The sequence below is a fragment of the Pinus tabuliformis genome, chromosome X (assembly GCF_031772625.1).
Source record: "Pinus tabuliformis cultivar Carrire ecotype Pingquan chromosome X, CPIR1, whole genome shotgun sequence".
NCBI lineage: Eukaryota > Viridiplantae > Streptophyta > Pinopsida > Pinales > Pinaceae > Pinus > Pinus tabuliformis.
Window position 1 is genome coordinate 1,612,549,287 of NC_142308.1, and position 72,089 is coordinate 1,612,621,375.

General features: G+C 38.9%; 1 protein-coding gene across 2 annotated transcripts; it reads right to left on the reverse strand.

Moving 5' to 3' along the window:
• Nucleotides 1-8,227: 8,227 nt before the first annotated feature.
• LOC149146216 (uncharacterized) lies at nucleotides 8,228-35,341 on the reverse strand. Of its 2 annotated transcripts, none has more exons than XM_089446460.1 (2): nucleotides 35,204-35,341; nucleotides 8,228-9,713 (listed from the first exon to the last, which is right to left on the reverse strand). In XM_089446460.1, the coding sequence occupies exon 2, from the start codon at nucleotides 9,689-9,691 to the stop codon at nucleotides 8,543-8,545; it is 1,149 nt and encodes a 382-aa protein (XP_089302586.1). In that variant the 5' UTR covers nucleotides 9,692-9,713; nucleotides 35,204-35,341; the 3' UTR covers nucleotides 8,228-8,542. The 2 variants fall into 2 exon arrangements, with proteins under 2 accessions (XP_089302586.1, XP_089302587.1); XM_089446461.1 differs by having other exon boundaries at nucleotides 8,228-9,704; nucleotides 35,204-35,310.
• Nucleotides 35,342-72,089: the final 36,748 nt, after the last annotated feature.

A 72,089-nucleotide genomic window follows, 5' to 3' on the forward strand; every position in this document is an offset into this window, starting at 1 on the left:
CACTTGATCCGTGGCTTAACACCCGATTGGTCAATGATCTCTATTTAAAGAGCATGGAGGGTCATTTGTAGGTTAACCGTTCATGAAAGAAGCTTATGTAAATTTTCATTCTTTTATTAATAAATTGCCTGAAGTGATCGCGTTGGCTAAGGTCGTGGAGGTTTGAACCACGTCAAAATACTGGTGTATTGATCTGTGATTTGTTTGTGAGCGGTGTCCTTTGGTGTTCTGTCTGAGGAACTTACCCTGTAAATTCCTACAAAATTTCAACATGGTATCAGAGCTACAGGCTAAAAATTGCAGTTTGAACAAGAGACAATAGTTTGGGACAGCAAACAGTGGTTTGGACAACAAACTGAATTTTTGGACAGCAAACTGATATTTTGGGACAAGAAGGTGAAATTTCACACAAACTAAACTTTTGGGACAGAAAGGTGCGCTGCAAAGTTCCTTTCTCCATTTTCTTGGTTTTGTAAATTTTGGACAGCAGTCATGGCCATGTTTTTAAGGATAGAGGACAGACTGGATGGGATATCCAACTATGTCGGTTGGAAAGACAGAATTCAGACAATAATTGAGGAGACAGGAGTTTGGGACATAGTGCGACAAGTGATTGTACCTCCTACTGCTGCAGATGAACTTACTGAATTCACAAAAAATAATGCAAAGGCAAAAAAGATTTTGATGGACAATCTAAAGGATCATGTGTTTCCTCAAAGGAGAGAAAACACATATGCATATCAGAGGTGGACAGCTCTAACCACTCTCTATTAGAGTACCAATGAGAGCAGAAAAATGGTACTCAAAGAACAATTAAAAAACATTAGGATGACAAAGGTTGAAAGTGTAATTCATTATCTTGGCGGGACCAAACAAGTACGTGATGATTTGACTGTTATTGGGGAGGCCGTTGCACCCACAAAGTTAATCAGGATAGTTGTAGCGGGACTTCCCAAGTCTTGGGAGGTCTTTGGAGATGTTGTTACCTATAGGGAGAATCTTCTCAATTGGGACATATTTTGGGATGATTGTGTGCAGCGTGACATACGGAAGACTAGCAATGGTGGGGTGAAGATAGCAAATGAGGAGGATGTAGCCTTAACATCTAGGGGGAAGAACAAAGGGAAAGCCAAGAAAGGGGCCTCATCAGATGGGGCTAAGGGAAAGGAGAAGAAGAAGAAGAAAGATATGGATATGTCCAAAGTCAAATGTTGGGCATGTCAGAAAATGGAACACTATGTTGTTACGTGTCCTGAGAGGAAGAACAAGGGGAAAAAGGGTACTGCAGCTTCAATATAGGTGGAGCAGTTTGCTTCACAATTTGACTAGAACTTTGCATTTATTATTTGTACATCTAATAGGAGTACATCATCCGATGTGTGGTACATAGACAGCGGGGCTTCCCGCCATATGACAAGTGCACGGGTGTTCTTTTCAGAGCTTGCAGAGAGGGCACTTGATATTGAGATTGTACTAAGAGATCACTGAATTGTGAGAGTTGTTGATGTGGGCACTGTGACCTTTGAGAGGGAGTCTTTGCCTCCTTTGAAGGTCATGGATGTTTTGTATGTTCCGTGGATGAAGAAGAACTTGATTTCAATGTCTGCTATGGAGGAGAAGGGGTTTGACGTCACATTCTCAGGAGGGCGGGTATCGATGTATCCCAGAGGAGCTTCCATCACTTCGGCCAAAGTGATTGGAGTCCGCTCTAGGAAACTATACAGGTTCAGTTTTCAGTCGACTAGAGCATTAGTGGATAGCACATCTAGTAGCACTCACACTAGTACCACCAGCAATAGAGACTTGTGCAACTTATGGCACCGAAGGATGGCGCATATGCATCATGGAGCTTTGAGAGTAATGAGGGAGATCACTACCACAGTTCCTGATTTCAGTGTCGAACATTATGAGGTGTGCAGAGGGTGTGCTTGGGCAAGTACACCAAGTTCCCATTCCCAACGAGCGACAGCAGATCTACAGGTATACTAGACTTGATTCATAATGATGTTAGTGGTCGTATGTCTCATGTGTCTTTGGGTGGTTATGAGTATTATATTATTTTCATTGATGACTACTCTAGGAGGACTTGGACATATTTCCTGGAGACCAAGGTTGAGGTCTTTAGTCACTTTAAGGAGTTCAAAGCTCTTGTGGAAAAGCAGACAGGTAGAAAGATTCAGGTCTTGAGGTCAGACAATGATGGTGGGTTTTCTGACCTTTGTGCACATGAGGGCATTAGGAGAGATTTCATAATTCCTTACAACCCCCAGCAGAATGGGGTGTCTGAAAGGAAGAACAGAGCTATTGTTGGGGCTACTAGAGTGATAATTCATGATCAGGGGTTGCCTTTATTTTTGTGGGCCGAGGCCTGCAACACTGTTGTTTATTTTCAGAACAGGAGTCCTCAGAGTATTGGGGAATATGACTCGGAGGAGGCTTTCACTAGGGAGAAGCCTCATGTGGGACATATACGTATCTTTGGATGTCTCACATATTCTTATATCCCCAAGGAGCAAAGGACGAAGCTAGAACCCATGGCAGAGAAGGGTATCTTTATGGGTTACAATGAAACTTCGAAAGCCTATCGGATCTTCATTCCTTCTAAACAGAGTGGTGATTGGGGGGATGTGAAGTTTGAGGAGGAGAGGGCCTATCGTAGATCATGGGAGTACGATGAGAGAGAGTCACATACTTCTTCTCAACAAGGAGGTCAAGTACAAAGCACGGGACCTTAGGGTTCTGAATCGACTAGTACAGGAGGTACTTTAGTGTCAGTGACATCTGGGGCACCAGTGGCGAGTACACCGAGCACTTCTTTAGGGAATTATTTGGTACAAAGTACACCAAGCACTTCTTTAGGGAGTCCTCTAGCACAAGTGCCAGTACAGATTCTTCGAGAACGTGCTAGTACAGGCACACTACAGTCAGTTTGCAGACCTTCAGGTTCACCAGACTGGGGGGCAAAGGATGAGGTTCCCTATGGGGAAGCTTCTTCAGGGAAGAGGAGGCCCAAGTGGCTTCAAGACACCTCAAAGGAAGCGGACTCTGTTGGTCCTCCGAAGAGGGTGAACAGGGAGAGTGTGCCACCTGAATAGTTTTGCAGTTATGTAGCCAAGGCTACCAGCATTGTTGACTCTCAGCCTATTAGCTATGAGGAGGTTGCCAGCCAGGAGGTATGGAGAGAGGCTATGGTGGAGAAGTATGCCTCTATCATTAAGAACAATGTCTAGGAAGTGGTGCCTAGGCTTGAGGGCAAGTCAGTTGTGACTTCCAGGTGGCTCTACATGATCAAGCATGCTACGGATGGCAGCATTGAGAAGTTCAAGGCGAGGTTTGTGGCTAGAGGGTTCTCACAGATAGAGGGAGTTGACTATAATGAGACCTTCGCTCTCGTAGCTTAGTACACTTCTATTTAGTCCCTTATTTCTATTGTTACAGAAATGGGTTGGCAGATCCATCAGATAGATGTGAAGACTGCATTTCTGAACGAAGTTATAGAGGAGGAAGTGTATGTTGAGCAGCCACAGGGCTTTGAGGTACTTGGGCGGGAGATCCATGTATGTCGATTGAGGAGAGCACTCTACGGACTTAAGCAAGCTCTGAGAGCTTGGTATTCGAGGATTGATACTTACTTGCAACAGATGGGTTTCACGAAGAGTGATGCAAATCCCAACCTATGCTACATTGTTGTAGGGAATGATCTGCTCATTTGTGTATTATATATTGATGACTTGTTCATTACTGGGGCAGAGAAACTGATTAGTGGTTGCAAGGAGGATCTTGCTATGGAGTTCGAGATGGACATTGGGCTCATGTATTACTTTTTGGGGCTTGAGGTGTGGCAGCTGGAGGGGCATATCTTTTTGGGGCTGGGGCAGTATGTTGTGGATGTGTTGAGCAAATTTCACATGGCAAACTGTAGACCCATGTCTACACCTATGATCACCAACTGGAAGAAGCTTCATGCTTCAGATTCTAGTTTGGTGGATCCCACATTATATAGGCAGCTTATTGGGTCCTTGATGTATCTGGTCAACACTAGGCCAGATATATGTTTTGCAGTGAACACACTTAGCCAGTTCATGGTTGAGCCCAAGAGGGTGCACTGGGTAGTTGCAAAGCACATCCTTCGCTACATGTAGGGGACTGTTGATTATGGTTTGGACTAATGGGCGAGGAGATGGAGTGAAGTTGGCAGGCTACACAGATTCAGATTGGGCAGGTTGTGCTTATGACAGGAAAAGCACTTCAGGGAGTTGCTTCGGATTGGGTTCCGCAGTTCTGTCATGCTTCAGTCGAAAGCAAAAGTCAGTTGCTTTGAACTCTTCTGAGGCTGAGTACATGGCTGCTAGCCAGGCTAATTGTGATGCCATTTGGCTTTGCAAGTTGTTGTATGGCCTATTTGATCAAGAGTTGAGATCGACAGTTATTCACAGTGACAATCAGAGTTGCATTAAACTCACGGAGAATCCATTGTTTCATGACAGGTCAAAACACATTGACATCAAATATCAATTCATCAGGGACTATGTTCAGAAGGGGGCAATCACGCTGGAGTATATATCAACAGATGAGCAGGTGGTCGATGTTCTCACCAAGCCCTTACCAAGGGGCAAGCATGTCTATTTTAGGGACAAAATGGGTGTGGTGAAAAACACTTTCCTCGATAAAAGGGAGTGTTGATTTTTAATATACCTTGGACAAGTGGTTTCCCATGGGTTAGTCTCTACCTAAAGAAAATTGTCCAAAATAATTATTTTCTTAAGTGTGACTTTATAAGGTGAAAATGACTTTATAAATGGTAAAGTCAATGTTAAATTATAAAGTGAAAAGCGACTTTAGACATAAAGTACAATGTGGATACTTTAATTAATGGGTGAGTTAAAAAATAGAAAATGAGAATTAAATGCACATTTATTATCATCCCTTGATCTAAATGAATCTGAACCATTAGATCTTAAGATTGCCCAAAAGTCATTTAAGGAAACAAAAGGGAGAAAAGAAAAGAGACACTGCATTCATTCTTCATGAGCAGATTGGAGAAAGGACGCTGAGAGTTGGAGAAATTTGTTGCAGCGAGATAGAGTGATTTCTGAGCAAAACTGGGCATGGAAATCAAGGCATGGAAAACATAAGGTACAGTACAAACAGCAACGAATGTTGTGAGTTGCACATCGTTCAAGAGAAGTTTTTGAAAAAAAATTGAAAAAAAAATGTATACAGTCCGTATAGTGGTACGGAAATCCATACAATATGTGTGGGGTCCGTACAGTGGTATCCGTATAGTACATATTTTCAGCTTCAAATGGGCACAGAAATCAAAGCAAAGTGAGATAAGTTGTATTTTGTTGTTTTATTTTGTCTGCAAATGTATTTTTCCTGAACTTGAAAGATAAATAAATTTGAAGAGTTCTCTAACAGGTTTTCAAGATTGAAGGGGTTTTGCCTGGCTCTAAGTTGACCAAAATCTGTATATTTTTATGTGCGTCGCTGGTCTGGTTATGTCCATATTTATTTTCAGCTTGTGTTGACAATCCCATGTGTTTTAATCTGAAATTTTCATTTCCAAAATTCTATATGTTAAATGTATGTTTATGGGAAAACACAATTAACTGAATGGGAGTGATAAGGTGAAACTAAAACCAGGTTGGGATTGCAGGAAACTTTTTTTTGTCATCAAATTTCAACAGGGTCTCTACATCTCATACCCTCCACTGAGTCCAACAACTTTGATAAAGAAGCCAAAGGATAAGACTTCCAAGGTCCGGAGGTGAATTCAAAGATAAAGGCGGCAGAAACTTATGAATTTATGATAAATATATTGAATTCACTGAAGCTTTTATTGCAATGTCCATGAGGGGGCAGAGAGGCTTAGATCCAAAGAAAAATTCCAAGATACGATAAGAAGGCCAGATAACTAATGTGGGACATAGAAGTTCTGGACTGCTCGTTTGGATTTGGCCTTCTCTCCATGCGCTGGTGTCCCAGCCCATTTGGATTGGCTCTCCATAATTTATCTTCAACGCACATCATCCTTGAGTCTCTCTTGGTCATTGGCCTACTCAGAACGCTGACTCCCGGTTGTTTCCTAATCTACCAACAATCAGGCCAAAAATCAGGCTGACAGTGAGAGTCTGACATAAAGCACAAAGTTATACATCAGCTATGAAATCTAAAAGGTTGAATTATAAGGCCACTCCATGACCCACCATAAGAAAGGGGCAATTTTCAAATTCATGAATCGTGGCATATCAGATCAATCAATTGGGAATGTTCTCGACGTGAGATTTCCCTCGCCACCACACTTACTACGATCATGCCCCATTCAATGCAAGTTGGAAGGAGAGGAATGTTAGCTTTTTCACACGGAAGATACCAAACAATAAATTCAGTTTTTGCTATCCAAGCTCAAGGTATGGAAAACAAATGAATGTCAGTGGCCAGAGCCTTTGGCAAGGTTCGAAATAGAGACAGCCAGCAATAAAACTCAAGCAAATTGGAGAACAGAGTGATGTGGAAGGATATTGGCCCCAGTTTAGAAGCAATCAAAGAGACTGACCGGAGAGGGGGATGCAATCAAAATTTGGCATATGTGGGAGAAGATGCATCAAGTAATACTGGTTCTTCAAAGCTTGGACCTTGCCCTAACACTCGAGCAAATTGGAGAACATAGTGACGTGGGGGGATGTTGGCCCGAGGTTAGAAGCAATCAGACAGACTGACTGGACAGGAGGAGGGTGCAATCAAAGATAGCCTCAAGATGATGCGGGAGAAGATGCATCCAGTATTAAGTAATACCGGTTCTGCAAAATTTGGACCAGAAACTAGAGCTTCTTGCAAAACTCGTAAAAGAAAATATCAAGAATAAAAATAAGACATTGTTCAACATAGAAGCTAGGGGAAACAATGAAACTAAGCAAATCAATAGCAAACAACACCAGATATCTACAAATCATTTCATTGATGAATATAGTATCTGTCAAATTCAAGGCCACCTCACAAATATGAAAAATGTTTTCCAGCAATGACAAATCAACTCTGTAAGACACATCATAGTGCAGGCTCTCAGCTTCCTGTCTAGAGAAAAGTGCAGGAAGAAAGCAAGACTCCCAATTCCCTCCCAGGGTTGCACAGCCAAGTCATAGATATATATATATATATATATATATATACCTCTTTTGTAATTGATAGTACATCAGGAGTATCTTCATCTACTTCCTCCTTTATTTCCACATCTATTTCTGATGGGGTTGTTAGGGATTCCTCTTCCCCCTCTCATTCTGCAGCTACTCATGATGTTGTGTAGCCCTTTATCGTACTGTTTCTAATATTATGCTTCTGGCTACTTTTCTCATTCATTAGTTACACATATTTTTACTTTTACTTTACCTATTAACATGTAGGAGCTGCATTAATTGTGCTTTTGAGTCCCATTGACCTACGTTGTTTGGTCAAATTATGGACATTAATAAAATTATCTCATTTTAGTTCGCCTTTGTTTTTCAGGTATGCTCAAGCATGATATCCAATCAGGCTGGTAATGGAAACTCTATGGTTTTTTGTATGAAGGTCATAGCCTTGTGGTCATCTTCTGAAAAGTATGATACGTAGTGATGTTAGTTGGGACCTACCAGCATCTGTTTTCGTTTGAAAACTGTTAAAGTGAATGGGATGAACTGAAAAAAACCCCGTGAAGGAGATTATACATAAATTAAAATATTTTCAACTCGAAAAGCAGCATTTAAGAAAGGTATTCTGGATCGTTGATAATGACTGTGTATCCATAACAGATGTGATATAATCATTCTTAAAGAGTAAAGCCAGAATAATAATAATAAATAATAATCTAATTTTAAGGTCACAGCCAAGCCAAACACCAGATTGGAATACGAGACTCCTTCTTTGTGGGACAAGGGATCTGCCTCCACAGAGCAAAGTCTACGAAGATGTACATATTCTTCCCCTTCCCCCTCCCTCTGGATTTGAACCTGTGATCTCTTAGGAGACAACACATGCTCTTAACCATTAGACCCAGCGAAAAAATGTGGTCTTGGTGAAAGATCTCTATTTTGACTGCAATTGTTGTCAACTAAATGGAAAACTAATAAAAAGAAAGCTTTTCATTGATTGAAATGCACATGGGTTCATTATACTCAGGAAAAATTAGATTAATCCTTACATGGCTGTCGTCCATAACAAACATGTGGAAAATAATAGAATGTCAGACTAAAATGCCAATCAGAAAGATTTTGCCATTTAAATCACATATAAAACTCGTCTCACTGATTGACCTCAAAAAACAATAATCTTCTTGAATATGTACAGGAAAAAAATTGTCCAATATCAATGCCAAGAATTGTCAATCCAATCCATCGAGTATTGCACGTGTGCTTATTTTACCAAAGTCAACTTCAACTAAAGAGATAAAAACCATGAATCGTAGATAAAGTATATACGATTGGGCACAACATATAATAGGCAACTATTATTGCCTGTCTACAAACCCCTACTTTTGATGAAAATTTATATCAGCAATTCACGCTTATGGCCTGCGTTGGCTCCTTCGCCTCCTGCTGGCTGAACTCCCCATATTTTCTCCAGCATCGCTGCTGCCAGACATATTACTCTCTGTGTCAGCTTCAAAACTCTCTCCCCATAGGCCTTGCCTCCTAGATGAATTTGCTCCCAGTCGGCGAATGCCTCTTGCAAGACCTCTCCATCGCGAAGCGGTGTTCCTGCCAGCTCTCAAAGCGGCAGTCGGTTCAAAAACCTGAAAGAGAAGGAAAACTGTCAACCAATTGTTCTCTTCACCTGGGAAGTCCACACCATCATCTTCATTTTCAATACTGTCACCCTCAATCACATAGTCCCCAAAAACCATGGCACCGGGTATTTCTGATCTGATATTGCTAAGTACATCTCCAATGTCCTGCTGCTGTTCCAATCTTCGCCACTTCCGCTGCTGATCAGGGTCTAGTTCAGATGGTCTAGCATGTGGATGCACACACCTCGCATGTTTTCGTAACTCAGCATAAGTTCCAACAAATGAACAGGATTCTTGAGCACAACTCCTTTCCTTAGCGTTCAAATATTTGCGAACTGAATGCACAACCGTCCACCCTTTAACTTTTCCTCTACAAAGAGGGCATACTAAACCTGGCAATTCACATGATCCATGTAAAAGCAAATCTGTGTCTGGTCCTGAACCTTCAGTGGAAGTTTCATTTTGCCCATCCGATATCACAGATATGGAATGCTGAGACGTTCCCACCTCCAAAACTACATCATCACTTTCCAACCTTTCAACTGCTAATCCTGAAGGGGCAACTGGTTCAGAACTTGAGTGAGCAGAGATTTCTACAGAATGATCTGATCCATTTGAAGAAGCTGATATTGTTGATGCTGAATATGCTTTCCTGAATTGATCAAGACAATTTGAATGCCTATAGCTAGTGTCACACATATAAGGGTGGCATCCATTCTCATGAGAAGAACATAAAAGAAGAACTGCATTATGAGGGGAATGCATACAAATGGGACATTTCAGGTCTTCCCAATCTTTTTTAAACAAGGCATTCTCTTCCTCAGAAGAATTTACTTCTAGCAACTCCTCCCGACCAGACTTGAGAGGGTAAGGAGCAGATCTGGATCTCCGTGAAACAAAAGCATGGCTACTAGTCCCTTTAGGCATTCTGCTACACTTCCTGAGAAGACTTTACATACACAGTAACACATTAAACAGGTTACAGTAAAATCAATTATACATCTGAATAAACCTACAGGGAGAAAACAGAAGTAACCAATGGAAAAATTACATTATATGCATAACAAGAACTTGGAAGAAAACACATATGAAATCAGTGTACCATGTTCTAATTGAATCCTTAATGACATGCTTAGAATGAAAATGTTGAAGTATCCCCCTTAGAACATTGTGAAATCAAACCACTCATGAAATTGTATGTCATCCCGACGTTTAACTGAAACTTAGGTTAAGCTTTACATAAGATGAGCCAACCACCCCCTTGGAGTTAATAATTAGGAATAAAATTAGTTTCAAAAAATGAAAGACACCAAAATGAGAATTTTCTCTTGTAACTAAGTAGCACCAATAACAAAATAATTTTTCCACCTATACACAGGAAATTATTCATCTTGTTGTCAGTTTCTCAGATTCACTGTAGTGTAATGAAGATCATGCCAACCCACATCTGACAGAAGCCTTACCAATAGACGAAGAATATAGAAGCCCATAACATAGAATGATCAATGATTTAATCTGATTCTGTTTGAATTTAAATAATTACAAAGTCACACAAATAAGACTCGGGAACAATCCAGAAGGCCTGAGAGAATGTCGCTTCGACTAATACGTGAGAAAGAAACCTCAGCATCAAATTTGGCAAATAAAATTCTCAAAAATTATAAAATATTTACCCAGAAAAAAACAGAGTTTTCATTCCATGACAAATCCTCTTCATATAAATTGAAATGATCATAAAGGCATGCAGTATTGAATAGGCAAATGTTAAATGTACCGACTCAAACTCCAGGAGTAAAAACCCTTGAAATATCCCAAATCCAGATGCAATATGCCCATACATGGCTGTCTTAAGTGTTCTGCCTCTAAAAGTAAAAAAACAGGGAAGAATAGGGGTTTTGTTGAACAAAATTTGGATTTATCTGCCACTGGCCAAGTAAATCTACCAAACTCCCCAAGTCTTCAAAAACTTCCCAAGGAATTGGCGAGTTTGGTCACATTAAGTTTTGGTCAAAGGCCAAGTACTTGGTCAGTTTGATCAAATTAAATTTTGGTCAAACGCCAACTACCTGGTTTGGTCAAATTATGTTTTGGTTAAAGCTGTCTTGGGAAGTTTGACTAATGTTCACCAAGATTCTGTTTTTAAGTAAACTTGACTCATATTTTAGTTGAGCCAAGTAGACTTACAAAGTACTCGGTAAACTTGGCCAGCCGGCCTTGTTTCCATAATTATTAATTTCACATATTTAAGTTGTTAATTCATGTAAAAGACTATTAACTTTTTTTTGCCGAGGCCCAAAAGAATAATGTTATTTGAACAAGGAAACTAGATGACTTTAGATGTTTGAAGACATCTAGAAAGGCCACTTGGTGGCTGGTACTAGATAACATCCTAGTTGTTAATGATGGGATCCGTCACACAGGACTTACGTATGGTTGTTGCATGATTTATCAAAAGGTAAAAACAAACATTTATTGTGGGAATGCAGATCCTTTTGGAAATGGGATATTCCTCTTTGTTACCTCTGGATACTTCTCTTTGTTACCTCCAATGGAAATGGGGCATAATCGGAGACAAGAATGATCAGATGGGTTGGAAGAAGCATATGTGACATGATAGAGGTGATTGACATTTCCTTTCTGTGAAGAAAATATTTCTAGCAACAATTAACAGCAGCAGTTATTCTGCTTAATTCACAGTAAATCGCAACTTCCAAATCAGACATATAAATCCAGATTTCAACTAGGATAGGGATTTTTAAAAAGATAGACTCCCCGGTAATGGTGTCAAATTGTTATTACCCAGAAATTCCCATCCAGCAAAGGGTAAGTGGAATCTGGATAACTATAAAATAAGCCACCATCCCCCCCTCACTTGTTTCTTCTCACTTCGAAGTTAGTGTGTGCTAACTTCTCAGGATTATCATCAGTAATCCAATGTGTCAACTGCCAAATCAACACTAGTAAATAGTACTTCAAATTGATAAATATTGTTGTTCTGCATACAATCCATGAGAAAATTGTGCAGGCACCAAACGGAAAACACTATAAATTTGCTAAACATGCACAGAATATTAAGGAAAACAATAGCAAAGAATGTTGTGAATTCAAACATTTGCAAAACCATGCTGAAAACTATTAATTACTGTGTAGAACAATGATGACAGTAAGCTGTTCTTCGCCATTTTTATGCATGCAATGACAAATTAAAGTTTTTTTTATAATCTCTTTTATTTTTCTTACGCACACTTAACTACTCCCTGTCTCTGCAAACAGTTCAAAAACCAGCAACATAAACTTGTTTTTTGACATAAAGTGGAAGAAAACACAATACAAATGCCGATTCTATATGCCTATATAGTTAAGAATGAAAGGAAATATAGTAAAATCAAATAAGTTTATTATGAATGATGAAAGTAACCTAGTAAATTGACTAGTGTCTTATATGGAGTGAATAATGAATGAAAGTAAGTAAGTAGAGCATATCAAAGCTATTTGATTCCAATTTCCTACTATTAAATCTATTTTCAAGAGTGCAATAAAAGCAAGTAAAAGCCTACGGATTATAGAATTTTAATAGGTCTTTATTACCAAGGGTATGTACAAATAACAAACTCCTTGACAAGAAAGTAGTTGATAGGAATTTATTAACAAAGTTTTTAAATAAAAAACAAACTCCTTGACAAGGGAGTAGTCAATATGTCCTTAATACCAAGGGTTGTAGGAAAAACAAACTCCTTGACAAGTAGGAACACACCAAGCACACTCACATCTTGGGCAAGCCAAGACTCTTCAATTTCTCCACATCATATGGGATTGGAAACAATCACAATAATCATGATTCATTGCATTGTCATTCAAGTTATTCAACCAAATCTTGTACTCTATTGCTAGCTCTCAATGAGGCACTCTCTAGAAGAAAATGTTAATTTTTTTAATACAAGACCTTATTTACTTTACTTCAACAATTTATAAACACCCAGAAAATATTTATCTTAAATATTTCTGAAATTGCTGATAAAATAAAGATACTATTATATTAACTCAAAATTTTAAAATGGAGAGATCAATCACACCACAACAGAAAATTTGCACCCAACACAATCTTCTTTCATATTATATTTTTCAAAATAATTTGGGTTAGACCCACATAGAATACATAGGAAAATACAACTGTAGTGAACCTGGAAACTTGACTCCACTGGGAAAATCAACCTCAAGGAAATTGGCCCTTGGAAATTGACTGTCTTGAAGAAACTCTAACCAGAAGAATTTGACCTGTCTCTCTAGCAAATCAGCCCCCCCTCCCCCCGTTCTCACCACATATGGACCCTATGCACTTGAAGAACTCGTCCTCTTTGGATATTATGGTCTCCTCCACAATTCGGGCCTCCTCTTCTGAAACTCGATCTCCCTTTCCTGAACTCAGCCCCCCTGAATTTCTCCTAAAAATCCCTACTACACTTCTCCTCGCTTCTATTCAGTCTAGACTCTAGACGAGTCTCTCACTATAAAGAAAATCACTTCCTCCACAACTGTGCATTTTCACCTCTCCAAAATCCCCAACCCTAATCTCCTAAGTGATCAATCGCAAGGATTAAATCCTAAGACTCATTTCAAATCAACGATTGATATTATATCTAAGTCACTTAAATTAATTTATTATTTATCCTTAGAAATTTTGTCTAATAGTCCATAATAAATAGTTAAATTAATTATTATACTTTTCCTAAGTTAACCTTAGGAAATAAATCATAGAATCACTTACTCCACCAAGCAAGCACCTAAAGAGGCAATCAAATATCTTCTACATGCTAGGACACCAAGCCAATGTAAAAGACCTTCCGAGGCTACAAAATCAACACTCCCTCCCAACAAGGAAGGGATTCTCCACCACCCCTAGCTTGTCTCTATAAAACACAAACTTCTCCTTCACTAGAGGCTTGGTGAGAATATTTGCTACCCACTCCTCTGTGAAGATGTACATCAATCTCACAACACCTCTCTGGACCATGCCTCTAATGAAGTGGTATTTGATCTCTACATGTTTGAACCTATCATGAAACACTGGGTTCTTAGAGGGCTTAATACAACTGCAATTGTCACAGTGAATCACAGTAGGACCCCCTCTCAAGACCATTATCTTGTGAGCATCTTAAGAAAGCCACGTGGCCTCACAACTCAACAAACTTGTTGCCATATACTCGACCTCTATTGAGCTAAGTGCCACTAAGTGTTGCTTCCTTATATACCATGAGACCATAGTTGATCCCAAATTGAAACAACCTGAAGTACTCTTCTTGTCCACTACACTCCCTACCCAGTCTGAATTTGTGTATCCCTACAACTCCACTCCACCGACTTTGACATAACTCAGTCCATACTCCACTATAACATGGAGATACCTGAGCACATGCTTCGCTATCACCCAATGAACCTTCCTCGGCTCCACCGTGAACTAGCTGAGTGTCCATCTCAAACTCGGAAGCAAGGTCCTCCTTGCACATCCCCCAATGAGCCTCTCAAATCCCATCAAGAAGAGATCATCAACATAGAAGACCAAGATGAGCGGCTCACCCTCAACAAGTACATAGTACAAGCTGGACTTTGAAGTCCACCTCACACTTAAGAAGCCCAATCCAAGAAGGTACCCATCAATCCTAGAGTACCAAGTGTGAGTTCCCTGGTTAAGTCCGTATAAGGCCTTCTTCAATCTACATACATGGGACTCTCTCCCATGCACCTCAAACCCTTGAGGCTACTCAAAACACACCTTTTCCTCAATCACCACATTAAGGCACGCAATCTTCACATCCATCTGATGTATCCTCCACCCCACCTCTGAAGCACTAGATCTGACTACCCTGATAGATGCATATTTGGGAACAAATGCAAAGGCCGCCTCGTAGTCCACTCCCTCTTACAAGAACCCTCTCGCCACAACCTCACCTTGTACTTCTCAATACTACCATCTATTGCATGCTTTATCTTATAGATCCATCAAGAAATGACCATTGACTTCCCTTCAAGCCTTGGGACTATCTCCCACACATTGTCCCTCATGATGGAACTATACTCTTCCACCATGGTGTCCTTCCAAACCTACTAGTTTGGTGCCTCCTCAAAGGTAGAAGGCTTGGACTCACTAATACTACTCGTCAAGGCCAAATAACTAGAAAACCTGGCAGGTGATCCACTCTGGTTGAAAGTGTTGCTAGGAGCCTCCACATGCTCTTTAGCATCTCTCAACGTCTGCTTGGCCCATCTCAGCCTTCTAATAGTAGAGCTCGAAGGAACATCTAGCTCCTCCTCCTAATCTGAAAGTTGTGCCCCTACTATTGGTGCTATTGGTCCCTACTCAACCTTTGAAGCCTCTCGCTCCCGATTCTCAGTCACTACTGGATCTATCCCATGTGACCTCCTAAAGGCCCTACCCTCCTCAAATATGACATCCCTACTAACTGTTATCTTCCTCTGCCTTGGAATGTAGACCTTGTAGGCATTTGAGGTCTCATTGTATCCACAACAAAAATGCCCCTCTTGAGGGCTCCAATTTAGTCTTGTTCTTTGAATGAATGTGGACATACACTAGACTACCAAATATACAAAGGTGGCTCACCTCCAGTCTCACTCCTTATAAAAGCTTCCTCAAGAGTCATGTCCTCCACTTACCTATGCGGACTCTTGTTCTACAAGTATACAATCGTATTACATGCCTCCACCCATACGAACATAAGTAGATTATGATCGTGAATCATGGCCTTAACTGCTCCAACTATACTCCTATCTTCATCTTTGTCACTCCATTCATCTATGAATTATAGGGCACTCAACTCTTTCTTGATCCCAACTTCCCTACAAAAATCCTTAAACTCGTTGGATGCATACTCACCCCCACTATCTGATCTCAAGACATTGATCTTCTTCCTAGTATAGTTCTCTACAAGAGCCTTGAACTTTTGAAAGCCACTTAAGACCTCATCCTTGGCCTTAAGAAGTAAATCCATGTCCTCCTAAAATAGTCATCTATGAATGTCACAAAATAACTGCTCCACGAGATAGACTCCACCAACATACGACCATAAGTGTTGGAATGCACCAAATCCAACACACCCTTGGACCTAGTCTCACTGTTAGGAAATGTTGGCTCAGCCTACTTACCAAGCACACATCCCCTCCACACACCATTATGCTCTATACTGAACTCTGAAAAACCAGTGCCCATCTCCCATAACAATAATAGAGATCATTAGTGTAGATGTCCCATTCTCTTGTGCCAATCTCACTCTGGCTATCATTATGATGTAGTATGTACTAGGGCTTTCACTGATTGTCCTCTCAAAAGATACAAGCTATTCTCCCAACTGCCTATAACTCGCTTGAAGCTAGGGTCAACCCCTTTTAGGCTAACAGCTACCTCACCTCTCGTGACACTGACCTCAAGTCCTCCATGGTCAAATTTGAGAGTAAATTCTTTTCCAAACAGACACTACCTTCTTCACCTCAATAAGAGTCCCTAAGTCTAGCTGGAATTCAATGTTGCCAATGCCCTCAACTGCATACATGGTGTTTTCACCAAGCTCCACATGTAGATCTTTGTGCTCCTTGGCCATATTGGTGAAGACATCACGAGATCCCATCATGTGACAAGACGCTTCATTGTCCGCAAACCACACCCCTCTTGTAATGGTGGCAAAAAGACAAGATACTAAATCAAATTCCTTCTCGATTTATTTTGCCAACTCATTTATCTGTGCAAATGCAGCTATTGTTGTCTTCCCCTTTCCTTTCTTCTTATTTCGACACTGTCTGGAATAATGATCGAACTCATGACATGCAAAGCACTTGACTTTGCTCATGCCTTTCTTCCCTTGTGAAGGTGATCCTCCACTCTGGATCTGCTTGGCCTTAACCTTGCCCTTCTTTGCTTGCCCAACAAGAGCAAGGTTCTTCTCATCACCTTTGTTGGTCACCAATTATGGATTCCTCCCAAATCTCCTTTTGGTAAAATCTTACAACAATCTGACCCAATCAAAAAGCTTATCTCTGGTTAGGAGACCTGTCACAAATGTAGCCCACTACTTGATGCAAACTTTCAATGCTACTACGACAAGATACATCTCATCCACCTCTTCCCCAACAGTTGAAACTTCATCACGAACCTATTAAACCCTTGTGCTCATCTTGATACTATTCAGCTTCTACCTTAGCACCATCTTTTTGTTCTAGTTGTCACTCTGTTACAGCTTTGTCAAAGCCATCCACATTTGATAGGATGAATCTTTCTCTGTTATGTGAGGAATTATGTGATCCTTCACACCATCCAAAATCATGCCCCTAGCTCTTATATCTTTTATCTTATGTCAATTGCTTAGGTAGAATCTTGAGGAACTTGAATCTCCTGGCTTGTAATTTCCCACAAACCATTCACCACCATTAAACAAGGGTGATTTGCTTCTTCCATGGACTCAAATTTATAGCCCCCTCCAACCTTTCTCCATTCCTTAGGCTTGATGATACCATATTACTAGATCAACTTTAGCCACAAAACCCTCACTAAGAAATACAAATTCTACTATCGTAAAACCTTGATCTCTCACATAAAGGTTTTTTAGCTCAAATACCATGTTAAATTCTTTTATCCCAAATCTAATTTCCTTTACTTCAAAAATTTATTAAAACCCCAAAAAATATTTATCTGAAATATTTCTAAAATTGTGAATAAAATAAACAGGCTAGTATGGAGAGATTAGTTACAATACAATAGAAAATTTGTACCCAACACAATCTTCCTTCATATTATTAGAGTCTAGAAAATTCTAGGTTAGACACACAAAGAATACATAAGAAAAATACAATTGTTGGGAAGAGCCTAGAAACTCGGCCCTAGAGAATTTGACCCATCTCACCAAAAAATCAACCCCCTTTCTTCTCACTTCATACAACTCTTACGCACTTGAGAAAATCAACCTCTCTACATATTCCGACCTCCTCCACAATTTGGTCAACTCAACCTGCCTCAATTTCTCCATAAATTCCCTACTGTACTTCTCTCCAGTTTATTCAAGTCTCTCGCTCTAGAGAAAATTACTTCCTCCACAATTGTGTCTTCACCTCTCCCTTTGGCTTATTTTTATATTTCGTTAAGCCAAAATCCCTACCCTTTGTTAGGTTGTGTTATATTCTTTCCACGACTAGCCCACGTAGTTAACCGAGGGGTTAGAGGGGGGGCAGAGCCCCCCTTCGTTGTGCCGATTGTGTAGCGGGGCGGGGGGTCACAAGGGGTTTGAGGCGTACCCGTAGCACCCCAGAAAATTTTGGTTTTGGACCCTATGTTAGGATGGGCGGACCCACCTATGGTTTTGTGCATGATTTTTGCACATGTTTTTGGACGCGATGGTTTTCGATCCATGGTATTGGACGCGATGGTTTTTTGGTCCACGGTATTGGGGATGCTTCGGCATGTATAAATATGTATTATAACATTGAAAGGAATACAATGAAAAATCAAGCTGGTAGTCCCGATTTTGGGATCCAGGGGCAAATCTCTGTGTATATGTGTTTTATGTGTTATGCTCTCGCATTGTTTATTTTTTGTGTTTTAGAATTCATATGCAGGTAATTTCTATACGGGGTTAAAACCTACATTTGGTATCAAAGTAGTTTTGGCTTCAAGGAGACGCATATGTTGCTGAGGGGTTTCGCTCGGGCCTATGGTAGACCCTGTTCAATGGAAGATCTGCGAGATCGCTTCTGGTGGTGAAAGAAGATGGCGAGAAGTGGAAAGATAAAGATAGAGAAATTTAATAGTCAGAGTTTTGAGTTGTGGAAACTCAAGATGGAGGATCTGTTAGTAGATAAAGATCAGTGGATCGCGGTAGATCCGGGTACTAAACCAACAGGAGTTGCTGGTAAAGGTGGACACTTTGAAGAATATTGCAGTTGCATTAACAAAATCTGTGAGCTCTGAGAATTTTTCTTGGTGTAGAGAGTCAATGGGCATTTTAAGGCTGGAAAAATGACTAAGCTCTCTTGTGGCCCCCTATGGAAAGAAAACAACAAGTGGGAGAATGTTGGGTTGCGGTATATTCTTTCCGCGACTAGCCCACGTAGTTAACCGGGGTTAGAGGGGGGGCGGAGCCCCCCCTTCGTTGCGCTAATTGTGTAGCAAGAGGGGTCACAAGGGGTTTGAGGCATACCCATAACCCCACTTTATGGGGTCCAGGGCAACACCCCAGAAAATTTTGGTTTTGGACCCTATGTTAGGATGGGCGGACCCACCTATTGTTTTGTGCATGATTTTCGCACATGTTTTTGGACGCGATGGTTTTTAGTCCATGGTATTGGACGCGATCGTTTTTCGATCCATGGTATTGGATGCTTCGGCATGTATAAATATGTATTATAACATTGAAAGGAATATAATGAATAATCAAGCTGGTAGTCCCGGTTTTGGGATCCAGGGGAAAATCTCTATGTATATGTGTTTTGTGTTATGCTCTCGCATTGTTTATTTTTTGTGTTTTAGAATTCGTACGCAGGTAATTTTTGTACGGGGTTAAAACCTACAACCTTAATCTCCTAAGTGATAAATGGCTAAGATTAAATCCTATGCCTCACTTGAGATCAACAATTAAGATAAGATCTAAGTCACTTAAATAATTTTATTATTTATCCTTAGAACTTTGGCCTAATAGTCCACAATAATTAATTAAAATAGTTATTGTACTTTTTCTAAGACAACCTTAGGAAAGAAATCATAAAATCACTTACTCCACTAAGCAACTAAAGAGGCCATCAGCCCGAAGTGTTAGCTCACTTGGTTGAGTTGCCACCCCTAAGTACCTCGTCAATTGGGAGGTCACAGGGTCAATTCTCCTCAACACCCTCGGGGTTAGGCTTTGCTAGTTTGGCAGACAAGATGTGATCCCTTCGGGTTCATTTGCAAGAATTTTCCACTACAATAAATAAGTAAAAATAATAATAATAATTGATCAAATAAAATAATAATTAAACAAAAGAAGAAGAAAAAAACTGAAGAGGTCATCAAATAACTTTACATGCTAAGACACCAAGCCAATTTAGAAGGCTTTACGAGGCTACAAAATCAACAAAAAATATGAAGCATGGAGGAAACAGACATTAATAGCCCTTCTCAACTACTTGGTGATGGCCCTCAATATTGATGCAACAACACTGCAAGTTCCAAGGGTCTCAGCTTTAATTATCAACCTGAGGTTTGTACAAACTTAATGAGGGGTTGGCACTATATCTGCAATAAGAACTATATATTTCTTTCTTGACCTTGATGGAGGTGAAAGGGCTAAGATGAAATATGGTTATATAGAGACCATTCTAATTGTTCTATGCTACAAACAAAACTTGAAATTGCAAGGAATGAAAGACAACAAGCAAACATATTCTAATTGCAATGAAGGAAGACAAACCATCTTAACTATAATGAAATGAAAGTATATCTATTCTATTGTGCAAAGAAAGCAAACATGCAGCTGAAGTAAGAGTTTGCAAATAGTAAACCCTACTTCTGCAAGAAAGAAGCAATTTCTACAGTGATCTAGTTCAAGGCATCTACTTGGTCTCTCCAATTCTAAATTCCATCTTCATGGTTCTAGGGACTTTGCAACACATCAAAGAAAGTGAATCATGAGTTAGAAACAAATCTAGGCAAGTTTCAAAAGCAAATTGAGGCAAGTTTCAAAAGCAAATTGCAAACTGCTACAGTAGTCTTTGTTTTGCTACAGGAGACAGTCCAACGAGCAACAAAATGTGCTAAAGTTGAGGTTGGAAAGCGAAAGAAGTTAAGGAAGGGCTAAGAAATAATAATGCACATATGTCCAAGTCATCGCATCAGCAATGGTAGGATTTCTTCATTAAGATACATGGTTATAAGGTTTCATGTAGCTGCAAAACATGAAACTGTGCAGACACAGTGAAACAGTAATGATGGACAGCAAATAAACAGAAGCAATCAAAATGAATTTAAATGCATAAGCAAGAATTTTACTTGAACAACATAACCACTACCCATGCTAACATCTAATGCTCAAATGTTTTGCAAAGAAAGACTATTCATAAATCATCTAATCAAAAGCAATATTCAGAAATAAACTTAGAAATGAACAAATGCATAAAGAATAATGGTACAGAAGAGGTCTTCAACAATGTTGCATTAATCGTTATCAGGATAATATCGGCGCGAGGAAAAAATCGGGGAAAAAATCGTAATTATCGAGAAATAATCGGGAAAAAATCGTTTGGTACCAAAAAAATTCATTTTTTTCAATTTTTTTAATATCTAAACCATCTACAACATAAAATAAATACATTAAAACATAAATATGATAAAAAAACTAATATATAAGATGTTTAATATCATTTCTAGTGCTAAAATCACACATAACATTGAATCATGTCCTAAATAGTAAGTCTCGACTCCTGAGTCCCAACTCAGCATCAAAATATCAACAAAAAATATAATAATGTATCTCATCATGTCATAATGTCATATACAATAAAATGAAGAAAATAACTAAAGTATAATCCTATTGATTTCCTCTGCCCCTCTTGAGAGAAAATGCCACAACTTTCCCTTTCCCTCTAGATGTAGATGCTGGTGCTGGTGGAGTTGGCAGTGGAGTCTGCTATGCTCTAGAAGCTAAAGAACTAGAAGTAGGAGCTATAGGAGGTAGACCACGTCCTCTACTGGTGGCAAGGGTAGCCCAAGCAGGTGTGTCACCAGGAAACATTACAATCTCCCAATCCTGAAATCCTGAAAAACTGATAAGTCTGCTAGATTTTGAATGAAATCTAAATTCTACTTTCTCCATATGAAATCCAATGAGGCCGGAACCACTCTCAAACATCCTGAGTCATTTCATGGTAATGTTTCATTTTCATCCTTTTACTTTAAGAATTTAACATTACCATGAATAGCATATCAATACTAGGGCCTAATCTTGATCATTGAGTTGTCCCACTCAAAAATTATTTGTTTCTTTCAAAAAAATTTGCATTTCGAACATTTAGCATCCCTTATAAAACCTCGCTGCCCCGATTGCCCGCGATAAAAACAGAAAAAAATCACGATTTTTTCCAAAAAATCGGGTATAAAAAAAACTGGCGATAATTTCCGCTATTACTCGCAATAATATCGGCAGCGAGAAATTATCACGATAAAACGATATTATCGTGATTTTAACAACACTGGTCTTGAGCACCTTGGGTGGGCCTTAACCCAAGGAAGCTCGAAACCCTAAAGGAAAAACAGACTAAGAATTGAGACAAAAGATGACTTTCATTAATTGAAGAACTCTGCTTGTACATGGCAAAAAGTTGCAAAACTTGAAAACTATACTTCCTAATGCTCTACATTGTTATTCTCTTACTTCTACTAACTACCTAATGGGCTACTCGAGCCCTTTAGTTATACAAAATGAATGAGGGGCAACCTCCTTGAAAGGAGGATTGATTTCCCTCCAAAACCCTTTTAGAAAATTGGATCATGTGCCCTGGGTGACTTTGCAACAACAGGAATGAGTGTTTATTGTCTAAAGCTAGCCGAGTTTGAACCTTCTTCAGCAAGGGGCATGCCCCATGAATCTCTCTCGCTGGATCTACTTGTAATTTGTGCAAAATCCTCTTAATATCTTGCACAATAATCATGTTAGGCACATAAAGCATGATAAATCTCTTTAACCCTCCTAAGAACTCATTTAAGCTAAGAAAATGTTATTAAGTGCAAAAAGGAAGGTATAATGCAGCCTTTATGTGCCTAGGAAAGTTTATTGTGCCTTATGTTTTATTTAATCAAGGGGTCCATCATACCCCCCTACTGAAATTGTTGATCACCCTTTGAGCATCCTATTGCTCCTCCTTCCACTGTTTTTCCTCATTCATATCTTTGATAACTTGTTTGACATTCCAAGTTGAGCTAGAGGTGGTTGTGTCTGTTGAATGGAAACCTGCATTTTCTTTAATGTACTACCACTACCTTGACTCTTCTTCCTGACTCTCATGCTCCTGAAATCCTAACAACATGGGTGGATTAAATCCCAATCCATTGAAACACAAGCTTCTTAATGATACAAAGTATTCTTGACAAATGCAACTTGTAATCTATAAGGGGATGGTATTCCCTAATTCTCATTTTCTGCAGCATTGTTTGCCATCTCCTTTGGCAAGCCTATAAGCTTTATTTCCCTAACAACTTGAAAGTATCTTCAAATTGGAGGATGGCCTCCACTTGCCTCTGTTTGTAAATTTCCACTACTTTAGCATCTGCCGCTAGGAGTGCATGAATGGATGTGAAGATGGATAAATTTAAGTCTAATCCAAAGTGGCTCCTTCAACTCTCCATCCATGGTCCTCTTTACTTCTTCAGCACTGACCTCCACATGCCTTAGCCAAGATGCTAGGACTATAATTGTGCATCTACCAAATATGGATTTGGGTCACATATGGTCAGATCTGAAAGCACGCATTGTGAAGGTAAAATTCAGCAACCTTGGCCTTGTCTTCAATGTTGCATTGTAAGCAAAAGTAAATGAAGTCCCTGACTTCTTACAAACAGAAAATCCCTTTTTTGCAAGCACGTTTATCTGAAACCTGCAACATTGCTCCTTCAGGAATAAGGAGTAGGTCTTTGAGGGTTGCCTACAATTGACTTTCCTTAAAAAGAGGTGTGCCATGGTGCCTAAAGATGTTTCCAAGGTTGCAACCTGAGTGTCCCTTTCCTGTAGCAAATTTTATGTCTGCTGCAATTGTTTTTTCGGCTACTTGTTTTTGTTCTCCAAGCGATCCCTTCTTTGTGCTTCAACAAACCTTATGAGTGTCATTTCTTCTCTCATTTTCGTGTGGCAAACTTCGTCAAGGATTTTTAATACTTGGGTGCATGCAAAACGTCGAATGAGAATAGGCGAGTGAGTTGAAGTTGATCCTGAGGTTAAGTAGAGAAATATTTGGGTGGTGGATGAGAGAAAACTCAAGGCGCAATAGTTGAGCTAGCCCCCACCTACCTTTGTCGGTCTTAGTTTCCTCGTATTCCCACTTTTCCTCGTCATTAGTAGGCGACAACAACCTACTTTTTAAAGTATCCCCTAATTGTCTTATTCACCTCTTCACACATGGAATAGCTTTTAGTCCGAGTGGGGTTTTCTGCCAAATTTGTCTAAGACCTTTGCTAGTCTATCTGGCTATAAAACCATTCACTTTTTGCACTCATAACGTTTCCTAATGCTTCAAATGAATTTGAAGGGTAAGTGTAAGAGATCCTCATACCTGATGTTTTACCTTTTCATGATGCTAGAGGTTGCTCTGATGTATTTGCAGGTGTTCTCATTGTGTCGCTGCTTGAACAAATATTACAGTAGCAGTCTACAAGAAATATTGTAATTGCTTAGGTACATTTTTAGAGTTGTAAGGGGTGTCTACACTGTTAATGTTGATCTGGAGATGCAGGATTTTGTTGCATGCTATGATCGTTCTCGGGAATGCTTGAGACTTGGTCCTGCAGGATTTTTGCATGCTGCTACACAGACTATGTAGTTTCCTATAGCTGCCACAAAGATCCCTCATGCTCATCAAAATACTCTTCTAAAACATCAAGGGGTATTGATAATTCAAGGAGTTGATGGTGGTGGACTCTGGAGAGGCTTTTGATTGTAACTATGATGGAAAGACAAGGAATTTGAGTCGCTACAAGATTAGAAATGGTGAATAGTGGAGGAAAAACTGGGATGTAATGCATATTGATGGAATAGCTAGGTGTTAGGATGCCTCTAGTGTTTTTCCCTAGCTTAGATGCGAATAAATTCCCTGTTCAGTAGTTGTTTATCAAATCTAGGTTATCCTATAGCATTACAGGACTTTCCTGTAGCAATTCAGGGAAGTGGAAAGAAATGCATGGAAAGGATTTGGAGATGTGGATCTGATGTTATGGTTGATGGATGATGATGGAAAATGGTGTAGGGGCACTATCTAGGCCCTCTGAGAATGCATGAGTTGATGCCTTGGGCTGAATGTGCAGGTTGGTCTGTTTGACCCACTTTGTTGGCCCTTTCCTCTGTGTTACCTGATACCTGCACACAAATCAAGGTAAGATATAATTACAAACAAAAAAAAAAAACACATTTTTTCATTTTTTCGTCTCTTTTTCTTTCGTTTTTCAAGACCCATTGGCCACCCCCATGGAAGTTTTCACCTGGGGTTCTTTATTATTTTTATTTTTCTCAGACTCACAGGCTGCCTCATAATGGTTTTTAGGTAGAGAGTCTACCTCAAAGGAGGTTTTCGCTTGAGGTTTTTTTTCTCTTTTTCTCTTTTTTTTCTTTTTTCCTTGTTGGTCAAAAAGGTTGAATGGATTGGGAGCTCTCAACCAAATTCAACTCCTTATTGAATTAGTAAATTCAACACTAGAGATGGATTCATCACTTCATCTATAATTTTGACCCTGGATGAGCCATTATCATAGCATTTTTCAACCAAATAAGGCCCCCGCTATCTAGTCATGACCTTCCCTTTAAAATCCTTAAAACCTTGAGTCATACGAGAGAGCCCAATCACCCTACTAAAAGTCTTTGGTTTTAATATGCTTGTCATGCCATATTTTTCATGGCAATTGGGCCACCTCGATATGCAATAAGACCTGCATCCTATATTCATCAAGTGCAATTCATTATTGCTACCTTTCATCTTATGCTTTGGTGAAATCCATGTCGAGCGGGGTCGCCATCGTCAATGTGTTGTACTTGAACTCAATGATTAATAAGGCCTTCTTTCCATATTCTAACTCATAGGGGGTGATCCCAATAATGGTCTTCGAGGTGGTGTTATAGGCCCAGGTGGCCTCAACAAGTCTCTTTGCTCAACCCTTTTTATTGTTGTTGATTACCTTGGTCAGAGTGCTCTCTAAAGCTCTTTTAGTAACCTCAACTTGTCCATTTGCTTAAAGGTGATATGGAGTAGACCTCTAGTGTCAAATGTGGTCTTGCTTCATTATTCCCTTGATCAAATTGGAGTTGAACTAGAAGCCTTGGTCTATAAGCAATTCTCTTGCAAAAATAAACTTGTAGAAGATGTTCTCTCTTAGAAACTCAACTACTTTTTGCTAAGCTGCTACTTTTACTGCTTTCACCTAAAGCCCACTCAGTTAGGTAGTCGGTACACACAATAATGTATCTTTTTTGTCTGGATGGAGGATCAATAGGACCAATGAAGTCCACGCCCCACTTCTCAAATGGCTCAAAAGACACTTGAGGTTGTGAAGGCAATTCATCCTTCAAAGTGAATTTCCCCATCCTTTGGCATTCATCACACTGTGTACTACTCTCTGGGCATCTTTGTGAAGAGTTGGCCAATAGCATCCTACTTACAGAATCTTGTAGGCTATCTTCTTTACAGCAAAATGGCTCCTGCGGGGCCCATCATGACAAGCTGAGGGGATGTCATAAGCTTCATCTTCCCTCACACATCTTCTTAGGATCTACTATGGTCCTAACTTGAATAGGGTTCCTCCAATCCAAGTGTAGGAAGCGATTTTTTTCTCCCTTGAAGATAAGTGACGAGGAAATGGAACAATAGCTAAGAAGTTGGCAATGCCAGCAAACCATGGAGATAGTAGCGATATGGCAAAAAGATGCTCTTTGGGGAGTTGGTCCACCAGTTCATCATCTATAGACAAGGTTAGTCTTGAAAGAAAATCTGTAACAACATTCTCTTTTCCAGGTTTGTCAACAATAGTCAAATCAAATTGTTGCAGTAATAGTAACCACCTAATTACGCAAGCATTCACATATGGTTTAATCATTAAGTATTTGATCGTTGCATAGTCAGTATGTCGAAAGCCCTGATAGCCAATAATGTAATACCTAAATTTTTTTAAAGAATTTTAGAGAATGTACAACAGCAAGGATTTATTTTTCGATAACTGTAAAGTTAAGTTTAGCCTTGCACAAATTTTTGCTAATAAAATAAATGGCATAGGGAAGTTAACCTTCAAGTTGCCTTAGCACTGCCCCAACTACTTTATCTAATGCATCTGTATGGATATGGAAGGGCAAAGTCTAATTTGGACCTTTGTGGACACTTCTTGTCATTAGTTTTTCTTTAATTTCCTCAAATTCTTTTTGGCATAAATCTTTCCAGCAAAAATCTGCATCTTTTGTTAGTAATAAAAGTAGATGAGAAGCAATCTTGCTAAAATATTTGATGAATCTCTGATAATATCCAAGAAGGCCTGGAAAGATTCTAACATCTTTCTGTTTTTAGGAACAAGAACCCTTTTTTATGATGGCTATTTTGTTAGCATCCACTTGGATTCCTTTTGAAGAGAGCAAGTGCTCTAAGACAATCCCCTCATTCATCAGAAACAAGGATCTCTCATGGCTCAGGGAGAGGTTTATTTCTTTACACCTCTACAAGACTTTGCATAGGCTTGAGTGGATGTCTTAGAAATCATCCCCATAGGGTGTAAAATCATCCATGTAGATTTCCACTAAATCATGCACAAGGTCAAAGAATATACTCAACACAGTCCTTTAGAAGGTGGCAGGGACATTGCACATACCAAATGAAAGAACTTTGTAAGCAAAAGTTCCCCATGGACATGTGAAGGTGGTTATATCATAATATTCAAGGTTGATATAGATTTAGTTGTACCCATTGAACCCATCCAAAAAAGAGAAATTTTTCCTTGCAAGAACATCAAGAACTTGGTCAATAAAGGGCAAGGAAAAATGATCCTTTCTAGTGGCTTTGTTGAGTTCTCTATAATCAACATAAATTCTCCATTTGCCATTCTTCTTAGGGACAATGACTAGGGGAGACATCCATTCACTATCCAAGATTAGATAGATGAATCTTGCATCCATCAATTTTTTCAATTCATCTGTCACAATGTTCATTCACCTTTGTGGCTAGCGAACAAGTTTATGATCCTCCATGATATATATATATATGGTGAGTGCACACAGAAGGATGTACTCCCTTCATAACTTTATAGTCCCATGTAAATGCATCAACATGTTGTCTCCAAATGGAGAGCAGTTGATCTTCTTGATCAGTTGAGAGGAAGGGGTTGATTTTCAGGTTTGGAGGGGTTAATTTCTATGGCTTTCACATTACTTTGCTCAAAACTAGCAATTATCAAATCTACCCATTAATTGTCTTGAGAACAACTAGGTTGTCCTATAGATAAGAACCATTAATGTTCAAGGCAACAGGGTATTTATTCTCCAAAAATTTATCAATCAAATTATCTTCATCAATTTGTCTAGGTTGGGTTGGGCCCTAACCCAAGGAAGCTCAAAACCCTGAAGGAGAAGCCCTAACTGGAACCAATGATGACTTTCATTAATTGAAGAATTGTTTGTACATGGCAAAAAGTTGCACAACATGAAAAATAGACTTCCTAATGCTATACATTGTTATTCTCTTGCTTCTACTAACTGCCTAATGGGCTATTCGAGCCCTTTATTTATGCAAAATGAATGAGGGGCAGCCTCCTTGAAAGGAGGGCTACTTTTCCTCCAAAACCCCTAGAAAAATGGATCATGTTCGAAAGGAAGTATACCATAGGAAGAGAGCATATGGTTTAACATGAGAAACTCAAATGAAGGTTTAATCTAGAATTTGCAGAAGTCCAATATAGTCGTGTCAACAGGATCAACAGGTAGCATAGGTAAAGAGACAATATGCAATTGATGATGAAGGGGCATGTAGAGTACAAGTACCTAGAAAAGAGGATGTCAAAGAGCAAGAAGATGTCTCAAGCGAAAACAATGAATGACGGAGCCTAGAGGTTACCAAGGTAAGAAATTCATGGCTTCCACATGTACTTTTCCAGGCAAGATCCAAAACTATTGGTGGATCAACTATGAGACACCCAATCATGTGACTTAGAATTCTCAATGTCTTTTTCACAATACAAGTGCTTGATAAATGAGATCAAGTGTTTGAAGGTTATGGAACATTGACATTGACATTGACAACCTGAAAATTAAAGGAGATAGACAATGCATTGTCTGTGCCACATATGAAGAGGAACCTGTTGTTAGGAAGCCAAATGGTAGATGCAAACATTACAATCATGTTTGACAAGACCAAGTATTTGTTGTGAAGGAACAACGAGATATTTTCCAAGGAGCTCAGGAAGTAGCCCTGTACAAGATGACCAATATATAGGACAGGAGGTGTTGAGGTTGGATGTAGAGACTTGGGAGAGCCATGGTCGACAATAGGCTCATGTTGTGTCTAATCACTTTATAGATTCATTGATGACTATTATAGGAAAACATTTTCTATTCTTGTTGAAGAAATCAACAGTGTTCGAAAGGATCAAGAGTTCAGGGTACCTTGATGTGCCATGAGTACAATGGCAAAGAGTTTATTTCTACAAATGTTAGGAAGAAGACAGCCCCTTAGACTCATTAGCAGAAGAGAGGGATTGTCATGATGACTATGTGTCAATATCACAGCTTATAGAAAATAGACAAAAATAGGTGATACAGTCACCATATTAGATGAAGAATCCTCAAGTGATACTACAAGTATTAGAAAGTCCAAAGCAGAGGTCCATGGAAACAAGAAAGAGATCGTGAATGACAAAATGGTGCAAATGCTAATCTTGAGATTGTCAACAAGCAATACCTCCTCGACAGGTTAGCCTTATATACTTTGTTGGCAAGCACTAATGAAACAACCTTAGCAGCAGAATTGCTGGGGAGAGAGGATGTCAATCATAAAAATGATGCCAAATTTTGAAAATCATTGACAGATTGAAGCACACTATAAAATGCATGAAAACCAATATATTAACAACAACAGCATTTCATGAGTACTTGTGGCCTCTGGCACCCTTGAATAATAATCCAGCAACAAACATCTTTTGAAGCTTAAACAGATGCTAGAATTTTGCACAGCTTTGATGACAAAATTTCAAAATATAACATCCATCATGAACATATTATAAAACATGAATATAAAGCAAACTTGCCACATACCATTTCAAATGCATAAAATCTTAAGACAAAAGAGTCACAGAGAACACAGATGGTTGTGCTTACAACATTTAGTCAAAAAGGAGAATATCTTGGGTTTTTGGTTGTCATTTACATCTCTTATTGGTTTCAGAGGGACTTTGACATGTCTTAATCTCTTGGTAGAAACGGGATAGTGGGCTGTAAGCCCAATGGGTAAGCTCAACCAATTGTCACTGGTGTTGCTGAGCATTTGGCTAGTTCCATGCCAGCATGTACTCAGTTTGAGTCCCCTGGGTTAAGCATATTAGTCTATGACAATTGTTTTACAAGGAATGTCATCCATGAATGTGGGGAAGCATTCCTTTGGTTCCCCTCCAAGGTTTTCCTTGGAAGAAAAGTTTCTGGTGGGCTTTACTCTTAATATTTGTCCACTGTTAAATTAAAATGGCTGATCATCCTAGGATGTACAAACTTGCAGATTTTGATGAATCAACAAGCTTCTAAGTGTGATTGCATGATCAAGGATTTCAAAGTAACCATTAAAATCTGCTGACTCTGAGATACAATGCTTTATTGAATAAATGTTAGTGTTTATCTCTAGAGTTGCCTTCAAGGACAAGGTCACTGGTAGAGACATGGTTAAGTGTCATAACTAAATTGTTAATCAAGAAATAAGAATGACACATGGATCAAGTCATAAGAATGATCCACATCAACATATAATATCACCTAATCTATCAACTGACATCAACATGTTTTACCTGTAGACACCCAAGAAGCTTACCTTGTGTTACCAGGGTACCCACACCCAAATGATGGGTGCACAAACCACAAAGCAGGTTCTTGTACCCTCGCCCCGTTTGCAAAATTAAGATATCCTCAAATAAACCAAGAATAACTTGACAAACCTGATAGCTTCAAGCCTTCACATGCATGACATGGAGGCATGAGATGGAGACAACACCTCAAATCACATACCCAAACCCCAATTTGAGTTCTCCACAGGTTGTTTAGGGCATGACTTCCACTTTAAAAAATTGTTTTTTAAAGTAAAAACACAAATTCTCATTTTGACCATTTCATTTTCAGCAGCAAAGGGAGAAAGAGTCCAGCAGTGAAGGTGTTTTTGTTTTGGTGTTTTTTGTCCGCAAAATTATGAAGCAATAGACAGTGAAGTGACGCAGTGCACTGCCACCTTCAGTGATCAAATCTTCATGTTTACTGTCCAATGTTTTTTCTATTTTTTATAATTCTTTAATGAATAAATGGTGAATGAGAATTCTGAATTTGATAATAGATATCATGGTTATGCATGTTTTGTTGTTACTGTAATGTCCTCTATGAATTGAGGGCAAATGGGACTCATTAGCCTATCCATCCCCATAGGTTATAGAACACCTAAAAGGGTAAAGACCCCAAAAATACCCATTGTTGGGCAAGTTTTGGGTCAGCTGGGCGAAAAAAACCCAGAATTGGGGTTTTGAACAAGATTTATTCAATCTCTTAAGAAGATGAAACCCCTCAAGAAAATCTATAAATAAAGGAGGGTTGAAGTCAATTCAGATCATCAAGTGGATCATTTCTTTGTATTTTGAACATTAGCTGCGAGGGTTGAAGACCCATTCTCTCTTGTCAATTTCGGTGGTGAAAGATTCCGCCCAAGTTGACATCTCTTTTCCTCTCTTTTCTCTGTTTGGCACAAGGGCTTCTGGTTGGGAAACAAATTTTGGGGTATTGGATTTTTCTGAACAGGAAAAGTCTGAAATTAGCATGGATACTTTGTGCTCCTGGAGAAGCAGAATTCTGGAAAGAGGAGCGAAATTCCTCTGTGATCACCCTGGGAGGACAGTGAAAGCTTTTCTCTCTCTGTGGAGTCACAGTTATATACAGGAAGTGAAACACTTCTTTTCTATCCAAGAGCAACTCTGAGATAGCGGTCACCTTGATCCTGCCTAGAAGAAAAAAAAAGTTGCTAAGGAAATCCAACCAGACAGGAATTAGACAAAGCCATCCTTAGCTAACGAATTGGTTGGAACCTCACACAGAGAAGACTTCTGCCAGCAAAGTTGACTTTTCTTCGTGACCATTGGTTCAGTGAATTGACACGAGAAACCAAAGCTCTGAGTTATCTGTAAGAATCGGTGGCATTACTCTTACAGGAGTTGAGTATCCGTTCACCGTTTGGCATAGAACAAAACACCCTGAAAGATACCCGAAAAGTTAATCAGCCCTCATTTCTAGAGTTAAGAGCATCTTGAAAGTCCAACGAGAAATCGAGCAAGTTCGTGACTGAATTTTCTGTAAATATGGAGACACCTATGCAATTCGGGCTAGGATCGTAACAGAAATCAGGAAGGCCGAAGAATGCATTAAGTAGAAATTAGCATCTAATTTAGGGTTTGTTGAATCACTGTTTGGTTGGGTAATCTGGACGGAACAAGAAGGATTGTTTTGTGGCATTTTATAACTGATTGAATTTATTTGGAATGTCTGGATATAAAATAAATTAGTTAAGGTTGTATCGATTTGGCTGGATTATATTATTTGTTATACTGCTGATTGTGGTTACAAAAGGTATATTCTGAAATTGTGTATCTTGAAATTTGCAAAGAAAAAAGAAATTGTTGACTAAGACCTAGCATTACAGGAAACCCTAGGGAAAAATTACCCTAGTTTATTACAGTTACATGCCAAAAACAATATAATGAACATCTCTTATTTACAAAAACTCCAGTTATGTTTTTTAAATTCTTTTTCTTTTTCATATATATAAAATTTTATGTCTACACCCCAGCGAACCTAAGTCCCCTGTTTCAAAAAGTGTAGTCCCCGGCCTCAAACCCAAATACCCCGGAAACCTAGATCTTATCTGTATGCACTTTGTTTTTGTTGTTGAAGAGTGTGTGTGCTGGGGAGGTGTGTGATGTTTCCATGTGGTAGAATTCGATACAAAAAAAGGAAAATGGTATTAGAGGCATCTTATATGAAGAAGGAATCAATCATTTTTCCAACAAGGTGTAAACTTGCCTATCTGCATCATTTTGATGAAGTTATCAAATATTAATGGCAAGCAAAAATAGGATGTATTAGTATCTATCACAGGTTCTTGAAAGAAAAAATAGCCAAAAAGCACCTATTCTAGCCCTAACAAATACTTCTGGCTTTTATTTCAAGGAGCTTTTAATTGTCATCATCGCAGAATTCACTCTTATTCCATGGTAAACAATACCAAACTCTCATTCCATGCTAAACAATACCAATCTATCACACGCTTGAGGAAGATTCCTTGGAATGATGGCATGTCCATGTGATACACTTTTTGAGATATAACGAAAGGGAGTTAATTACCAACAACTTCCACGGGACTTATTGACAAGAATTGTATCAGTTTTGTTGCAACTAGTCAAAAATATTGTTTACTTTTAAATTTTCACTTTTACTCGTGTAAATCATGGCCCCACATTTTCCTCCACAATTTCCTCGAGATCATAATATACAAACACATTGCATATGACTCAGGCTTGCAAATCATAGGAAAATAATTTCATTGATGTCTATAAAATGGCCATCAATGAGACTAAATGGTACAACTAGTGTAAATCCAATGGGGAAGTGCGAAAGAAATTCCTACATCATATTGAAAGCAAAAAATGATTAAAAAACTAGTTGCCTAGTAAAAACCTGTAAACTTGTAACCTCGCAAAAGGATAAGATTGTTTAAGTACAATGATCCAATAAAAATGTTAGGTACTAGAGATCTCAAAGCTGGGAAAAGAGAGAGAGTGGGAGGATTTCAAGGCCTGCGGGACTTGCTGCCAAGGACATGAGAAGGAACCGAGATGCAAGCTTGCTGTCAGAATCATCAACACTATGAAAGGGTCAACACAAAGGTGAATGATATACTTTGGGAAGCAACAGGGGCTGAATGGTGGGGGGGGGGGGGCGCAACTACATAATACAAAGGGGGGCATGAGATCCAATGAGCCCCACTCTCCTACAATCCAGGGCCCTGGAGGAACCGGGAAAATCTTCTAGTAGAAACCTGGTTGCCTGATTGAATTGAGGGGGTAATCTGGTGACCAGGTGAGGTTCAGCTCTAGAACTATATATAACCGATTTATCTGAGGGCCTAGTGGTGCATGATCTGTAGCCTAGAATGGAACACCCTCACAAGCCCCAAAGTTGTCTGTCAGCCACAGTGCAAGGAGACCCAAGACCTCACGAATCAAGGACAGGACAACCTAGAATTATGAAGTGGTCATCCTTGGAGCCTCCAGGCGACATGGAAAAAGCAAAGAATGAGATCTACTCTTGATGAAATCTGTCTCTAAGCACTTATACATGAACAGAGCAAAGCATCGACAGTCGAGATAGCAGAAGAAAGTCAAGAGGGAGCCCCCAGATCCAAAAAAATGGTAATAATAACAATCTTTGAACTCATAGTAAAAGGTACACCGGAAAATGCGTTGCATCTTTGTCTCGAGTTCCTGTAAGTGACAAAGATAGGGTCTCTACCCGTAGTACGTGGAAGCCCAATTGAATCTGGCGGATCCTGAGTGCATGCATCCAGTGTCTCCACATGTATTAAGGTCAGACAATAATGGGATCCTACAGGTCCAAAAATTGCTGCAAATAGAACACCAATGGGCAGATGAGCTTGCAAAAACTTGCTGATAGCAGGTCAGGCGTGTTCAGGACGTATCATTCATCTAAAGTAAATGGGGATGTACTCCTGTAGTGTCAATATGAGATTGTAAATATGAACAGGACCGACACCGACATGAGAAGTGGACTTCTTGGCCAAGTTCTGGTAAAATAGTTCAAGCATATCACTAAAGTGATTATACACCACAGATAACACCCGTTTCGCAAAAAGGAATAGAAGAAGCTTACCTTAACGTTCCCAGGGATGAGACTTATAACAACTTACTGGAGACTGCGCTCCAGGGGAGATAAATAAAATGATCTTACGAGTTTCTCTGGAAATAATGGAATATTTTCCCTGATTTTCAATGAACAGATTTCTTATTTTCACCGTCATCCAGATATATATTTAATGCTATGAAATCTTTAATTCCCGTCCTATCAAAATTAATGGATGCAAATTAACGCGATGCTAAAACTAAAGAGCCGCATCCTGCTAGGGTTGTAAGCTTGATTTGTCAGGGAAAACCCGGCAAGGGCATTGAAGGGTTTGAATAAGAATAAGCATTTTATTGAAAATTAAGGGTTTGGACAACTGTTTACAGGTAACAAATTTCATTTTCATCGATAGTGAAGGCCTGGAGATATCGCCATGGATCAGGAAATCTTACGGTTGTATGCCGCCTGCCATTAAATTTTCCAGGAAAATTGAAAACATATATAAATTAAGCATCACATACGGCTTGTGCGCAGATCTATCCATGCCATATGGAGTAGGTTTCAGACAATAAGATTTCCCTACCTGTTTGCTCCCCTCGTCCGTCCACCACCAACAATTGGACTCGTGACCGCTTTTGATTCACGAACTAAATCTTTTCAAATGAGAAAGGCAGCAAAGGTCTTTTATATTGGCAAATAATTTTCTTCGGTGACGTCATATGTTTCCCGTGGTAAAGTCCCCATCCTTTACGATAATATTCCACAAAAGTGACAGTAAAAACACGAAGGGTTCGTAAAAGATTAATTTTTTATTTTGGAAACCATTTAAAAATAGAATTTATGGGATAGAATTTCATTGAAAAATAATAATAATATTTTGTAAAAATAATTAAAAATTTATTGAATTGAAGCTTTTGTGATCTATATCAAATTTATGATAGGTTTTTTGGCTTAAATTACAAGAAATTTCATTTGTCGACACGTTTTGAACCAACCAATGTGATTCGGACAAGTTGAAGAATCAGATTTAGCTTATCATCTTAAATAGTTACATTAGAAGAACCAACAGCTATAAAAATTTGATCGGAAACGGTTAGAAGGACCGATTAAGTGCAAAAACCTATATTTTAATAAAAGTAAAGGGACCATTTGTAGTTATAAATATATATTAAACTAAATTAATTATAAAATAAATTAATATAAAATAATATTTAATTATAAAAGTTATTATAAATATTAGAGTAATTAATAGCTAGTTATAAAAGTTGTTAAATATATAAATATTACGGTAATATAGTTAGTTATATTCGAGTTAAATGGACTAAAAAAAAATAATAATAATAAGAATTAATTTAATAGTTATTTATAACATTAATAATATTAAAAATATTGTTACTTCTAAGTTCAAAGAAAAAATGTGGTGCGAGAAAGATTTAGCGGCTAAAAGAAAATTGAGTTATTATAAGAAGGTCATCAACCCCACCCTAGAAGATCAAAAGTATCTCTCTCTTTTAGCTAGCTCAAAGAAGAAAATTAATTTAGCACAGTTTAGAACGAACTCTCATGAGCTCCATAGTGAAACAGGTCGTTGGACAGTTCCTAAAGCACCATGGAGGGAAAGAATCTGCCATCTATGTGATAATAGGAACATTGAGAATGAAAACCACTTCCTCTTAGAGTGCCCCTCGTACAACCACATTAGATCTCGATTTCATAATCTTTGTCGCAATACTGACCTTCCTAGCCTTTTACAATGTCAAAATTACAGTGAGCTTGGGAGGCTTCTCTCCAAGCTTTTTGAGTATATAAATAAAAGCTTAAATCAAACTAAATAATTTGTTTCTCTAGGTCCGATAGACCAAAGTTTGGTCTCAATAGACGTTAACCATCACCATCATCATCATAAAAGTTATAAAAAATGAAAGTATATATTAAAAAAAGAAAAAAAAAATTATGATAATACTTAATTTAATAGTTATTTATAAAACTTATAAATATGTAAGTATTAGAGTAACCTAAGGGTCGTCAGAAAATAAATAAATAAATTATTTTAATATTTAGAATTAGTTAATAGCTTAATTAAGGGTTAAAATTAGCCTCCTAGAGTAAGCTATTAACTAATTCTAAATATTAAAATTATTTTTTTATTTTTTTATTTTTTTATTTTTTTCTACGACTAGGTTACTCTAATACTTTCATATTTATAGCTTTTATAAATAACTATTAAATTAAATATTATCATTTTTTTTATTTTTTTATTTTTTAACTTCTATAAATAACTATTAAATTAATTATTATTAATATTATTATTATTATTAGTTTTATAGGCCATTTAACTCGAATACAACTAACTATATTACCCTAATATTTGAATATTTAACAACTTTTATAACTAACTATTAATTACTCTAATATTTATAATAACTTTTATAATTAAATATTATTTTATATTAATTTATTTTATAATTAATTTAGTTTAATATATATTTATAACTATAAATGGTCCCTTTACTTTTATTAAAATATAGGTTTTTGCCCCTAATCCGGTCCTTCTAACCGTTTTCTGGTCAAATTTAGCCGTTAGACAATTTAGCCATTATCTGGTCAAGAATTATAGTCGTTGGTTCTTCTAATCTAACTATTTAAGATGCTAAGCTAGATCTGATTCTTCAACTTGTCCTGACGATGAACCACACTGGTTGGTTCGAAACGCGTCAACAAATGAAATTTCTTGTGATTTATGCCGAAAATCTCTCATAAACTAAAAATTTATAAAGTAGTGGGGATGCAAATCAATACTAGTAAGATTAAAATAATGATTTTCTCTAATAAAAGGAAGTAAAGTCACTATAAGTTTTTTTTTTGAAGGCAATATTTTTGAAGTAAATCAATACAAGTCCCTCGTGATCCATTTCAACAACAAACTTATTTGGGAGAACTGCACAAACAAGAGAATTTTAGGAGGGTGGAAAGCATTATATGCACTTCAAAACAGATGTAGAGAGGCAGAGTTATGGGATTGGAAAATGTTTAAAGTGCTTTTTGGACTCCTATTTTGTCCGGTGATATTATATGGGTGTGAATTGTGGGCTAGCAGCATCCCTGTTTCAAAATGGAAACAAATTGAAAAAATCCAAAAACGCCTGATCATGAGCAAGTTCAAAATAAAAAGTTTGGCTCCCTATGAGATAATGTTGAGTGAAAAAGGAGCCACTCTAATCGAAGCAATTGTTGTAGTGTGTCTTATGATGTATCTAAAAAGAATTGAGCATATGGGAGTAGGTAGATGACCGAATGTTATCTTGAATGAAGGCATGAGTGAAAGAAAGAAATCATGGATGAGACAAAACAAAAAATGGATACAAAAATGGACTATTTACCTCAATGCATGTCCCACAAATAGCAATGAGTTAAAGAATTTTGTTATGGAGAAGTTTTGTAAATGTATATGGGGAAAAGAGTTGGGTAGAAAGAAGAAGTACTATGTTCAGAGATTCAACCCCACTTGTGATCTCCAGCAAAAAAAGTACAATGGAGCCAACATTTTGTGGAGAGCAAAGATTCTTATTGCTCAATTAAGAATTGACTCACATCAACTTCAGTGTGAAATGGGACAGTGGAAGAGACCTAAAGAAGCTTGGGAAGAACGAGTGTGTAATTTTGCACTTCTAGGGCAGTGGAATCAAAAAAGCATTTCATTTTGGAATGTGATGCTCTCAGAGACATCAGGGACAGTTATGGTGGTATGTTAGTATCAATTCCTTGCCATTGTATTTTCAGTGAGGGGACTGTTAGAAAGTTGGGTCAGCTCATCATCATTTTGCGTAAGAAAATGATTGAATTGCAAAAGGCAAAAAACAGGGAGGATGGTAGTCCCACTATGTTTAGTCTCGTGGATGTTAAAATATCATTCATTCATTCATAATGACTCGCTCTGGTCTCTATAGCTCTTATATGCGAGCAGTAAACCTCGCTGGCAATAACCCTCATTCATGAATATGTAGAGAGTTCTACATTAGGGCCGCTATTGCGTGTATTTCGGTTCTCATTTTCTTGTGATGGAGGGAATTGCATGAGACCTGCGACCCCATAGTTGGATTCCTCATGGCGAGACGCTCCTTCTAAATCCCGGTTTGCTCCTTAGTACTCCATTTTTTATGAGATGAGATTAGGTCTGCGAAGCAGGAGCAAGGACACAGGAGTGCATTGATGGATTTTGATTACCTTAAATTTATGAATGACAATGTTAATGGAGTCAATAAGGGGAACTTTCCCTCTAATACAGAGTTCCAACAAGCATGACTCACAAAAATTGTTATAGAGGAAAACTTGGAAGTGTAGTTGAGGTTTGATGATCTTGATGAAGCACATATTCTACTTGGTGAAAGTGGCCATTGTGGGGATTATTAGGATTCAGGCTTTTGTAGGTAGGATAATACTTTTGAGCTTGAATAAGGTAGAACTATACTAGCAATTGCACCAAAAAGTGTAAAGATAGGCCTATAGGATTGTTAAAATGGAAAAGCTGTAGTTTAGTTTTATAATCATGCAAATGATATTGATGTATTAAATTTTAAATTTTAATGTTTTATTTTTTTAATATTTCAAACGATTATGTAAATAACTTTTCCACAAAGTATCTATCCTTTAAAATTTTGAATGGATTCTCTTTTGTGGAATATTATTTTTCATTGCAGGTGCAATTGTATGCATTTGTCATTAAGCTCCCATGGCAGTCATTATCACAAGCTTTGTTCTCTCAAGTCACAGTGCAATAACATAATGGGATTGATTTTGAAAAGACTAACCTTCAAAAGAATTTGAAATGAAAAATTAAACATGACATGCAACAATTGATTTATCACATAAACACAACCAAAGTAACTCTTATCATTGAACCCAAAAGGTATTCTCTCTATATTTTGATAGCTAAACATGTTATTGTACAATCTACCAGAGCTTTTTGTAACCTAAACATTTGTCCATAAGTTAAGCATGTTAAAATATGGCAACAAGAATATTCCAATTTAATTTGTCCTTAAATTAAATTGTGAATTAAAATTGAATTTAGTCTTAACAGCTAGTTGGAAATAATTAATTAATTTATTAGTTGGAGAAATTCAAGTTAGAAGTCTTTCTGAAGTCATGCAAGAGTTATCCCTTAAATTAAGGAGATAAGATTGAGTTATATTTGAGTTGTAATTAGTTAACTCAATTTACTGAGTTAAGTCTAGTTAAATTAGTTCCAAACTGTTTGAGGAACTAATAGTGAGTTAACAGTCAGTTGATGCATTAATGCACTCAACTAGTGCTACTCCAGTTAACTGAAGATTCCCTCATCAGAAACTCATGCATGTCTATTCTGAGAAAGGCCCAATTGAGATTAATGTTCAAGGACAATGTACTACCAGTCACATGTGTTTTCTCATGAAGAAAACTCATGCATGCAGTTAAGGATTCATCCTTGAGGATTGCGTAGTTTTGGAGGTTTGATCTTCCACTTGGTAAAGGAAAATCATCCACAAGGAACAACGCAAGGAAATAGGAGCTTAGAGGGTAGAAAGGAAGGCTAGAGAGAAACCAAGATTACCTGTGAGCATCTGTGAGGATTGTATTGAGAGCTGGCTAGCTGTGAGAGCTAAGGCTTTGTATAATTCCTATGTATTTCCACCATGTATGATAATACAATAGTATGGGGTTTTTAGCTGAGGCTTTCCCCAAAGTATTTTCATGTGTATTGTGTCATTGATTCTTCTTCTTCTAGTTATATTGTTTAGCTCGATCTTTAAGCTTCTGCAAATTGATAATAGAAGTAGGTTATAGTATTCTGCTTTGATTTATATTGCATTATCGGGTTAACCTACCATCAGATTTTCTACATGGTATCAGAGCTGTGAATAGTATACTAAAAAGAGAATTCGAAGTTTGAAGTTCGGGGTTGCGGGTGCAAATCGAATTCATATCATACTTCAAGGTTGGCCAATGGCGTTCTATGGCTTGAGACTCGAGTATGCATTGGAAGGTAGCTCGAATTACATAGCATTGAAAGATAGAATGGAGGCTATATTAGAAGACAATGGCTTGAAGGAATTCATTGATCAAGAAATCCTAAAGCCAGCTTCAACTAATGCACAAGAGTTGGCTGAGTGGAAGAAGTGTGTGGCGAAGGCGAGACGGATCATCCTTGAGGGAGTTCGAGACCATATTGTCTCGAGTCTCCATGGGAAGGATACTCCATTTTCAATGTGGAAGACATTGAAGGACCTCTACCAGAACAGTAGCGACCAGAGGAAATTGGCACTCAAGGATAAGCTTCGAAGAATCAAGATGGAGAAGGGTGATACTATTTCCACATATCTGAACAAGCTCACCACCTACAGAGATGAGCTTGGCAGTGTTGGAATAACTATTGTCGATGATGATATGGTGAACCTCGCTCTCCTTGGCCTTCCAAAGAGTTGGAATAGCTACCAAGACTCTGTGAATGGAAGGGAGAAACCGCCAAATTGGGAACGACTCTGGTCGGATCTTATGCAGGAGGAGCACACGAGATGGTTCTTCGTCCAAGAATGATGATGAAGAAAATCTAGCCTTAGCAAGTAAGGCAAGGAAAGGGAAGGGGGAGGCTTCCCATTTCAAATTGAATTATTCTCATGGAGGGAAGAAGGGTGACATGTCTAAAGTAAGATGCTTTAATTGTCATAAGATGGGACATTATGCGACTAATTGCCCATCGAAGAAGTCCAAGAAGGGATCCTCATAAGGATCAGAAGGTGAGGCATTAGCCTCTCAGTTCGAAATAGACTTTACCCTCATTGCATTCATGGTGTCATCGATGATGGGTTGTGTCTGGTATCTTGACAGTGGAGCCTCATTCCACACGATCGGTGATAAAAATTTATTCAATGCCTTGGAGGAGAAAGACCTCAAGATGCGCATAGAGATGGGTGACGACGGAAGGTATAGTGTTTCAGGAGTGGGCATGGTTGCTTTTCAAAGGGAGCATGGAGCTCCTCTCACCTTGATAGATGTGATGTATGTGCTTGGACTAAAGAAGAACTTGGTATTGGTCGCGATGTTGGAGGACAAAGGCTACAATGTTGTCTTCAGTAAAGGAAAGGCGTTCCTAAGACACATAGCCACGGGTCAAACCAAGAGGATAGGGATTTGGGTGAAGAATCTCTAGAAAATAGAGGTAGATGATTGTGTAGCATTGAGTACGAAAGCAGAATTGGTGCAAAGCCAAGACATTGGCGAGTTGTGGCATAGGCGGTTGGGCCATTTGCATCATGGGGCTTTGAAGATAATGCTGCAGATATCTACAGGAATTCCCAAAGGTAAACTTGAGCAAGTTGACACATGCAAAGGTTGTACCTTAGGAAAGTACACTAAGTCTTCCTTTCATGATCGAGACAGTAGAGCAGAGGCTATCTTAGAGCAAGTTCATACTGATTTGTGTGGACCATTCTCGACGGCATCCACAGCAAAGTAAAGGTATTATGTGATTTTCATTGATGACTATTCTCGTAAATGTTGGATTTATTTCATGCAAAAGAAGAACCAAACCTTCACAAAGTTTTGTGAGTTCAAATCTTTGGTCGAGAATGAGTCAGGGAAGAAGATCAAGGCCTTGAGAAATGACAATGGTGGAGAATATGTCTCTCAAGAGTTTAAGGACTTTTGTGCAACGGAAGGAATTAAACGAGATTTGACGGAACCTCATAACTCACAGCAGAATGGGGTGGCCGAGAGGAAGAACAAAACTATTGTAGGGGTAGCACGGGCAATGCTACATGACCAAAAGGCCTACCACTTCACTTGTGGGCTGAGGCATGCAACACAACGGTCTATTTGCAAAATAGAAGCCTGCATCGCATACTTGGGATGAAGACACCAAAGGAAGCTTTCTCCAGTAAGAGACCAGATGTGGGTCACTTCAGGATCTTTGGCTCATTGGTATATTGCCATGTGACAAAGGATGCATGGAGAAGCTTGAGCCGACAACAGAGTTGGGGATATTTGTGGGGTACACTGATACACCTCACAACTATCAGGTGTACTTGCCTACTAGTCGGAGGATAGTGGTTTGCAGAGATCTCAAGTTTAATGAGCAGAATGCCATGCGAGTTTCCCTTGAGAGGGAGCTCCAACTACAGGTTGTGGAGGAATTGTTGGTTCCTAAGGAGGAGGAGCCTCAAACTGATGCGGAGTAGCCGCATGCAAAAGTTCCAGGAGTGGAGACATCCACTCAATCAGAGTCTTCTAGAGATGGACGGAAGTGCACAAGAGAAGCTAACAGATTGTTGGAGGATGCGAGAGAGAATGTGGGAGCACCATCTTCTCACCGCAAACAGAGGAGGTCATCTGAGAGGTACACTAGAGAAGTGCAAGCCCATGCAGACTCCTAGTAGGTAACTAGAGGAATGACGTTGCTACTTCAAGAGAAGTGGTAGAGGCTACTGTGTACAGGCAGCTTGTGGGTTCACTGATGTACTTAGAGAACACACGGCCAGATTTGTGCTATGCGGCGAACCAGCTGAGTCAACCGATGGTTTAGCCTACCAAGATGTTTTGGAAGGCGACAAAGCATGTATTGAGATGCCTCAGAGGCACATCTTAGTATGGATTATGGTACAGACGTACAAAGGGAGTGAAGCTACAGGGCTTCACTGATGCAGATTGGGCAGGGAGTCCATCAGATCGGAAGAGCACATTAGGAGGGATTTTCAACCTTGGGTCAACGATAGTTTCTTAGTACAGCAGGAAACAGAGGTCGATTGCACTCAGCTCGGCAGAGGCAGAATACATGGCTGCAAGTCAGGCAGCATGCGAGACCATCTAGATGCGGAAAATCCTAGTGGTTTGTTTGATCAGAGGATGGATCCAACTGTGATTTATTGTGATAATCAGAGTTGTATCAAACTCTCTAAGAATCCAGTATTTCATGATAGGTCCAAGCACATTGACATCCAGTATCATCATCTCAAAGACTGTGTAGCGAGGAGGATTATGTTGCTGCAATATATTTCGACAGAGGAGCAAGATGCTGACATTTTGACAAAGGCATTGTCAAAGTGTAAGTTCAAGTTCCATAGAGACAAGATCGGGGTGGTAGATAATCCCTTTCTTGTTGAGAGGGAGTGTTGAAATATGGCAACAAGAATATTCCAATTTAATTTGTCCTTGAATTAAATTGTGAATTAAAATTGAATTTAGTCTTAACAGCTACTTGGAAATAATTAATTAATTTATTAGTTGGAGAAATTCAAGTTAGAAGTCTTTACGAAGTCATGCAAGAGTTATCCCTTGAATTAAGGAGATAAGATTGAGTTGTATTTGAGTTGTAATTAGTTAACTCAATTTACTGAGTTAAGTCCAGTTAAATTAGTTCCAAATTGCTTGAGGAACTAATAGTGAGTTAGCAGTCAATTGATGCATTAATGCACTCAATTAGTGCTACTCCAGTTAACTGAAGATTCCCTCATCAAAAACTCATGCATGTCTATTCTGAGAAAGGCCCAGTTGAGATAAATGTTCAAGGACAGTGTACTATTAGTTGCATGTGTTTTCTCATGAAGAAAACTCATACGCGCAGTCAAGGATTCATCCTTGAGAATTGTGCAGTTTTGGAGGCTTGATCTTCCACTTGGTAGAGGAAAATCATCCACAAGGAACAACGCAAGGAAATAGGAGCTTGGAGGGCATAGAGGAAGGCTAGAGAGAAGCCAAGATTACCTGTGAGCATCTATGAGGATTGTACTGAGAGATGGCTAGCTGTGAGAGCTAAGGCTTTGTATAATTCCTATGTATTTCCACCATGTATGATAATATAATAGTATGGGGTTTTTAGCCGAGGCTTTCCCCAAAGTATTTTCATGTGTATTGTGCCATTGATTCTTCTTCTTCTAGTTATATTGTTCAGCTCGATCTTTAAGCTTCCGCAAGTTGATAGTAGAAGTAGGTTATAGTATTCTGCTTTGATTTATATTGCATTATTGGGTTAACCTACCATCAGATGTTCTACAAAGCACCACTGCAATCTACACTTTGTAGTTACATATGGAAAATAATAGTGATGTTTTAACTGCTCAAATCATTTGGACATTTCGATGTACAATTAGAATGTAAGAAAGTTTTCAGTAACCTAAACATTTTTCCAAAAGTTAAACGCCACTACAATCTACACCTTGTATTTACATATGGAAAATAATAGTGATGGTTTAACTATTGAATCCGGAAATGAATAAAGGATGGTAAAGAGATCATTTCATCATTGAACATTCCCTCTTTCAAGCTAGCTAAATCACTCCAACTACATCCTTTGTCGAAAATTTACCACATAAGAGCTTCTTTTGCTAGTAGACATTCTCATGTAACTTCAAATATGTGTTTTCTATCAACATAAACCAAACTAAACCTCAAGTGTTTGCTTAAAGTGGGGTTGTTAGCTAAACCTTTAATAATTTGCTTAAAGTAGGTCGGTGACTAAACGTCAAGTATTTGATCAAAGTGGGTTGCAAACTAAACCTCAAGCATTCGCTTAAAGTGGGCTATGAATTTTTTTACCATTCAACAAAATTCAGTTTATTACTATCATTTTATTTTTCCCTGACAAAAATTAGCAAATTTCAGTGCAATATTCACACAATTAAATACAAGAAGTATTTCACATAGTATGTTGTTGTATTTTCTATTGTAAATTTTGACCTTTTGCAAAAAATAATGTGTTCTTAAAGTACTCAGTATATCTCTTGAAAGGTGTTTTACTTCAAAATATTGGCAATCCTTTTCACTAGAAAATGGCTCTTAATATATCAAGTCTACTACGTTCTCAATCTATAGATTTAAAGTTAGATTTATAGATTTAAAGTGTATCTCAGTTGCAATACATATTGTAAAACCAATTGTGCATTGCTTGATATATAGTTGTCATAGGTCTTTAAAGGAGCTCTTACTACATATATTTTGCATTTCAAGTGGAACTTGAAGAATAGATAACTTGGGGTAGCTTTTCTTTTATATGTTCCCATCACAATTTTCTAAACATTAATTGTGTAACAATCTAATGATAATCATATTTTATGTTGAAAACATTTTATTTCAGAAGTCAAAAAACGTATACATTCTCTCAAGCATAAAATACATGTATTTTGTAATGTAGCTTGCAAAATAAAGTTCATGTTGAGACAAGCTTTCTTCTATTAAAAGATTTAAAAGGTTCAATTGGTGCCAACTTTATTATCTTTTCCCCTGTCAAGTAGTTTTACTCCAATAATTTAACAACATTTCATATATCAAGGAATTATCCTTAACTCGTCCATTCTTCATGAAAAGAGTACAAGTTGTAATAGATTTTATATATGTCCAAAGATACCCTAAATTAATGGTGGACACCAGAGCCATGATTGCATTTCTTCATTCTTAAAACCCTTTAAGAAAGAGGAGACAATTGAGCGTACTCATGGTTTAACTGTAAATTCATATATAGATGTTAGGAGTTAATTCCAATCATTTTTTTTGTAAGTGATGTTACATAGCCTACTCATAAAATTCCTTATTAAAAAGGGGTTGAAAGTCGATGTCAAAGCTTCTCCAAAAAGGACTCAATCTTCCCTCTAAGTACATTTTGATACCTCAATGCATTTGATGAAGAAAATTGATAGTTTTAAAAGAATGTGTTTAAATTGTCAACTCTTTGGTCTTGAATGTGTCACCATAAAAGTCTCAATGCAATGAGAAAAATCTTAAGCATGTGAAGCATGACAAGGGATAACTTATGGGCAACCAATATCAAACTCCCAAGCCACACCAATATTGTATCATGACAAGGGAAATTTTATGAGCAACCAACATCAAACTCTTAAGCCACACCAACATTGTAGATGCCTAATATGCATGTAGTTACCTTTGACACCTGATTGTGACTAACTGGTGTGACTATATTTGTCATCTAAGCACATGAACTGGCAGTGTTGATCACTATGGGATGTCTTGAAGATTGGCCTTATATGCTACAGAAAGAGTGGTTGACATATTTGATGAGGGTAATACTCATGAAACCTAATACATCCTTGGGATATTTATTGTTTTATAAAATTCAAATCACCTAAAGATGTTGTAATAACCTTAGTCAAAAATCCATGTAATAAAGTTAATAAAGGCAAATTAATAACCATGGTCATGGGACACGTATTCCAAGCTGAATGTTGGGCAAAAACATAGTGACGGGGATCACTTGTGATTAATTAATGGCTATGGAAATTGGCAAAGGCTTTAGAAAGGCAAAGTGGCATTAATTGACATTTTATTTATGAAAAAAATGGAAATTAGGAGAAAAAGAAGGTGGAAGGTCACAGGTTGCATGTGAGGAGGGAAATGGAGGAAAATAATGGAAAATGGAAGAAAATAGAGGCCTCATTAATAAAAAGGTTTAATGAGATATGTATTGTTTTATAAAAGTCAATTCACCTAAAGTTGTTGTAACAACCTTAGTCAAAAATCCATGTAATAAAGTTAATAAAGGAAAAATAATAACCATGGTCATGGGACACGTAATCCAAGCTAAATGTTGGGAAAAAACATAGCGGCGGGGATCACTTGTGATTAATTAATGGCTATGGAAATTGGCAAAGGCTTTGGAAATGCAAAGTGGCATTACTTGGCATTTTCTTTATGAAAAAAATGGAAATTAGGAGAAAAGGAGGGTGAAAGGTCACAGGTTGCATGTGAGGAGGAAAATGAAGGAAAATAATAGAAAATTGAAGAAAATAGAGGTCTCATTAGTAAAAAGGCTTATGAGGATTAGTTTGTAGCTTTTTGTCACTTCAGTTTTGGAGCTCTCATTTTATACTCTCTCTCTCATACTCTTGGACACTTAGAGTTTTCTTGGAGCACTCTTGGAGGAGTGTGGCATACTTGGAGTTTTGGAACAAGAAGGCAATGGAAGAGTAGGAAAGTGCAAGAGGACATCGAGATCAACGACTACAACAAATTTTGCTTGCAGGTATCGAATTGCATGTATGATTTCCTTGCTAGTTTTGACATGCATGGCATATGCATGTGGTTTCTTGGTTATAATTTGCCATTGGCATGGAAGATTTCTTGGATTGACGGTGGATTTTCCTAGCCTTTCCATTTCCTAGTTAGTCATTGTGTTGTAGGTTTCTTTCCTTTTGTTTTCGGGTTGGTTCTCATGTTCCTTTGGTTATGGGTTGAGTTACTAGTTCCTAGAAGCCTTGGTTGGACAAATGCTCTGGAAGCTCTGTAACAACTTGGGTTGAGTTACTAGTCCTGGAAACCTTTGTTGGACAAACGCTTTAGAAGTCATTGGTGGGTTGAGTTACTAGTCCTGGAAGCCCTGGTTGGACAAATGCTTTGGAAGCCTGGCAGCAGTTGTGAGTTGAGTTACTAGTCCTGGAAGCCCTAGTTGGAACAAACGCTCTGGAGCCATGGACAGCTTGGGTAGAGACCAAATTGGTGATGGTTAGTGATGTCTGACCGTGAGGTGGAATCATTGGTTGAGGATTGAGGTGGTTTGGCCTCTTGAAACCCTAGTTTGGTTTTGTTGGATTTGGTCCATGAGAACCCACATTCATGCTTGGAATATGGCATGGGGATGATTGGATGAAAGAAAGATTTGGTTAAGCCAATCTATGGTCGGGTGGTACATGGAAGTCCCAAACCTGGTTGCATTTTGCATATGTTAATAAGAGCTTATATCCTCTTGTATTCGATGGGTAAATATACTTGTTCATATGTGGTTTTTATGGTTGTTATATCCTTGTTATTTTTGTTGGTTATATGTTGGTTACGAGAATATTTTATGACAGTGATGATGTATGCCTCTCATCATATTTTGATTTGCAAATGAATGAACAATGAATATATGACCGAATAGATGGTAATGCAGCTTATGTGATAAGGCATCAATGCTTCTTACCGATTCTCATATAAGTATGAGACCCTTATGCTCAGATATGTTGTTATGACCTGTAGAATGTATATTTGTGACATGTTTGACGAAATTCCTATCATGGTTAGTACGGTTCTAGTCAAGCCATTGATCAAATGTTTGCATTATTACTCTTGTTTCGAGGTTATTAATCATTTTTGAAGTGTTCATGAAGTTTTGGGCAATGGCCTGAGTCCTGGCTCTGAAAAGTGGCATAAAATTTAGGGTCGCTGGCTTAGAACTAGCTCAAAAAGTCCCCAGTCATTGGCATGCCCTTGCTGTGGGAGCGACTAGAGGGTCCCAATCGCATGCATGTCCATGTCATGGGAGCAACTGAGGCTCTAGGTCAGTAAAATGTTAAGTTACCTCAAGGGTTGGTTGGCTCCTAAAGGTTTTGTAACATGTGTAGAGGGTTAGATTGGTTTTGTTTTGTCAGTTCCAATTCCTTAATTGTACATGGAAAGTTGAATCACATCATAGTAGCCTTTCATCACATGTTTACCCCTGGTAGACCGATTAACTTGGGTAAATGTAGGAGGAGGGTGGTTACAGAGTGGTATCAAAGCATGGTTCACCCCTTGGACTGGATGTGTGGTGTGTGTTAGTCGTGCATGCATGTCGATTACATATGTGTTCCTTATGCTTGTAGTCTATGTGCTTGCTACATATGAATGGCGTTTGTCATAGTTGCAGTGGTGTCATTATGTGGAAGTGGATGGTGTGTTGTTGGATGTGGTCATCATGAGTGTATGTCGATTATGCATTTGTTATGCATGTCAGTGCTTATATGTTGTTATTCATACATGGATATGGTTGTAGTTGTCATGCATGAGGTCATGGTATGTAGTTGGTATGGTTACACATTGTTGACTGGATAATGGTTGATATGATGATTAAATGTTGATATGTTTATGTTTATATATGTATTGCACTAATCTGGTTGGTCTTGCAGACGAGATATCCTCCCCTGAACTACACTGAGTTACGTTGGTTTGTTTATGATTTGCTTTAGTTGACATTATATACCTTGCGGGAAGAGAAGAACAAAGATGACTAGCAAGATGGTAGACTACAGTTCATGAGATTCTCCCTATAGATCAGATGAGCAACATGGTGAGGGATATTCTCTTGACATAGCAGACACTTTAAGAAGTTTGAAGGCAAAAATAAGGAGTTGCAAAGAAGATAATGACTTAATCATTCAATCATAAGAGAGACTTTCTAGGGCACATGAGAAACAAGCAAAGGTCAATGCGATGATTTTTCAAAGCTTGTCAAAATTGCAGAAACAAGGACCACTTAGAATTAGTCATGGACAGGAGGATAGGACTAATGGAGCATATGGTAGTAGCTCACATGGTGGGCACATGCTAGATAAAGATGACACAGTTAGAGATGGCAGATTCTTGGATACACCCGATAGACGAGGCAGTGGACATGGGCTTTACTCTAGTCTTGGTTCAGACATGTATCATGGTCATCATCACTATTGTCCTCAAAGGGGGAGTGACAGGGGATATTTGTTGGATGAGTTCAAGAAAGCAAAGCCACCTACATTTGATGTGGAAATGAAGAAGTCACGGGATGTCGAAGCATGGTTGCTTGGTATGAACTTAAAGTTCTTTGGGTTGCCTGATTACTCATAAAACATGAAGGCCAAAATAACTACATTCAGTCTTAAAGGTAAAGTAGATATTTGGTGGGAAGATGTAAAGAATGTCAAAGGTATTTATGAAGAGAAGTTGACTTGGAATGAGTTCGAGAGATTATTCAGGAAGAAGTATCTATTAGAAAGATACTATGACGACAAGGCAAAATAATTTCATGAGCTAAAGATGGGATCTATGACCGATGAGGAGTACACTAGCAGATTCTTGGAGTTATTGAGATATGCGCCTTATCTTAAGGAGGAGAAGGCTAGGATTCAGAGATTCATTAGTGGGTTGTCAGTAGCATTCAAGGACAAGATTGAGTTTGGTGAGCTTAGATCATTGGAGGAGGCCATCTGGAAGCTAAAGCATTTTTTGAGCAATCAAAGCACAAATCTGAGACTGAGTCAGACGGGAAAGGTAATGCAAAGAATAAAGGAAAATGCAACAAGAAGTGAACAATACCTCAAGATACAAGTAACAAAGAGAATTCAACTCTACAAAAGAAGTTCATAGTGGACAGGGAATTCGGTATGAGGAGCAAAACAAGGGTGATGGTTGGAAGCCCTTGCAGTGTTGGACTTGTGGAGGAGAGCATCGCAAGAGAGATTATCCACAACATCAGGGTGGTAGACCGCAGATCTATAGTTCTTAGGAGGCACATGCAGTGAGAGATGTTGGATAGAGTATTCCACGGATGTATGCAACATTGGAGAACAGACAAGCAAATTACCAAGTGTCTATTATCGAGATGGACAATAGTCTTTGTGATCAAGTTGTTTCTATTTTGATTGACCATGGATCTAACTACAATTATGTTAATATTGACCTTGTGGATAAGTGTGGCTTGAATAAAGAAGTGCATGCATAATCTTGGTTAGTGTAGTTGGCTACATGTACAAGAAAAGAGTTCATCATTGGGTAAGGCCTTGTGTATTTGAATTGAATGGTATGCCTACATCAAAACATCTGAATGTACTTCTATTGGGATCATATAGTATGCTTTTGGGTATGGATTGGCTATATCTTCACCGGACTAAGATGGATTGTTATGATAAAGCTATTGAGTGTTTAGATGACAATGGGGAATTAAGAGTCTTGCAGGTTAAGAAAAAGGCAACATCAATTAGAATGGTGACAACTATGCAAGCGAAGCACAGTCGTAGGAAAGGGTGTGTGTTATTTGCAGTGCATATTTCCAGTGATAAAGGTAAGGAAGTAGAGGGTGTGGATATTTTGAGCAAGTACCTAGTTCTACAACAGTTTCAGGATGTGTTTCTGACAGATATTTCAGAGTTATCACCTTACAGGGAAGTGGACTTTTCTATTGAGTTGGTACCAGGGGTACCACCAACATCAAAGGCACCTTATAGGATGAGCACATTAGAGTTAGTAGAGTTGAAGTTGCGGTTGAAGGAAATGCTTGACAAGGGATACATTAGGCCAAGTGTATCACCTTGGGGTGCACTAGTATTGTTTGTGAAGAAGAAGGATGGTACTCTTAGGTTATGCATTTATTCCATGCAGTTTAATAAAGTAACCATCAAGAATAGGTATCTGTTGCCGAGGATCAAAGACTTGTTTGATCAGTTGAAGTGAGCAACAGTGTTCTTGAAGATTGATTGAGATCAGGATGCCATTAGGTATCTATTAAAGAAGAGGACATCTACAATACTACTTTCTGGACCAAGTATGGGAATTATGAGTTTGTTGTAGTTCCTTTTAGTCTATCTAATGCTCCAGTTACTTTTATGTGCTTGATGAATAGTGTATTGTGTACTTATTTGGACAAGTTTGTTAGTGTATTTATTGATGACATACTGGTATATTCCAAGAACGAGGAAGAACATGTCGAACACTTAGCAACATTGTCGAGATTGCTAAGGGAACATCAGTTGTATGCCAAGTTTAGCAAATGCAGTTTCTTCAGACATAGGTACATTACTTGGGACATGTGGTTTCCAAGGAAGGCATAGTAGTGGGTCCTAAAAAGACAAGGGCTATCATGGAGTGGGAAGCTCCTATAAATGTGGATGAGGTTAATAGGTTATTACAGGGGGTTCATTAGGAACTTCTCATGGATTGCTTATCCTATTATGTTGTTGCAAAGGAAATGTAAGAAATTTGAATGGACAGAGGAATGTGCAGCCAATTTTGAGCAGTTAAAGCAATTGTTGACAAATGCTCCAGTTTTAAAGATTGCAAATCCAGACAAAGAGTTTGTGGTCTGTATATATGCTTGCAAGATAAGACTTGGTGGAGTCTTGATGCAAGAAGGATAGGTAGTATACTATGAATAAAGGAAATTGAATGAGCACGAGCAGAATTATCCAACACATGATCTTGAGTTGGCTATGATCATCCATGCTTTGAAGATGTGGAGGTATTATCTTCTTGGCAAGCGGTTCATCTTGATGAGTGATCACAGTGGATTGTGGTATCTATTTGACCAACTGAATTTGAATGTTGGGCAAGTCAAATGGTTGGCCATGATCATTGAGTTCGACTTTGAGATTAGGTACATTAAAGGTAAAGAGAACAGGGTTGCAGATGCTCTTAGCAGGCGGATACAGGTAAATCACATGGCGGTTATGAGTTCATATGGGACAAATTTGCAGGATTGGATCTTGCAGGCATGACAGCAGGATGACAGGTATATGGAGCTTATGCACAGGTTATAGTAGGGTACAGGTGATCGGGATGTGAACTACCATCTCATGACAGATGGTTTGGTCAGATTTAGGGACAGGATATATGTGCCATACAACTGTGAGCTCAAGAAGCTTATCTTAAGGAAATTTCATGCTAAGTCATTGATCAAGTGCTCAAAATTAGGATCAAAACTCAAAGTATCAGAATCTTGATAAACTTATCTTTGGATCGAAGATCTTGTCATTCTAATTCCAACGGTGTGAATGACACTTGAATCCGAGCTCGTAGGAAGAAGTTAGAGCAAGTCAAAGTTCAGGTTTGACCTGGACAAATGGCAGGAAAAGATGATGTGGCAAGGCCCTTCACCGAATGGGGAGGCACCAAGTGGCGGGTTGTCATTGGCCCCTGCATATCGCAAATCACAGGTCGCAGGCGAATCGTGTAAAAATCATCCCCAAAACAGCCAAGGTGCCATGCGATAAGGCAGGCGGGAAGGCATTAAAGAACCAGCCCCGAGCAGGGAAGGGTCGCATCGCAGATCGCAATCGTACTTCAAAAAAGACTAGCGGAAAGGCATTACGGGATCGGCCCCAGATCATAGATCGTAATCGCACTTTGCAGAAAAACAAAAGTCCCGCATATATGGACCGTCGATACTCTGTCAAATTGCAATTTGCGAAAGGATCCCAAACACGATATGTTTATCGTTTGCGGTTAATACTTCCGTCGGGTTTGCCACATCACAACCGCACATCATTGTTGTGTTCACTGACTATAATGCCTACTGGTTTCCTCGTCGATTGTGATTTGCGATAAACAGTCGACTGAAAGATTATGGCCTGCTGCGCGGCGAATTTTTTGCCCAATTAGCGCGTTTTTGGAGCTAATTTGTAGGATCAGACCGAAATTGGTGCAATTTGTGGAGCAAATATTGGGAGAACTAGGAGAAGTCATAACTTCTTCAGTTTTCCACCAAATTGGATGCAAAAAGAAGCTATATGACCATTTTTTATTATTCTGGATTGGTTGGAGCAGGTTTAAGAAGCATTTGAGCATTGTAAACACAATTTTTTACACTTTTGAGCATAATACAAAGGCCCAAGCCATTGGAAGCTGGACCAAGGAGACGTATCCCAAGAGGGGTGAACTCCTTTATCATGTGCTTGTTGTAATGTGTTTTTTGATGATGTTTTGTACATGTTTATGCTATTGTTCAGTCTCTTATTTATGTTAAATTACTCATAAAATTAACATAAAAACTCTTCATTTTACTTGCAAAAATTCATGAATCCTTAAGCACAAGGAAAGAATTTTGTTTATAATCTGAGGAGGATCTTAGCACAACAATCTAATATTATAAATCAGATCAATTTGGTATCAAAGCACTAGGTTTGCTTTGTGAAAGAAGGATTTAATTGTTTGTAAGTTTATGTCATGATTACAAGGTTAAAACTCAAAAGAGGTGAAGGAAAGATGGTTGGAAGCCCTAAAGTTGGGTCAAGGGGAAGGAGAGAAAGGTTGCCACAATCTCCACACCAGTTCAACCTCGAGTTGCAGTCGATACTCCAGATATCATGTCTCATGAAGGAGAAACTACAAACATGACAGAAGATGAGAAGACCTTCAGAAAGGTTTTCTTTGTCATGACAGAGATGGTGAAGGTCCTCTATGAAGAGATGAATACCAGGTTGCAAGGGGAAAGTTAAAAACCTCTACAAGGAGAAGGCTTTTCAAGAGGAGGTAATGGAAATGGAGAAAAACCTCCACCCTCTCCACCATCTTCTTCATCTTCTTCCTCACAATCATCTTCACCCTCTTCCACTAACACAATCCTTACTCATACTCATCATCATTCTTCAAAAGGAACTGATAGATCACCTTTTTTAAAACTTGATGTTAAATTCGAGTTGCCCATGTATAATGATGAAGTGAATGTAGAGAAGCTTGATAATTGGATTCGTTAGTTTGAGGTCGATTGCAGGATTCAAAACCTTTAAGACGATGGCATAAAGATTGAGTTAGCTTCCATGAGAATGGAGGGTGCAGCACTAGTATCGTGGGAATCCAAGACCCAAGAGGAGAATAAAAGACACAGTAAGATATCAATTTATTGGAATGATTTCGTTGTTGCAATCAAAAGACAATTCTACCCTCTAGCTTATATGCAGAAATCCATCCTGAATTGGCAGAACTTTAGACAGCATAAAGGACAAAATGTGCAAGATTACACCTCGGTATAGGAACCCCACACACTACTCAGATCTGGTGGATCTGAGAGATCTGAATGGCGGATTTGATGGCTCTGCGGCTCTGATGGATCTAATAGATCTGAATGACTGATCTGCAAACTCGAGACTGCGGGACTGATGTCTGCTGCTGTTGCACCCCTTTGCACAAGCGGATCTGGAAGAGATGATGCGTGATCCCCCGATAGAAAAGGGAACTATGGTCTTGAGGAGTGTTAGGTGCTACAGATCGCAATATACATAAGGGTCTGGCAGTAGTACTCGGCCCAATGTTTCAGGGCTCTAACTAAGGAGGATCGACCGTACCCTTAGCCGTACAACCCGACTACCCTATCATACGGGCGAGTAATCTCTTCGAGTGTTGTTCTCAGTGTACTGTAGCCGCAAGACGGCCGACGGTTTATCTATGGCGAGGTTTCAAGGGAGCCTAGGGGGCTTCCGATATACCCAAAGGGTATGTGGAAGACAGTCCATGCGCGGTTCTGTCTAATGCGCTACTACTCGAAGGGGTACCCACAAGGGTTACAAGGGAGTCCAACAGACGTGACCACCTCTTGTATTTCCTGCGTGCATGCCTCCCCAAATCCGCAGGTTTATGCGCTCAACGACAGATCCCGTGGTTTAAAGACGCTGGAACACATCTCTAGCCAAAAAAAAAAAAAATGCTAAGAAATGGAGATCCCACCGGCCCTGGAAAGTGCCTTGATACCACTTGTTATGCTCTTAACCTGCAAAATGATACCCAAATACAGAATATGCGAAGAAAAGATACCCAGAACAAAGAACAACAATGATTTTATTATTCAGAGAGTAATGTTCACTTACCTCTTCGAGGGGGCAACCTCCAATAGAGCAGAGCTCGCTTACAAAATAAGACACGATGCTCCTCGCAGGGAGTCTCTATCCTTTATATATGACTCATACATGCAATACCACGGGTCAATACCGTGGGTTTTATTAATACCATCTATCTAATACTACGGCCCATTTGCAACTAACTGTGGTCCCTTTATTAATTGCGGGTTAACCACTTACAAAATATTAATATGGGCTTTATTGACTCTTGACTATGACGTGATCCCATTACATAAATAAGGGGGTTAGGGTGGGACCCTAACACAAGGTGGAAATACATTAGAATTATACAAAGCCTTAGCTCTCACAGCTAGCGAGCTCTCAGTACAATCCTCCTAGATGCTCACAGGCAAACAAAGCTTCTCACAAGCCTTCTCCTCTACCCTCCAAGCTCCTATTTCCTTGCGTAGTTCCTCTGGGATGATTCTCCTTCACCCAGTGGAACACTGCTCTCACACATTGCTCTAACACACTGTCAGAACTACACAATCCTCAAGTAACCTTTTTCTTTGACTGCATGCATGAGTTTCCTTTATAGGAAAACTCATGCAACTGATAGTACATTGTCCTTGACATTTAGCTCAACTGGGTCTTTCTCAGAATAGACATCCATGAGTTTCTGATGAGGGAATCTTCAGTTATCTGGAGTACGCTGGTTGAGTGTGTGCATGCATCAACTGACTGATAACTCACAATTAGTTCCTCAATCAATTTGGAACTAATTTAATTAGACTTAACTCAGTAAACTGAGCTAACTAATTCCAACTCAAATATAACTCAATCTTATCTCCTTAATTAAGGGATAATCTCCTTAATTTAAGGGATAACTATTGCATGACTTCAGAAAGACTTCTAACTTGAATTTGTCCAACTAATTAATCCATAATGAATTAATTAATTAATTCCAAGCAGCTGGTGAGACTAAATTCGATTTTAATTCACAATTTTAATTTAAGGACAAATTAAAATTGGAATATTTGGATTCTATTTTTATCATTTCTTGTTGCTATTTTCAACACCAATCTTATCTCTGAAAACATTGTCAAAAGTTTAAATTTGGAAACCGTTCCACATCATAAACCGTATCCACTTGGATCGGTGTGTGACAATGCACAATTGTAGGTTACTAGAAATTGTAAACTGAAATTCGTTATTACTGCAAATTTCATAGATGAAGTGGAGCTTGACGTTGTGCCATTAGATATATGTTAATGCAGGGCAGATGAAAAGACTAGTGAATTCGAGCAATAATTTTGTGCTTCTAATGATCAAACCCATGAATGATGTTGATAATGAAGCTTTTAAAGGTTGTGATTCAAATCTGAAATTGAATTGGTTGATGTAGTTAACCAATATGATGAGATGTTTCAGGAACCAAAGGGATTACCTCCCAAGAGAGGAATCCAACATGAGATATAGTTGCAACAAGATTGTCCTCTTCCGAACATTGGCATGTACAGGGTTTCAGTAATGGAAAGCGCAGAAATTAAGAAGAAAATTCAAGAGTTGTTGAACAAAGGGATCATCAAACCATCTTCCTCGCCATGTGGTTCACCTATTGTCTTGGTGCCAAAGAAGGATGAAGCATGGCGCATGTGTCTGGACTTTTGCGCATTAAACAAAATTACGGTAAAGAACTATTACCCACTGCCCAAAATAGATGATTTACTTGATCAATTGAAAGATGCAAAGTATTTTACTAAGTTGGACTTAAAAAGTGGCTACCATCAAATTAGAATAGTTGAAGGAGACATTTGGAAGACAACATTCAAAACAAAACAGGGTTTGTTTGAATGGCTAGTTATACTGTTTGATTTATGTAATGCTCCTGCTACATTCATACATGTGATGAATGATGTATTGAGGCCATTTCTTGATGAGTTTGTCAGATTCTACTTAGATGACATCTTAATTTTCGGTAAATCTCAGGATGAACATGTCATGCATGTAAGAAAAGTACTTGATGTCTTGAAAAAATAATAGTTGTATCTTGAGATGTCAAAGTGCGAGTTTGGGAAAAATTCTTTAGTTTACTTGGGTCATATTGTTGGAGGAGGTGAGTTGAAAATAGATCCCTCCAAGGTTGACATCATTGTGAATTGGCCAAGGCCTAAGACAATTATAGAGGTAAGAAGTTTTTTGGGAGCATCTCAATATTGGAGGAAATTCATTGCTAATTTTTCTCTTATAGCAAATCCTTTGCATGCGTTGACAAGCGTGAAAAAGGTTTTTCAGTGGGGAGGAAAACAACAAAAGGCATTTGATGCGTTGAAGGAAAATAGAAGTACAACTCCAGTACTCGCACTTCCAGACTTGAGACAGTCATTTGAGATTCACACTTATGCCGGTGATTACGCTATGGGTGCAGTCCTAATGCAACATGGTAAGCCTATCTATTTTCATTCAGAAACTTTTAATGGTGCAATGATTAACTATCCTACATATGACAAGGAATTGTATGCATTGGTGCAAAGTGTGAAAAAATGGAAACACTACTTGATGGGTAAGGAAATAGTCATTCACACTGATCATCAACCATTGCAATACCTACAATCACAATCAAAGTTGCAGCGGTCAAGGCACTTATGATGGATGGGTTTTCTTCAACAATTCCACTTGGTAATCAGGTATAAGAAAGGTATCTACAATAAAGTTGTCGATATGCTTTCTAGGCCTATTGTTAGTGCATCTACTTTACTTGAGCATAATTTTGTTTTACATGAAAGTTATATTGAGCAATATGCATCACATAATGACTTTCAAGATGTTTATGCAAGCTTGAGTCAAGGTAACCAAGCAGAGGAATTGGATTATAATTTTCATGATAACTTGTTGTACCATCTTGGCAAGCTTTGTATTCCACAGGGAGAAAAGTTAACATCATAAGAGAGGCACATACTTCTCTTATTACTGGTCATTTCGGTGTAAGTAAGACAATGGCTACAGAGGTATTGTTATTGGCCTCATATGCTTGAAAGTGTGTCTCATTTTATTAAAGGATGTTCATTATGTGCAATTAGTAAGCCTAGCAATAGGAAGTTAGGATTGTATACATCACTTTCGGTTCCTTCACGATAGTGGGAAAGTGTTTATATCGATTTTGTAGGAGGTCTTCCATTGTCAAAAAGATGTCATGGTTATTTGTATGTAGTTGTGGATAGGTTCAGCAAAATGTGTATTTTGATGCCATGTAAAAAGCAAGTTACAACTGAACAAACTGCTCAGTTATTATTTTCAGAATGTTTGGGTGCATTTTGGATTGCCCACATCCATTGTTAGTGATTGAGATTCTCATTTTGTTGGGAATTTTTGGTCAAGCTTGTGGGGATTCATGGACACAAAATTGAAAAAGAGTACAACTTTTCATCCACAAACAGATGGTCAAACAGAAGTGGTGAACAGAATAGTGATACATCTTCTTCGTGGGTATTGCAGCAAGCATCCTAAGTTGTGGGATGAACATTTTCACTATATTCAACATGCTTACAACTAAGCCAAGCACTCTTCCACTCAAACTTTGCCATTTGAGGCATGCATGGGATACTTGCCTAAATCTCCTTTGGATTTTATTTTTGGCAAAGATGTTGCTATTGAAGGTCATAGTGACATAGACAAAGCAAGAAAGTTCATTGAAAAAATCCAATTAGTGCACCAAAAGGTTCAAGAATAGCTTGAGAAAAGCCAAGGCAAGTACAAAGCAAGGCACGACAAGCATCGTCAAGATCACAAGTTCCAAGTTGGTGATGAAGTTTGGCTTCACATTAACAAAGAGAGGCTCCAAGGAGAAGGTAAAAAGCTAAAACCAATTAGATATGGTCCATTCATAATTTTGGAAAAGATTGGTAACAATGCCTTCAAGTTGGATTTGCCTTCATATATGCAAATTTATGTTGTTGTTAATGTTGAGAATTTAAGGTTGTATGAACCTCCTTTGATTGAAGATCAACGAGAGAATGTTCAAATTACTTGTATTGAAGAATTTTCTCTAGAATTCCTTGATGAGCTTCAATAAGACACTATAATTGACAGAAGAACAAGGACATAAAAAAGGGGAAGTATCGATTATCTTCAAGTGGGGCTTAAGGGTACAAATCATTTAAAAGCCAAATGGGTAGAGGTTGGAGAGGTGAGGGAACTGTACCCTCACCTACTGGAGAATTGAAAGTGATACTTTTAGGGTCCAAAAGGCTTCCAGTGGGGAGGAGTGATAAGGTGCTCAAAATTATTTTCACAAATTAAAGTGTCATAATCTTGATAAAATTAGTTTCAGACCGAAGAGCTCATCATTTTGATTCTAACCATGTGAACGACACTCGAATCCAAGCTCGTATGAAGAAGTTAGAGCAAGTAAAAGTTCAAATTTTACTTGGATAGATGGGAGGAAAAGATGATGTGGGAAGCCCCTTCAGCGAATGGGGAGGCGCCAAGTGGCAGGCTGCCATTGGCCCCCACATATCACAAATTGCATGTCGCAAGCAGATGGTGTAAAAATAGGCCCCAAAACAACGAAGGTGCAATGCGATAAGGCAAGCGGGAAGGCATTAAAGAATTGGACCTGAGAAGGGAAGGGTTTCGATGCGATGGATCACTAATCGCAATCGAACTTCGCAAAAGACAAGACGAAAGGCATTAAGGGATTGGCCCTGGATTTGCGAAGCGATGGATCGCAGATCGCAATTCAGAGAAAAACATAAGCTCCTGATATATGGATTGCTAATACTCTACCGAATTGCGATTTGCGAAAGGATCCCGGACTTGATATGTTTATCGGTTGCAGTTAATACTTCCGTTGGGTTCGCCACATCGCAATCACACATTGTCATCGTGTTCATAGACTATACAGCCTGTTGGTTTCCTCACTGATTGCAATTTGTGATAAACAGTGGGTTGACTAAAATTATGGCCCGCCTCGCAGTGAAATTTTTGCCCAATTAGCGCACTTTTGGGGTTAATTTGTAGGATCAGGCCAGAATTTGTGCAATTTGTGGAGCGAATATTGGGAGAACTAGGAGAAGTCATAACTTCTTCAGTTTTCCACCAAATTGGATGCAAAAAGAGGTAATATGACCATTTTTTAGTATTATGGACTGATTGGAGCATGTTTAAGAAGCATTTAAGTATTGTAAACACATATTTTTACACTTTTGAGCATAATAGAGAGGCCTAAGCCATTGGAAACTGGACCAAGGAGACGTAGCCTAGTAGGGGTGAAATCATTTATTATGTGCTTGTTGTAATGTCTTTTTGGATGAAGTTTTGTACATGTTTATACTGTTGTTTAGTCTCTTATTTATGTTAAATTTCTCATAAAACTAACATAAAAACTCTTCACTTTACTTGCAAAAATTCATGAATCATTAAGCACAGTGAAAGCATTTTGTTGGAGAAGAGTGAGAGTGTTAGGCCCCTATACTACTAGTGTAACCCCTTATTGTTATTAGTATAAACCACTTATTGTATTGATGTACCCATGTAGTGCCCATATTGTTACTATTGTGCCACATAGAAGCCCACTATTTTTATTATTGTGCCCTTACATTATTATTGTTATGTCAGCTCTGATTATGTTATGACCCCTTAGACTCCTATATATAGAAAGAAGGTCTTTTCATTTGTATCATCCAAGAATTGTTCATTTGTGTAATGTAAAGGAGGTTGCCCCCTCGAAGACGTTGAATTCTAAGGCATTGATCTATCTTTTCTATCTTTTTGTGAGCTGGTTTCATAACATTTGGTATCAGAGCTTTAGATTCTAGGGTTTCACTGCTCCAAACAGGTCATCGTGGCATTTTCGCTATAACTTTTTTTCTGCGACGTTTCAGAAGCTAAAAAAAAACCCATTTTAGAAGAAATTGCGCTGAATCTTGGGTCCAAATTTCAGAGCTTTTCGCGCTATATTTGCGGATATATAATCTGCAGAAGTTGGTCTTTTTGCAGACTCCTAAATTACATTCTAAATAGGTGACCTGGGGAAAATCATCATAACTTTCTCTCTGAGCATTGGATTGAAATTTCGCAAGAAGGTAAAAAAAGAGGATGGACTGTAGTTTCTTGTATATATTTTTCAGAGCCAAAGGTCAAAACAGTGACACATGGCACTTCATACAAATTCGCTCTTCTGGAAAGGTCTATAATCAGGTCATCTTGGGAGATTGTGCATAACTCTTTCTTGGAGAATCCAATTTGGATCAGACTGGTGGCATTGGAAAGAGGACGCAGAGGGCTACTATAGATCACAATTTCAGAACTTAAAGATACGAAAGTACAGAGTTACAGCCATTTCAAGATCGAGCTCCTAAAATCAAGAAAAAGCAAGATGAGGAAGTTTGATGGCAAGGATCCAGTAAATTGGATACTTCAGATGGAGCAATATTTTGATATACATGGTGTACCACTGTTACAAAAGGTATGTATTGCATCTTCATATTTAGAACCGGATCAATTTTTATGGTAAGAAGGGATTTGTTCTCGTAAACAACTTGTTACGTGGTCAATTTTCACAGAGGAAATGATAGAACATTATGAGGATACAAAGAGCAACACCTTCTTTAGAGCAACACCACAACAATTGGAAAGAGTAAAAGGGCTTTGTGACATAGTAGAAAGCAAAATTATGGAAACCAGGAAATATACCCCTCACAACTATAAAGATGGAAATGTTGTTTCTCCCAGCTTTCCACAACCTACAAGGGTTACATGACAACAATTGGAAGAAAAAAGAGAAAAAGGCCTTTGTTACAATTGTGATAGAAAATGCACTAAAGGCCATAAGTGTGCTGAGAATAAATTATTTTACATAGAATATGAAGAGCAGGAAGAAAAGGATCAAGAAACATCAAAAGAAGAGGATATACGCCAGGACCCCACCCCAAAGAAAGAAGAAATGAATCAGACCATATCTTGTAAAGCATTGGCAAGAATTACCACTCCTCAAACTCTCAAGATAGAAGGACATATCAAGAAGAAAAAGGTGCAAGAAGTGAAAGATCACATTGAGAAAGAAGAAATGAATCCAACCATATCTTGTAATTCATTGGTTGAAATTACCACTCCTCAAACTATCAAGATAGAAGGACATATCAAGAAGAAAAATGTTCAAGAAGTGAAAGATCACATCGAGCATCAAGAAATGAATCCGATCATATCTTGTAAAGGATTAGAAGAAATTACCACTCCTCAAACTCTAGAGGTAGAAGGACATATCAAGAAGAAAAAGGTTCAAGCAGAGAAAGATCACATCGGGCATTAACAACAAGTTCTCCAACTTTTAAAGGATAACGCCACTTCGGTGCAAAATCAAATGAAACAACAGGTAGATCAACATCATAGTGAAAAATGTTTTGATGTAGGTGATTGGGTATTTTCACTGCTACATCTCAAGCAAGCTATTTATGAGAAGGAAATGTTGGCAATACTACATGCACTTAAAAAATGGCGACCTTACCGAATGGGAAGACTCTTCAAGGATGAGGATGTGGAAGCATTGTTTTGTGCCCTTTCTATTATCCAACCAGATTGGATAAATGAAGCAAGGGATGAATGGAAGAAGGACGAAGAAGTATGGCCACTTATTCAAAAGCTGCAAAAGATCCCAATTCAAACAATATTGCCAGAAATTGAAGAGGAAGGAAAAATCATATTAGAACCTGGAGAAGTCACAGAAACAAGAACCTGACAGCTGTGAAATCGATCAATTTCAGAGTATCTCATCAAGTGGAAGAACTTACCCGTTGAATATTCCACATGGGAGGACAAGAATTTTATACAGAAGCATCAAGAACTACTCAAGCGTTGAGGACAATGCTTTTTGAAGGAGAGGGGCATGTTAGGCCCCTATACTACTAGTGTAACCCCTTATTATTATTAGTACAAACCACTTATTATATTGATGTACCCATGTAGTGCCCATATTGTTACTATTGTGCCACATAGAAGCCCACTATTTTTATTATTGTGCCCTTACATTATTATTGTTATGTTGGCTCTGATTATGTTATGACCCCTTAGACTCCTATATATAGAAAGGAGGTCTTTTCATTTGTATCATCCAAGAATTGTTCATTTGTGTAATGTAAAGGAGGTTGCCCCCTCGAAGAGGCTGAATTCTAAGGCGTTGATCTATATTTTCTATCTTTTTGTGAGCTGGTTTCATAACTGAGAGATGGCGAAAAATGGAGCTAGGTCTTATCAATGTGAGAAAATTTTCTTGGGCGCGATCTCCAAATCCCTTCCGTAGGTTGGCTTGCAGGATGAGCCTGGATCTCTAGGTCGAAGAGTGGTCCAGTTGCCTGGTAAAGAAACAGAAAATACCTGCCTTCTTTGGCGTTGTATCCAAGAGACTAGAGAGGTGGGACTGCAATGTTTGGAGGTGTCGTAGAGGGCTCCCCGGTGCACTGAATTGCGGCAGTGGTCGGAGGCTATGTGGAGGGAGTCAGCATCTCATCGTGCTGCTCATCATTTCCCTGTTGTCTATTTTGTTAAGTATGGGAACATAGAGGCGGCCTTTGCTCGGGTCTCGACTTCGACAACAACCTTGAATATCCTGAAAAATGCTAGGGGGGCTCTCTATTGGTTTGTAGGCACTGGCATGGGTGCCAAAAAACTGGTTCTATATCCCTGGTCTCTCTGCTTCTTTGGAAATGTGCTCTTCATCCTGTGTTGTTCTCTGAGCCCTCCTTTGGCTCTGTCGGCCCGGGTGTCATTTATTGCTTACACTCTGACGGACTTGGCACAGGACATTGCTTCTGCTCGCACCATCCGGCCCCCTCTGGCTCACAAACCCTCTTCTGGTACGCAGTTTCCAGGCATACAAGGGGAGAATGGCACCAGGAACCTAGGTTTGCCCGGCTGATTTCAAATTTTTATAAAATCCCCTGTAGGGCGTTGTTATAGCTCCAAATCTCACCCTTGATATTTGTGATGCTGCATTTATGGCCTAGGGCGACCCCTCCTTCCATACTTGGTCCAAATACTTAAAAAACAAAGTTTTATTCCCTGTATGCGACATTGCCCTGAGCTAAATGCGTGTGTACATGGGTCAGTGTATACCCAACCCACGTATATGTCTTAAAACACTTAAAAAATTTAAATATCCTTAATTTCGGGCGGAGATAACAGGTTTTACCTGTTGATTACCTATTAGTGCCCGTGGCCCCAACTGTTCCCAACGAATTCCCAACTAAAAAACTACTTTGGGAGAAGTATAAAAAGGATTCAATGGGAAGGCCTTAGGGAGGAGGGAGAAGAGAAGAGAGATAATTACTCTGTTGAGATTATCCCTGATCAAGTCTGAAGATCCCTGTGCTTCCAGCACTTCCCCCATCACAGGAAACCCTTGTTTCCTTGAGTTTTGATGTCATTTCACTAGTTGAGATATCCTTGTGTGAGTCATGGAAGGAGCCTTTTGAAGACTTGGGATTGGACGGACCCAAAGGACGGTTCCGCTTGGAGCCAGTAAGAGGAAGATTCAGGTGATATCATTCCTTGTTTTGTTTTAGTTATCTGTAATAAAGAAACATTTGTCTTGTTCCCGAAATCAATCTTCTTTATGCATATGATGTTATTGTTATGGTTTACATATGAATAATTGTTTCAATGTATAATTAACCATCTTTCAATAAGTTATGAAGTTGATTTCTATATGATACTTTGTCCATATATTGCTATGCTTCTTTGAATTGGCTGTTTTGTAGGTTCAAGGATCGAGAGGAACTCCAAGAGGGTTTGGACCCTGGCTGGATCTACTCAAACGAAGGACCCCCAGGTGCACCTCTCTTTGCATAGTTTGCTTATTTAAGTATCATGTCTGTGTGGAATGCTTGTCTTTTACTGTAGATAACCCCTCGCTCTGCTAGGGTGTTGACCCAAAGCCCTAGGGGACTTAGTCCCTCAACAGAATTGGCGACTCCACTGGGGACAACAGTATTGTTGTTCCTAGTTTGGGTTAATTTAAGCCGATCAGGGCTCAGCTATTTGTTTTCTTGCTGTAACTGATTTGTCTGTTCCTGTAGGAACTCAAACTTTAAGTCTGAGCAGTTTCTTCAAACCTCTTTTTTGCTTTTTCTTGTGAACTGTTATATATGCAGTTTTGTCAAGTTTCAGTAGCATATGTACGCAAGTTTCCCCATATGAACCCATGTATACATAGGTTTCTTTGGGTTGAATCGCGTATACATGCAACTGTGTATTGACACAGTCGCGTATACCCTAATTTTCCAAGATTTTTTCAAGTCTTTCTGTCTCAGAAGATTTGTTTACTGGTCTGAGTATTCCCTAAGCAGTCGATTTTTGTTGTCAGTCTTTTGTTTTGCAGCAAGTTTACGGTTTCGAATTCTCTCCTGTTGTGGAAAGTTTTGGTCTTGTTTTGTTTTGTTGCAAGTGTCATCATTTGTGTTTGAGCACACGAGATTTCTTTCTGAGAATCTTGGCTGTTCTGATCTTCTAGAGTAGAAATATTGGTTTCAATCTTTGTGACAAACTTTATCTTTGTGATCTTCTTTCTTTGTGTCAAAACCGTGTCTTGTGGCCATGTGCTTTTCTCGCTTTCTGAAAGTTGTTGATTGACGATTTTGAAAGTTGTCTTGGTCTTTTGATCATTGTCACCAAGCTCTTTTTGTTGCTTTTTGGTCGTTCAGGGCATCTTGAAACACCTATTTTGTTGACTTTTCGCCCATATTGAGTTGATAACTTGCAAAGTGTTTTTGTTGCCTATTTTTTCGGTCTTAAAGTCTTCAATAGTATTTGGAGCACTTTTGAAAAGTTATGTTTTTGCTCTTGTGAAAAGGAAAACTTCTTAAAAAAAAACTTGGTTGTTGCTTTCTTTTGCCTTGTTTTGATTTGGTTTTTTTTTTTTTTTTGGGTGCATGAGAGTGTATTTTGTTTGTCTTAAGATTTGCTTTTAGTGTTTGGATGAAAATCAGTGTTAGGAACTTATATTCTACTTGAACATCTAAGGTGGCCAATTAAAAGCAATAAACAATTTGCTTTCATTCTTTGCTTTAGAGTAATCTTAAATTCTTGCATCTTCATTACACCTTGCATTAGGATAGTTTGCATGGTTAAAGCATTAGTAATCTTTTTGTGAGTGTGAAGTGTGTTGCAAGAAAAGAAAAGAAAAAGTATTTTGTTTTTTAGGAGTTTCGTTGAACCCACATAGAATTCTCTTTTAATCGAAGGAAAAATGATTGCATTCATGTAATTACTTTTTCATTGATTCCGATTGAGTCATACACACATCATTAGTTTCACTTCCGTTTTGTCCCTTTGACTTAAAAAGAACAACCTTTAAAATCAAGCGCTAATTAAAATATACTAGAATTTTTTTTTATATTGTCAATTTAGACACACCAACAAGTTTTAGGATATTTAGGGCCTTGGATTAGGCAAGTGGAGAGAAAACTCTCCAAGGCCACTTTAAACTGTCAAACATAGAAGTCTGAATAAAGAGTGCAAATCCAATAGCGTTAGGGAGACCAGGAAAGCTCTGGATCTGGGAGTTAAGCACGAGGGTTTTTGAAGATAAGGAAGAGAGATACCCCCTCTCCTACTTATCGGATCTTACCTCAAGACTGTTCCGCCCGGCTTCTAACAAGATTTGGTAACCTTAGTTGCTTATCCTAGGGATCTACTCAGGTGGCCGCGGAGGGGAATCCCATGACACCTGAGGTCGACGTTGTATCACTCTCAGCAATACTTCTGGAGGGCACCCTTGCGAAGCTTGGGGGCTTGCACCGACACAGGCTGTTGTTTGGAGGTCAGCGTAACTTCCTCTGATACCTTCGCTGGTAGGCCTGGGCCGTCATTATCCCAGACTATATTCGGAAGACCTCTACTTCACTTTATTGTATTTTGGTGTCCGATCCTCATCACCTGGAGTGAAAATACTTGAAAGTTGTTTGACTAGCTGACTTCTTTTAGGGACTTTATAGTTGAGTGCTCTTTGCTCCTTATATATAGTTGGCTTTAGGTATTTTTGTCTAGTCACTTTTGGATTTTCGATTCTGAGTGACTAACCTACCACTCTGCCAATCTTGAAAGGCTTTTGATCTTTTTTTCAAAAGTTGTGGAGTTGCCTCCTCAAGGGCAAAGGTTTTGATTGTGTGTCTATCTTCCTTGAAAAGTCATTTCTACATTCCCGTAAGGGAAGGGTCTGCGAATAAGTCAGATATGGCCCATATTCCCGTGGAAACCAACCAAGGTACCCTCCCAAAAGGGGATCCTTGTGCTTTTCCTTTCTTTGGAAATGTTGGTACTCCCTTGATGGCCACTTTGAATATTCCTGGATTGAATGTTGGACTACCAGTTTGGCTGTGGTCCACTCTGAATATTCCAGATGTTCTTGAAGCTTCTCAGATGAATGCTTTATTTCAGGGGCATCACATGGATGTTAATTGTTCATCTTCTTTCAAAGAGAAATCTAGGATTCCTCTTTCTCCTCCTTCTTGTAATAAGAAATCTAAAAAGAGGAGAAAGAGGAAGACGAAGAAGAAGAATAATTTTATCCATTCATCATCAACCTCTGCAAGTCATGTTGAAGATGAGCCTTCAGCCGCTGCAAGTCATGCTGGGGGCACAAGTCTAGTCACTGCGAGTCATACTAGCACCTCATCATCAACCTCTGCTAGTCATGTTGAAGATGAGCCTTCAGCCACTGCAAGTCATGCTGGGGGCATAAGTCTAGTCACTGCAAGTCATACTAGCAAAGAGTCACTGACCTCTGCAAGTCATGTTCGGGACTCTCCGCAAACCACTGCTAGTCATGTTGGTGGAATGGATGTTGATAAGAAACCTGGACGTAGAAGTTTTAAACCTAAGTTCCCTTGTAAGATATGCAAGGGAGACCATCTTACTCATTTGTGCCCTGGTATTCCAGAGGTACAAAGGATATGGTCCGAGTCTGAAAGTTCTTCTACTCCTCGATTTGATATGGTTTCCCAACAGTCCCATCAACCATTGGTCGATAATGTGGTTGAGCCAGTGCAATCTATGGCTGATTACACTCCTCTTTTGGGGGGTGAAATTCCTAACAAAAGAGTCTATTTGATTTCTAGTACAGAGTCTTCTGATATAGGGGGCATTCCGGTTGCTTTGAATGCTCCCCCTCCAAGTTTTAGGTGTGTCTCCTTTGATTGGGATAGTCTTGTCGAGCCTCCTCTTCCTTTCGCTGCACCTTTCCAAATAAAGGTCAGAGTTAATTCCATAAATGTCTATCGATGTATGGTGGATGAAGGATCCTTTGCAAGTATTATATCCTCTTTGACTTGGAAAGCTTTGGGTTCCCCAAAGTTGTTGACGGCTCAGAGTCAGTTGTTAGCCTATGATAGAAGACCTAGTGAATCTATGGGTGTTCTTCCTCAATTGCCTATTACTTTAGGTGGGAAGACTGTCTTAATCAATATGATGGTGGTTGATAGCCCTTTAGACTTTAATATGCTACTTGGGCGTGATTATGTCTATGCTATGAATGCTGTGGTGTCTTCGCTCTTTCGAGTGATGTGTTTTCCTCATAACGGGAATATTGTCACTATTGATCAGCTTGCATCTGATAATTACCACCCTAAGTCGAATTTACTGCAGAATACCCCTTGGTTTGTGCCAAGTGTTCAAATAGACTCTACCCCGCCACGGGTGAATTATGTGGCATTGAATCCTCAATGTTCAATTGCTTTTGAGAAGGATCCTTTGACCTATTATTCTCCTTCTTGGGACTTGTTCCCGGCAGTTGACTGAGAGATTCTTCCTATAGGGACATGGGACCCCTTAATTCCCTCTTTTGATCCTTGTAGTTCTCATGATTTCTCGGAATTTGATTTGCCTTCACAGGAAGAACTCTTTGAAGCCATGAGTTTTGACTACCAAAGGAGTCCTTGGCCTGAGCCCTGCAAGGGGTTTGTCCAGAAGAACTATTATGCGTAAGCCGCAAGGTTGCGTGGTTCCCTGTACCATATTGTACATATAAGGTACGCATTTTCAAGTTTTGTATTTTACAACACAAGATTTTATATGAAGTTTATATGTTGGATGTATTAACTTCTTGTCTAGTGTTCCTTTTATGTTTACAGAACTTGGAAGATTTCTTCTTTGGAAATTTTTATGGTTGATCCGTTTTGACAGGTAATGGTTCTTGAAACTGGCATATAGGTTAGGTTTTTCCACCTGCATTGTGCACTTATCAGTTTCCTTTCCCATTTTGGCCTTAGGATCGACCCCACCAAGTTATGACACAGAACCTTCTCATTGCTTAGAAGTACCATGACTTGTGTGGTAGAGCCTACCTTATCATGGGTGCCCTAAATAGTACCTTGTTGTCACTTGGCACCCATGCTGATTCATTTTCCTTAGGCTCGGGAGTCCTCTTTAATCCCACCAGGACTTGTGCGTTGAAGACTCATTCCTCTTTTGCTTCTTCACTTCGTTCTGGCCTTATACCCTAGAGGGTCCTTCGTGTTGAGTTGTACTACTACATTGCATATTGACTATTTGCACTTTTTGGCCTTTAGCCGACTTCACTTGGACTCGTGTTTAAGCCAACTTTTGACCAAGTCATCTGCAAAATCAAACTTGCAATCCCTTAACTTCTGCAACTTGACACACCCTCGAACCCGCGGAAGGAACATACCTTTGAGTGTCTTTGACCAGTTTTCGCCTCCCTGCATTAAGCATACGATTGTTCCAATCCCAGGAACTAGATCATCTGCTTCACCGACACTCGTTCTTTCCACTGTAGTATAGCATTCTTTTATTCTTTTTCAAGCTTAACGAAAAAGACAAAAAAATTATATATTCCAAAAAGAGCAGGAACAAGAAAATATTTCCATTTATTGTTGGCAGCTAGAGTCGTGTCGCCCTTGAACAAAGCACTCAAACAAAGTGTCTCCTCTGTTTGGGTGGGATTTAGCTTGACTTAGGTATGCCTTAACCTTGTTATTGAGTCAGTCCTCCTTCGATTGGTTATCTCTTCCAATCATATGGAGAGTTTGTTCATGCCTCCTGCGTGACGAGCTTATACAAAGTTATCATATGCTGCCACAAAGTCATCATTTGAAGTCGTGCTTTTGTTCAAGGGAAGTAAGCCTGAGTCGGCCTCTCTGCAGTGTCTCTTGACTCATTTTTCAGTCAGCCATTCCTGGTTGTCAGTACATTATTTCGTATCACATCAGTTATATTGGTCCTTTACTCGTGCCGGTTTGAGAAGGTCCCCATTGACTTCTTGCTGGCGGGTCTTGCCCTTATCAACGAGGACACCTTGCTCTGAGGACAGGCCTAGAGCCGCACCGTGGCCCTATTTTCATTATTGATAGGTCACCTTATGCTCAACATCGATCAATATCATGGGTCTTTGATTGAGTGGTTTCCCTTGTGTTCGATGTCAGCTTACATTATCACACATTGGGATTCGTGCAGTACCTTGGTTTCCATTTGACCCTATTGGTGGATACCTCACCTCTGTGTCAGCTTTCATTATTGGTTAGTTCAAAGGGTTTCTGTTGTGCGCTAGCTACATCTTGTATACGCCAGAAACGTGCTTCGGTTGGGTTACTACATCTTTTTCGTCCGATTCCTTCCACATTATTTTCCTGCGGGTTACACTCGTGCTAGATTGATGAAGGATGCCTTAATGCCTTCCTTCTAGCAGATCTTTCCCTGTCAACTACGACTCATTGCTCTGGGGTGAAGGTCTAGAGTCCATTTGGCAGTACCTTGGGGTTTGCAGTCATCAGTGGCAGATCATTTGCTATCGACAATGGGAAACCATCATTGTCTCCTGATCGATAGATTCTTCCAGGTGTTCGACCTCAGATCATTTATTCACACTTGTTAGATTGTACTGAGGTACCTTGACTCTCATTATCATTATCAGTGAGTAGTCTCACGTTTGTTAACGGTATACCTCAATGACCGGTAATTAAACGATTTCTCACATGGTCGACTTCAGCTCATTCATTCCCATTGCTACCACGGTGGTCGGTGAAGGCCTCGGGATGCATCAACATTCATTGGTTCACTTGACAGTTGTTCCTGTTACTGCTAGTTGATACCATTCCACCTTATATGTTGCAGTCATTCATGGCGACATTTTATATGCTGACACTCGAGTTTGCAGTGTAGTATCATCTT

Coding starts and splice junctions, on each gene's coding strand:
- LOC149146216 (XM_089446460.1), bottom strand. CDS start 9,691: ATGCCTAAAGGGACTAGTAGCCATGCTTTTGTTTCACGGAGATCCAGA.